The sequence below is a fragment of the Mustela putorius genome, unplaced genomic scaffold (assembly GCF_011764305.1).
Source record: "Mustela putorius furo isolate JIRA1106 unplaced genomic scaffold, ASM1176430v1.1 tig00000480_pilon_pilon_pilon, whole genome shotgun sequence".
NCBI lineage: Eukaryota > Metazoa > Chordata > Mammalia > Carnivora > Mustelidae > Mustela > Mustela putorius.
This window is the reverse complement of record NW_025421397.1, coordinates 2731989-2792936: the sequence shown is the minus strand read 5'-3', so window position 1 is coordinate 2792936 and position 60948 is coordinate 2731989. Positions and strand designations below refer to the sequence as shown.

The window sequence follows — 60948 nt, the reverse complement described above, 5'->3', positions numbered from 1 at the left end:
CCTGATGCTGAGTGATGAGGAGCACTTTTTCATGTGTCAGTTGGTCATTTGGACGTCGTCTTTGCAGAAACGTCCGTTCATGTGTTCTGCCCATTTCTTGATTGGATTATTTGTTCTTTGGGTGTCGAGTTTGATAAGTTCTTTATAGATTTTGGATACTAGCTCTTTATCTGATATGTCATTTGCAAATATCTTCTCCCATTCTGTCAATTGTCTTTTGGTTTTATGGACTGTTTCCTTTGCTGTGCAAAAGCTTTGATCTTAATGAAGTCCCAGTAGTTCATTTTTTGCCCCTGCTTCCCTTGCCTTTGGCGATATTTCTAGGAAGAAGATGCTGCCGCTGAGGACAAGGAGGTTGCTGCCTATGTTCTCCTCAAGGATTTTGTTGGATTCCTGTCTCGCATTTAGGTTTTTCAGCCGTTTTGAGTCTATTTTTGTGTGTGGTGTAAGGAAATAGTCCAGTTTCATTCTTCTGCATGTGGCTGTCCAATTTTCCCAACACCATTTGTTGAAGAGACTGTCTTTTTTCCATTGGACATTCTTTCAGAAACATATTTTAAATCTCTACCCACCACTTTTGTTTTTGTTTTCCTAACCTATTTGTTCAGACAAGAAGCTATTCATTGAGCCTCTCACATTTCCACAACATTAAACATTTATGTGTGTATTCTATTTATTTTAAGGAAGCTCTCGGCCCAAAATGGGGCTTGAACTCACCACCCTGAGATCAAGTCACATCCTCTACCACCTGAGCCAGCCAGGCACCCCAGATTTTTTTTATTTTTTAAGATCTGTATAATCATATCATAATATAGTGTAAAATGCCCTTTTTTACCCTTTCTCCTCCTGAAATACCTTTCTGGTCTCTGCTCAAACATACAGAACTTGTTTTCCCCAAGTCAGTGAAGACTCACTTTATTTGATCAAGAGGACCTGGCTGACTCAATCAGTAGAGCATGCAACTCATGATCTCAGGATAGAGAGTTTGAGCCCCACACTGGGCAAGGAGCCTACTTTTAAAAAAACAATGAAATAGGGGAACCTAAAATAGTGGTTCAGTCACTTAAGCATCTGCCTTTGACTTAGGTCATAATCCCAGGATCCTGTAATTGAGCCCTATATCAGGCTCCCTGCTAAATAGGGAGTCTGCTTCTCGCTCTCCCTCTACCCCTCCCTATACTTGTACTCTCTCTCAAATAGATACATAAAACCTTTTTTAAAAAAAATAATAAAATGAGGGACGCCTGGGTGGCTCAATTGGTTAAGCAGCTGCCTTCGGCTCAGGTCATGATCCCAGCGTCCTGGGATCGAGTCCCACATCGGGCTCCTTGCTCCCCAGGGAGCCTGCTTCTCCCTCTGCCTCCGCCTGCCACTCTGTCTGCCTGTGCTCGCTCTCTCTGACAAATAAATAAATAAAATTTTAAAAAATAATAATAATAATAGTAAAATGAAATAAAAAGTAACTAAATAAAATCTTTAAAATAATAAGTCTGTTAGAAAAGTCCTCACCACTTTGGGGGAAAAAGGTGTTGGTAAAATCTAATAGTACAACTACATATTTTTTCAACATTCTAAATGATAAAAAGAATTTTTCTGAGAAAATGGGTGAAAGAAGTGAATCAACGGTCATCACATAGGACTTTCATATTATCGGTGCAGCCTGTGTAAATATTTGCAGTCTTCTACTTTCAGTCCCACGTTACCAACTATCTATGGAATATTTCCTCCTAAATCTATTATTGTTTTCATCGCCCTCTTTTTTAATTCTTTGAAACGTTTTTGATTTACAGAGAAGTTGTAAGAATATCGCAAATAATTCTCATTTACCCCTTACCCAGATTCTCCAAATATTAATATTTCATCACATTTGTTCCATCCTCCCCCTACATCTTTGGGGGTGTTGGTGTTTTGACCCTTTGAAAATACTTTGAAGATATGATTTCTTTTCTCTGCCAAATGTCTCAGTGAACATCTCTGAAGACCAAGAACATTCTTTCACAGAAGCACAGGACAATGATCAAAATCAGGAAATTAACATTGATACAATGCAATTATCTAATCTAAAGACCTTATGCAGACCTCAGCAATTGTTCCAATCATGGCCTTTATGCTAAGAAAATCTCCAATTATTCATTGCATTCACTTGTCCTATCTCTCAAATCTCCTTTAATCCGGAATAGTTCCTCAATCATTCTTTGTCTTTTATGACATTGATGTTTTCTTTTGAAGAGTACATGCCAGTTATTTTGTAGACTCTCCTTCAACTAAATACGACTTTGATTTTCTGTGTTCATATTCCAGCACCAATTCTTCCTAGATGTGTGATCACTTAACTTCCCTAAGCCTTAGTTCCTCATCTTTAAACTGGGATAATTTAAAATATAAAGTAAAAACTGGGACAATTATATGTACCTAATGAGTTATAGAGAGGATTAAAGGAACTATAAATATATTTAAGAGGAATTTACCCTCCAAACTCATCAAGTTGTATGTATAAAGTATATACAACGTTTTGTACACCAATCATACTTTGATAAAGTCTTTGTTTTTGTTGTCGTTTTTAAGGAATTTACCCAAGGCGTGTCGCAAAGTCATTTGCTTTTCATGTGATTTGATTTCTCAACTCTTTATCACCCAGCCCCGTTTACACAGAGGCATTCTCATTTGCCCTTGGGTCTCTAAATATGGGGTTCTAGAACTACTTAGAACTCACCTAAATAATTGTCATCCTCATCAAAACATATATACACTACTCTTGAACCTGTAGTCAGTTAAAACCCCTAAACCTCTTCCTGCATAACCTTTTTGACGATTACTAGTAGTACTAGTCATGATTGATGCACCTACGAGGGCTAGTACTTGTCAACCTGACCTGTATGTGTCAGGATCTGTACTGGAAGACTCCTTAAGTGGGCCCTTTTTATTATGTAACTCTCCCAACTCATGAGGTAGTTATTATCTACATTTTAGAGATGGGGAAACAGATTCACAGGACTTATATAAGTGAGAGAGCTGGGATGCATTCCCAAATTGAATTTTCAGAACCTAAGAGAAGTCTTTATATGGAAAACCCAAAAGACTCCACCCCCAACCTAGAACTCATACAGCAATTCAGTAATGTGACAGAACACAAAAATCAATGTACATAAATCTGTTGCTTTTTTATACACTAACAATGAAAATATAGAAAGGGAAATTAGAGAATCGATTCCATTTACTATAGCACCAAGAACCCTAAGATACCTGGGAATAAACCTGGCCAAAGAGGTAAAGGATCTGTACTCGGAGGAACTACAGAACGCTCATGAAAGAAATCGAAGAAGACACAAAAAGATGGAAAAGCATTCCATGCTCATGGATTGGAAGAATAAACATTGTCCAAAAGTCTTTCTTTCTGTGTTAAGTGTAATTTTAAATTTCTACTCATCATTCTAGCCTATTGGAACTTTCATGATTCCTGATTTTGCCGTCCAATGTATAAGCTTTTGCTCCCAACTGAGATCTTGTTATGACTCCCCTGTCTTCCTCCAAGTCATTGATTAAAATGTTCCAAGAGAGAACCCTGTGATAAATGCTAACATTTCCTTCCAGGTTGAAATAAGTCACTCTCTGGGTACAGTTTTTTCAAATACCTATAAATAAATCTTGCTGAACTCTGGGCTGCTTTTACATATAACCATCTTATCCACAAGAACAACTAAAGATATATTTTTCTCCTGCCTCTGGCATTCCCCCCTGGCTATGAATCTGATAACACCACCGCCAAAGAAAAAATGCTCCTCTTACTTGAGTCCAGCTTGTTTATATTGAAATAATATTGGTCCCTAGTGACCATTCCTTTTCTTCTTACAAGTCGCCTCTTTAATAAATGATTCTAGAATTTCAACAGAGGTGAATCCAAACGCAGTAGTATCTAAACTTCTGGTCCCTTTCTAACAATGTCACTGAGTTGCTATGTGACCTAGAGAAGGTCACTCTTTTAACCTAGACATTTCTGAAGAAAAGAATGAGAACACTGAACCTACCATTTATCATTTCTTAAAGGGATTTATTTGATTTGGGCCACAACTTAATGCAGTAAATATTACCTCTATCTTACAGATGAAACTAGTAAGACATGGAGAGCTTTCCAAACCTACCTAAAGTCGCTCAGGTTATAAATGGGGGAACTGCTAACTCTACGGTCTCAAAGTGGCAGATTGTTGCAAACTCCTTCTGCTGTGATTTATTTTAGGACACTCTGCTGAGACTGAAAAGTAGATTTGCTTGAGCATCTAAGCACTCCCCACCCAACTAAATCAGCAGCACACCAGAAGGCAATAATTCCCAAAGTGTTTTCAAAGGAGCACTCGTCCCTCCAACAGCCCGAGGAGAAAGCAGTTCTGTCAAATGTTTGACAGACGTCTTGTGTCTCGTACTACTGAGGTTCTGTCCGAGATCCCAAGGGTTCTAAGGAACGCTTTAGAAAAGAACTCCCTCTCTCTTGAACCACAGAGCTAGAGCTTCATGAAACACATTTGGCTTAAAGTGTCGTAAGTGTTAGGGTTTTTTTTGTTTTTGTCTTTTTAAAATTTTTACTCTTTGGGACTCCAAGGATGTTTATCCAAAAATACAACGAGATTTCAAAACATATATATATATAAGATTTATTTATTTGAGAGAGAATGAGAAAGAGCATGAGAGGGGGGAAGGTCAGAGGAAGAAGCAGATTCCCTGCTGAGCAGGGAGCCCTGGGACTCCAGAATCATAACCTGAGCTGTGAAGGCAGTTGCTTAACCAACTGAGCCACCCAGCTGCCCCAAAACATATATTCTTATTTCAAGTAACATGCTTGTCTTTGGAAGTGCTTTAAGGTTTACCGAAAGCTTCCTCCTGCCTGAGGGACCATTTGGCCTTCACAACCAACAAGGTTAGACTTGTGCTGGGATCCTTCTTTTTCGTTTACAGAGAAAGGTCTGGAGTGGTTAAGAGAATTGGCTCCAGTGCCATACAGCAAGAGAAGGGGCCAAACACAAATTCAGATTTCTCACACTGAAGTCAGTTCTCTTGCACTCCATGAGTGTCTTTGTTTCTCTGCCTTTGATCATTTAACGAGCTTGTTGACGTGCTCCAAGCAAGCAACTTTGAAAAATGAACAAGGTGACATTAACAATGTCCGATGACCTTGATGCTATGACGGTTTCAGTCCTCAAAATGATATTTGGAATTTTCCCTCGTAAAAAGTTACTGTTCCTCAGCATGGAAAGTGGGGTATATACCAACCAAATTTGAGCCTTGTGGGAAAACCATGGGATCCTGGAAACAGCAGATTAGCCCACAGCTATCCCTGTTTACACAGTCGATGTGTGTTTGTTCTGTTTGAAGATACTTCAAAAATAACAATTGTAAAAGAGATTACTGCTTTGATCAGAGAATCTGAATCTCCTTTGTTTGACCATGAATAATTGGTCTTTGTAATGTTAATGCTTCTTTTAAGGAATATCAGATCTGTAAATGCACCTTAATTACAGGCAATCAGTTTTGGAGGGAATTTGTGACAGCATTTTACTGACGGTCTGCTCTAGTTCCCCTTCAAATCTAATTACAGTAGAAAAATTCTTCTAGGCCAAGCAGTAAAAAGCTATAATTATTAGTGTTTTGATTAATGTGCACATCGGTCAAAATAGTTACCTTATTGAAGAGCAAGATCTAAATCTTTAAAATGTCCTCTTTTTGCTATAAAGCACACAACAGAAGGTAAGGCCTTGACTGAGATGTACCGGCTAACCTGCTCATCACAATTTTGCTGGGAGCTCAGAAGTCTGTCCTCTCCAGTCTTTACATTTAAGACGTATCCCCACGGGAATCCACCACTTAATGTTTGAGTCCTAAAATGTTTCATTTTCATTTGAGACCAACTAAATGATTCCCATCCCAGTATAGGACTGCATTATGGAGAGAAGAAAATACTTTTTTTTTTTTAAGTTGTTCCATTTTAATTTTGTTGTTGGACGAAAACACATGTTAATATAGAATGTTAGATGTTGCTGAAGATGTGAAGAAATGGGATTGCTACAATGCAGATCAGGCGATTTAGCTAGATAGGAGGAAGGATTTCTCAACAGCAAAATGAAATCTCCTTATGGGGAGGTGGTTTGAAAGTTGCGTATTTGATGAAATGGTGTGAGGCAAAGCCCGTGTGCCAAGCAAGGCCTGGTCTAAGAAGAGAACCTTTCCACCAATTTGTGCTTGTGATCTTACATCGTATTATGCTCCCAAATGGGATTTTCTCCTCACCTGGCTGGACTGCTCGAGACCCCAAAGCACTGAACACCTGCTGCCAGAGACTCCTTCCCACTTGGAGGATTTTTTTTCCAGGATCGTGATAACATTTAAACTTACCATTTAAAAACTATGAATAGGGCCAATCACACCGGTATACAGGAGGACTATCTCTGAGGTCTAAGCCATATTGAATTAGCACATTCCAAGTTGTGTGTGTGTGTGTGTGTGTGTGTGTTTCCTAATTATGGCAGCAATTAGCTTTGCAGCATTGCATTCATTCCAAGCAGCAGGGATGGGGGACAATAATCTTGTTTACCCGAAGCTGGAGAGGGTATACCTCGCTTTGTTCCCTCCGCAGCCTAATCTAAATGCTTTGCTAGGTGCAAGCCCACACAATAGAGTGTTACTGGCCCCCCTCAAGGAACCTCCCTCTCCTGGTTAATTCACTTGTCACCGAAAACCCCTACAAGGTCAAGGAAAAACAGGTACCAGGCCATTTCAAACTTAATAAGGTGGCACATTTTATTTACATCTATTTCAAAGGTAGAGCCTCAGAAACAGGAATGCATTTTTTTTCAAATCGTTTCATCTATTAAAATTATCAGAGGGAAAAGAATGGAACTCCTTGGGATTGGCGTTGACAATTAGTGGAATAGGAAGGTGGCTGTTGTAAATGGCTCTCTCACAGTAATGGGGAAAAGCAAATTATTGAATGGACAAGTTATTTACGTTTGAAAATAAACTGCGTCTCACACTGGGAAATTCAGTTATAGGCGATTCTGCATTACAACGCAAACAGGTCATTAGTTTTAATTTTCCACAACAAAGATTTCAGGGTAATTTGCTTTCATTAGAATGGAGTAGTTTCTTTCCTATACACATTATCATTCAACACCTCCATTGTCACCATTAGAGGTCTCCCCCCTCCCCCACCCTAATGTGTAAGAAGAACATCCTTGATTTTTCTAAGTGTCTAAATATTATGGCGAAAGTTGGATTGCATTCAGCAAGGACTGAAATGCTAGGTGAGCAGAGCACAAATGTACACCGGCGTCATACAGTGCCACACATAATCCCACTAGGAAGGTGTACTACTAGCATTTGACATGTTTTAGTGTTTTACCGTGCTTAGCGTACACAGCCTATCTCTGTACTGTAAAATGTAGGCTACTACAGAGGAAGAACAATAATCAGTTATACATTAACCATGAAAGGTCATTTCTTGTGGCAAATGCAAGGTCTATTGATCAAGTCATATTTGTCAGTAGAAATGGGTCTCATTACTGAATGCAGCTCATGAAGGAAACCATTGTCTAGTAGGACATCACGATAAGAGCAAATCATCCCTTTGCTTGGGGTAGTTTGAAACTCATCAAATGTTTATCTTCATTTTTATAATATAATTTGCTAACTTTTCAGCTAATCAATCCCTGAAGCTGCGTTCTTGGGTTAACTCACGATGCTGCCCATTCAAACAATGATTAATCGCCTACTGTTAACTATAAGATAAGGAAAAAATTAAAAGAAAATGAATGACGTATTCACTTGTGTTACAAAATTGTCTATAAACTAGTTTCCCAGCAGGAGCTGTGGTTTGCTTTCAAACTTAAATAACTGGTCTATGTAACCTTATCTTCCGGGTACTTCCTGCAAACTTCATATGTTATGCAATCGAGCCCATAAATATAGGTAGAAGTTAACTTGAATGGCTGAAACAGAGTTAACCACACACATGTCATTAAAGCTTTATCACCGTTTCTGCCATAAACCTCTCCCTTTTCTTTAAGAGATTTACCAAGCTATCATAAAAATGTATTATGGCTATTTCTTTGCAAAACATGAACTCCTGAGAGGCGGCTTGCCTCCTTAGTTAAACGTCTGGGGCTGCGGCTTAGTGTCCCATAAGAGTGCCACGTATGTGCTTGAGGACATGTCGGAACAGACTATGTAGATCGAATGTCACACGGCTAACACAGTGCTTCCCTACTTACTTTTCATAAATGCCCCCAAAAGTCACCCAGTAATTCCAATGATGGTGTATTACTAGAGGCATACAATTAAACACATTTGACCAGCTCACCAAATAAATAGCAAATAATAAACAATATAAATAGTTAATAATGTAAATATGAATAGTAAATAATAAACAAGGAAAAGCATAACAGGATGCTCTGCGGGGGCAAAAGTCATTATACATAAACAGGTACCTGAAATGAGAGAGAGAGAGAGATTTTCCAGGGATGTTATCAACCTAAAATAATTAAGCAGGAAAATTGAAAGGATTAGATCCCCTAAACTGACTTAGCAAAAGACTCTTAGCAAGCATAGTACTGATGATTCTGTTGACATCTTTTCAGGAGCTACTTCCAGATAGCATTGTATCTTGCAGTATATACGTGTATATATATTTTGCATGTATATACATATATATATTTATATATGTTATATTGAGAAACTACACTTACACTTTCATACAAATAGGCAGACATAGATAGAGGCTTTTTTTCCCTCTTTTTTTTTAGATTTTTTTTTTTAAGTAATTACAACACCCAAGCCAATTCAAGACCCCAAGATCAAGAGTCCCATGCTCTTCCAACTGAGCCAGCCAGGGGCCACTTAAATACATTTTTTTAATAAAGATTTTATTTATTTATTTATTTGTTTGTTTGTCAGGAGAGAGAGAGAGAGTACGCACACAAGAAGGCAGAGTGGCAGGCAGAGGCGGAGAGAGGAGCACGCTCCCTGCTGAGCAAGGAGCAGGATGCAGGGCTCAGTCTCAGGATGCTGGGATCATGACCTGAGCCGAAGGCAGCGGCCCAACTGACTGAGCCACCCAGGTATCCCTCAAATACGTATTTTTAATTGGGTAGACACAAGGCCTCTCTTTTTATGAATGACTTCCCTTTAGAAATACGAAATTAGTTTTAATTACTTCTTACTTGCTATGTTCCTAGATAGAAGCCTGAGGGTCATGCAGTGGAAGATTACTGGACTTGCATCAAAAAACTGACTTCAAATTCTTCAGGGCCCTTCTCATAGGTCTCTTCCTCTAGGAAGCCTTCCTTGATTAGCTGGCACAGGTAATACTTTATCTTCTCGGTTTTTATAGTATTTTATGGTTAACATTTAGTAATGCTTTTGGTCCCCTTTCAATTCCTAGTGCTCATTAGCAGAATTCGTGTCACTCAGTAAATGTTTATTTACTAATGAATTTTTCATTTCTTCTAAATTGAAAGATTTTTTTAAAAAAGATTTTATTTATTTATTTATTTGAGAGAAAGAGTGTGCATGAGGAGAGAGAGAGAGAGAGAGAGAACAGGAGAACAAGTGGGAGGAGGGGCAGGCCCCCCGCTGAGCAGGGAGCCAGATGTGGAACTCTGTCCCAGGACCTTAGGATCATGACCTGAGCCTAAAGCAGACCCTTCACTGATTAAGACATCCAGGTCCTTAAAAGTTGTTTTTTTGTTTGTTTTTTTTTTTGAGATAGATAAATCCTATGGTTCTTTTTGGGCCAATAAATTCCATGAATCGGGGCTTACTTCCCTAGTAGTAAGACATTCCTGAAGGTAGGCTACTTTATTCATGGAATTGTCAATAATGTCCATTCCAAGACAGTAATACTGATGGCTTAATTGCTGTCAGGACATGGGTAGCAGCCTCCCTCCCTGCCATCCATAACCCCCAATCTCTTGCCTCTCCCCAGAGGAAAACTATTGATAATTTTGTGTGAGCCATTTTTTAAAAATTTTTTTTTAATTTTTAGGTAGTCTCCACACTCAGCATGGAGCCCAGTGTCGGGCTTGAACACATGACCTGGAGATCAGGACCTGAGCCGAAATCAAGAATCTGATCCTTAACCAACTGAGCCACCTAGGCACCCCATGTTAGACATTTTAGATAATGTATATTTCATATAAATTATTTATGTAAATGGCGCCATGAAATAGCATGAACCACAGACATATTTAAAAATTGTTGTGCCTTTAGAAATCTCTTCATGTCACTACAGATATAGTTACTTGGTTTGTTTAAATTGCTGGATAGGATTCCATGATGTGAATATACTAGAATTTACTTAATCATTATGGTTCTTATTGTTTAATATTTAGATAGTGGAGAATTTTTTCTCATTACAAATAATGCTTCAATAAACATTGTGATGTGTTTATCTATCTTTGTGCATTTAAGCGATTTTGAAGAATGAATTCCTAAAAGCGGAATTTCAAGCATATGAAAATTGTACCTTTTCATTAGATGCTCTAGAGTGCCCTCTGTACAGATAAACATACAAAATCATACAAAGTTATATTTTTACTAACATTATGAGACTTCCAGTTTCCCTCCAGTCTCACTGAATCATTTTTGTACATCGGTTGAGCAAAGATGGTATTCCATTGCTGTTTTTTTGTTGTTTTTTTTAAAAAAACGCTTAGAATCTTATCTTTTGAAGTAAATCAAATAGTTCCCAAATTTTTATTTTTTCTTTAATTTCAAAATCCTTTCAAAATTACATAAAAAGTTGCAAAAATAATCAAAGAATAGCCATATACCTTTTACCCAGATACATCAGTCACCATTTTGCCACATCTGCTCTCTGTTTCTCTCCCTCCCCCCTACACACACACACACACACACACACACACATTTTTATGGGGGGGCTTGATAAATTCAACTGTTAGTTGCAAACATCTTGACTTTTTTTTTTTAAAGATTTTATTTATTTATTTGACAGAGAGAGACACAGCGAGACAAGGGAATACAGCAGAGGGAGTGGGAGAGGGAGAAGCTGACTTCCCTCGGAGCAAGGAGCCCCATGCGGGACTCAATCCCAGGACTCTGGGATCATGACCAGAGCAAAAGGCAGACGCTTAATGACGGAGCCACCCAGGTGCCCCACATCTTGACCTTTTATCCATAAATATTTAGGGTGCATGTTCTTTCCCCTTTTTAAAGATTTTATTTTTAGGGGCGCCTGGGTGGCTCAGTGGGTTAAGCTGCTGCCTTCGGCTCAGGTCATGATCTCGGGGTCCTGGGATCGAGTCCTGCATCGGGCTCTCTGCTCAGCAGGGAGCCTGCTTCCCTCTCTCTCTCTGCCTGCTTCTCTATTTGTGATCTCTCTCTGTCAAATAAATGAATAAAATCTTAAAAAAAAAAAAAGATTTTATTTTTAAGTAGTCTCTATACCCAGTATGGGGCTCATACTTCCAACCCTGAGATCAAGAGTTGCAGGCTCCACTGACTGAGCCAGCCAGTGCCCCAAAGACATTCTCTTAGATAGATTTACATTATAAAGTTTAGAATGTACCATTCTCCATACTCAAATTTTGCTAATTACCCCAATAATGTTCCCTATAACAGTCTCCCCCCACCACATCTGATCAAACAGGATTATAGACATCTTTAAAACAAAAACAAAAACAACCTGTTGCTGAGCCTTTCTTTGATCTTTCATGATATTTATATTTTGGAAGAGTACAGTAGGGTGGGTTTGTAGAAAGTTCCTAAATCTGAATTTGTCTGATCTCTCCTCCTGGTTGGATTCAGGGTATGAATTTTTGGTAGGAATACAAGGGAAGTAATGTTTCATCCTTCTCAGTTCATCACATCAGGAAGGACACAAAGTCAGTTTGTCCCATTAATGATGATTTAATTTTTTTTTTAAGGTAACCTCTACCCCCAGTGTGAGGCTTAAACTCACTACTGTGATTTTAAGAGTTTCCTGTTCTACTGTTTGAGCTAGCCAGAAACCCCTGATGATGTTAATTTTAATCTTTGCTTAGGGTAGTATCCACCAAGTTTTTTATTATGGTAAGTTACCACTTTTCTCGTGGTAATTAATACCTCATCCATGAGGAAATACTTTATGACTATATAAGTATCTTATTGCTCATCAGAATTTCACCCAATTATTTTAGCTTTCATTAATTCTTGCCTGAATCAATTAATATGATATTGGTTGTAAATATTATAAATGGTGCTGTTTCCCTTATTTCTTCTACCTTTTTAGAAGGCTTTCTATCAAACTTTTATTCTTAATTTTACCTTTTATGTATATAATGAACAAAATTGAGTTCACCAAACATCAGTTGCCTATTTTGTATGGGACACTGTGCTAAGAGATGTCATAAGGAATTCAAAGACACGACCATTAGGGTCCTACAGGAACATGTGATTGCTGGTAGAGACAGAGGCAAGGCAGATAATAAGAAATGCTTTACTGGAGAAACAATGCTAATGGAAGGTGCAGAAACCAAAAGAGGGTAATTCTTTTTTTTAGGATTTTAATTTTAAGTAATCTTAATGCAGGACTCAAACTCACAACTCCAAGATCAAGAGTCACATGTTCCACCGACTAAGTCAGCCAAGTGCCCCAAAAGAGGGTGATTCTTTTTTTTTTTTTTTAAATATTTTATTTATTTATTTGACAGACAGAGATCATGAGTAGGCAGAGAGGCAGGCGGAGAGAGAGGGGGAAGCAGGCTCTCAGCTGAGCAGAGAGCCCGATGCAGGGCTCGATCCCAGGACCCTGAGATCATGACCTGGCCGAAGACAGAGGCTTTAACCCACTGATCCACCCAGGTGCCCCAAGAGGGTGATTCTTACTGGAACATACAGAGTGACACTGGAAGAGAGGCAGGATTTTAGCCGGGCTTGAGATAATATGGCTTTTTGGTCAAAGAAAGATATTATAGTTGGAGGGAACAGCAGCAATATTTGGGAATGACAAATAAGCCCCATGGTTAGAACCTAAGTTTCCTGGGAGAAGAGGCAGGAGGGCATAGTGGGATTTGAGTGGGGAAAGATCCGTAGGAGTCCAGCTCAAAGTCCCACTCAGAAGAGTTTCGATTCCAATCTACTGACTGTGGAAGCAATGAAACATTTGAGGAGGAAGGGTTCCCCTTCAGATGATGCTGAGGGCAAGGATCGTGTCTAATTCATCTTCCTAGATCCAAGGCCTGTACTAGCACTCAGCACATGGAGTGTGTTTGATAATTTGCAGGCCCCAATGTGCAGGATGACAGAGAATAGGGACATGTGTGTGTGTGTGTGTGTGTGTTTAACATGTGGGTTGATAATCATGATCAGGAGGTGAGGAGGCAAAGGGGGCCCTTAATACAGAAATCAGCTCTCTGATGAATAGATTCTATAAAATATTATAGAAAATATTTTAAATATCAAGTTCCTAGGGTCATCTGGGGAGATAAGTAGATTTAGTTTCTGCCTTTGGCTCAGGTTGTGATACCAGGGTCCTGGGATGGAGCCCTGAGTTGGGCTCCCTGCTCAGTAGGGAGCCTACTTCTCCCTCTGCCTCTCCCCTGCTCATACTTTCTCTTTCAAATAAACAAATAAAGATCTTTAAAAAAAAAAAAAATCAAGTTCCTAGACCACCAACACCACACTTCTCCCAGCCAACACCGCCCTCCCCCAGCATTAATTTTCAATTCTCAGTAAGCAAGTTTGGAAATTACTTTTTTATTTTTAAAAAATTTTATTTATTTATTTGACAGAGACAGACACAGTGAAAGAGGGAAAAGAAGCAGGGGGAGTGGGAGAGGGAGAAGCAGGCTTCCTGCTGAGCAGGGAGCCCAATGTAGGCCTCCATCAGGGGCTCCATCCTGGGACTCTGAGCTCATGACCTGAGATGAAGGTAGACGCTTCACAACTGAGCCACTCAGTTGCCCCACTTTTTTATTTTTTAAGATTTATTTATTTATTTGAGAGAGAGAGAGAGCACGGGCAATCACAGGGAGAGAAAGAGAGAAAAGGAGAGAATCTCCCAAAGACTGTCCACTGAGCACAGAGCCTGACACCATGGGGCTTGATCCTGGGACCCTGACTGAGATTACAACCTGAGAGGAAAAGAAGAATCCAACACTAAACCAACTGAGCCACCCAGGCGCCCCTTAGGAATTACTTTTGAACAACTTTGGGTGCCAGGAAGATGAACAAGGCAGAAGTGGGTATAAACATCTCATTAGAAACTATTTCATTCTACATCTCCTATATGAATATTTTAGAATTTAAAAAAACAAATACAAACAGCTCTTTAAAGATGCCTATAGGGGCGCCTGGGTGGCTCAGCTGGTTAAGCTCTGCCTTTGGCTCAGGTCATGATCTCAGGGTCTTGGGATCGAGCCCCGCATTGGGCTCTCTGCTCAGAAGGGAGCCTGCTTCCCCCTCTCTCTCTGCCTGCCTCTCTGCCTCCTTCTGATCTCTCTGTCAAATAAATAAATAAAATCTTTAAAAAAATAAATAAAGATGCCTATAAATTCTATCTAGATTTAAGAGTCTGCATTTTGTGAAAACACAGTAAATAAGCTTTAATAGAGGAATACAAAGCAAGAAAATAAAATGAGATACCCAAAATAACTGAATAAAAATCACTGTAGAAGTCTTACTGACCACTTAGGAAATAAAACATATTTATATTTATGTATATTTATATTTCAAACATTCACCAGGTTGTCCTTTTCCAAGTTCAAACTTTGTAATCTCCCTTCAGCTTGTTGTTCAACAGTGAATCTTGGGAAAATCTAGAAGTTTGGTTAAGAAAGTTTACATGTCTTCGCAGCACAGGGTGATTGCAAGTTGTGGGTTTACTTGTTGCTTTCAAATGGAAAATCACTTCTTTTTAAAATTAAAAAAAATATTTTAAAGTTATCTCTACACCCAATGTGGCGCTTGAACTCACAACCCGAGATCAAGAGTCACGTGCTCTACTGACAGAGCCAGCCAGGAATCCCTCTGATGGAAAATCTTGGTCATTACCTGCAGTCCCAATGAACACTTAACTGTGTAAAGGCAACATTTACTTACATTTCTACTGAAAACATTTTTTCTGGGGCACCGGGTGGCTCAGTCAGTTAAGTGTCTTCCTTCGGCTCAGGTTGTGATCTCAGGGTCCTGATATGTAGTCCCACATCTGGCTCCCTGCTCAGCGGGGAGCCTGCTTCTCCCTCTGCCTCTGCTACATGTGTTCTCTCTCTTTCTGTCAAATAAAAAAATAAATCTAAAAAAAAGAAAATAAGCCATTTTATTCTGATTACGAATAGAACACGTGGAATTGTGGAAAATTTAGAAAATATTGAAAAACAATAAGAAACTACCAACGCTTGGACCGTCTCATTGTAGCTGCCAAAAACATGTTTTGTATTATCTTTTTGTCTTTATGAGTGTGTTTATAAAACCTCTTACCTTTTTTACTTGATGTATCATGTGACTAAATTTTTAAATAATATGGTTTCTGATGGCAGAACTACAGCCATTGTACAGATACATTGTTGCTCTCCTGTTGTTGGTCACTTGGGATATATCCAATTTTATGTTATTTGATTATATATATACATACATTTTCTTGAGGGGGAATTACATATCATGTTAAAGGTTCTTTCTATTTTACAAATCTTTTTATTTTGTATTTTTTAAAAATAATTTCTATGCCCAGTGCCGAGCTTGAACTCACGACCCTGAGATTAAGGGTCACATGGTCTATTGATTGAACTAGCCAGGAGTCCCAAGCTTATTTCATTTTTAGCCTTGGTCATACTTCTTGTCAGACTTTCATACTCAAAAGTTACATGTTTTCACAACCATCATCAGGGGATAGAAGTTAAGGAAGGAATAGGCAGTGTTGGTCTTAGCACTACTTTTACACATTTCATTTACAAATTAACCTCCCAAAGGGTCTTTCCTCCTGACCCCCCCATGCGGTCTCCTGGAGCATTCCCAGTGCCCCACACCCTAGGACCATTAGTGCTTTTGTCATCACATGAACAGCAATTGGTTCAAAACACCGCTCATTGTGATGATGATGAGGCCTCGTGATGTGACCTCCTTAGTGTTCTAAAAGATTGTTTGGTGTAACTGCTTCAGTTCAGGATTTTTCTCTGACCTTTCCTATCATGTTTAGAGTCAGAATTCAGATGCTGTACAGTTTAAGCTACAGTACGCCTGGCCTATAACTTGGTTCAAGGCATTTATATTTATGTCATTTTGTCTGCTTCTTATACTAACAAGGTGGAAAAAGCTATCCCAGTCCCCCCCACAAGGTAAAATTCTGGGTTTTTTGGTCGATTGCTAGAGTTTTAAAAATAGGTTAGATAAATTACAGTACATTTAGGAATTAAGTGCACATGGAGACCTTTAGGAGATATTTTATGAAGAACACATTTAAATCCAAACTTAATATAAAATTTAATTTCTTAACCGGGGTGGGAGATAGTACAAAAATAGAGTATTAATTTTTTTCTAAGGCAGCATTTTAATTTATACAAGAAAGAGGCATATTAGTCCTATTTAAATTACATATTTTTCCAACCAAAAGGGATGAAATCTTTTCTCATGTTTATTAACCTTTGTGTCAAAATGGTTTGAATTTTGGCTAATCTCAGTGGAAGCCTCTTATTGTGTTCTGTTCTCAATGACTTTTTTTTTTTTTTTTAATTTGAAGTGTGACTTAAAGCATTTGCCATTAATGAGAAAGTTAAACAATTTAAAATGTGAAATGTTTTAGAGGACAATAATTAGGTCCTTCATGTCTCTGTTGATACAAATTCTAACACTAGGTAGGCAATCAGTTAATACCAAGAAAGTCACTTTAAATGGAATAATGTTGTTACCCTAGAGAAGAGTGTACTCCCTTATAAAAAATTATTTTTACTCATTCTCTTGCTTTTTCTGTAGTCCGATATCACTCGGTAATTCGATTCTGACTTTACAGAGATGGAATATTCCATGAAAATTTTCCAAAGTGAATAAAATGTTGTCTAAACTGTCTTAATCTCAAGCTGTCCCTGACAGCTTGGCCGAACAACTGAATACAGATACTTCTTTTGCCGTGTCTTCCTGTGAACATTGCCCGAGTGATAGCTTCATATTTCTCTCATCTCATCATTCAGAAGCTATTTATCCATTTTTTTTTTTCCCCATGGCCGCCTTTAAGCCTCCTCCCTGCCCCCACCCCCCCCATCACTGAATGCCTGTTCAGCCCCCACACATTCAGGCGTATTTATTCCCGTAAAGATAGTGACACTTATGGTTTATTCTAAGACTAAATCTGTGTTGCCCAGTGACTAAGGGCTTAAGCATGCACACTGCTTCTGCGCTCACCCTCCTACCTAACTTGACTACTCAACTTTATTTCTTTCCCTCAGAATTCTCTGTTTTGGCATAGTTCAGTTAACATACCACTGCCAGGCCACTAATTGATTTCTGAAACCTGACATTTGTTTTTTGTTTTCTCCTATCTCCCCTAATGGTACCGCACTACTAAGCAGGAAGGAATGCAAAGAACTAGAAAGTTCAAAGTAATTGAGGATCTGTCCATTCACACTGTCTGGCATCATGCCAATGTAGAACCTGGAACATTTGAAAAATATTTATCAAGTTTTAACCCTTTTTGTTAAAGGTTGTTAAAGTCGGTGAATCAGGTTTGCAGCTGTAGCATGTGTGTTAACAGCAAGTAAGCTTGGTTGAACATGTTCTTTCTATGTTCAGAATCACATGGCAAATGTCTCAGAAAAGGATTACTTTCCAATTTCCGTACTATTGTACAGTGCTAAGCTAGTTATTTTCTGTGAGATTGCAGAGCCTGGGATTTCAGAGAAACTATTACTTAAAAGTGGCAGTCCTGTTTTATGAATCCTTATGTCAAAAATGAAATTTAAATAAATGCTACTTATATTTGAACAAAAACATTCAACAATTGAATTCAGCTTTTCTAACATATATGTATCGAGAGCCCAGCCATAGCTAAGTTCATATCTTTATTCATTAGAAAAAAATGGAAATGTGGAAAAAAAGAACTGAACTGGACAAGTATTTTATTAAAAACTTATCAAATAGTTGGGTTTTATGTTGTTTAGCTACTGGGAAAGCATTTGTAAATGAAAGCATGTTAAAAAATGGTGTGAAATATAGAAACATTTCCAGTAAAATAACTGAATTTTATTGTAGTGAAAACAGGTTGAAATAATAGGCCACTGATGCTCCGATAAAGACAAAAGAAAAGGTCTAGAGGAGTGTAGAGGCAAATTAAAATATAAATAGATACTAACTAAATTGTATTAAACCTAAGTTAAAAAGAATTTAGAACTTCCGTTAAGACTTATCTATATCACACTCAGGTTTGATCATGTTATCAGCATTATAACTGAAAATCTGTCAAAGTTCAATTTTTAAAAAATTAAATCCCAAGCCAATTCTATAATCTGTTTTTAAATTATTTAATTACATACTTGGGTTCAATCTTAGAGAAAATCAGGACAGCTTTTTTAAAGGTGAACGTGGATACCATGGGACTGTTTGCTTAGGAAAAAATTAGCAAAAAGACTTATTAAATACTACTTTGGTAACATGAAAGTAGTCGTCAACCACTCTCTGAAAGAAGTGATCACGGCTATAAAGATGAATCATTTATTAACAAAAAGGAAATGAAAAGGAGAAAAAAATTTACAGCATAATTTTGTTCTCTAGTTATAAATACCTCTAATATTTCATGTGTATATTATTTTTTTAATCTACACACTGAAATGAGAGCCACACTTTTAAAGATCCACCTCTTTGAAGTGAACAGTTTTTCTAAGAGCTCATTTTTTAAAGCTGTTTTACTGGGAAGTGATGAGTAGGCTGTTGCATATGTAAAATTGTCTAATAGTATAGTGTGCTGTCAACATATATACATATGTAGTAATATACCAGGTATTTTTATTGCAGTTTATTGTTCCGGCTTCTCAATTTGCCAGATAAAATCATATACAAGAACATTAAGGATTAGAGAAGTGTTTTCCTTAGGTGATTGCTGGCAAAACTTCACCTTCCCATTATAATGTAGTTAATGGATGGTAATATATTTGACTACTACTTTCCTACAAATTTAGATTCCCAGTTTTCAGAGCTACTGCGCGTCTAATGTTTGGCTTCTGCGATTGTCTTTTCGTAGGAAAAGGTGCCATAGTGTTAGGTAAATGTGCTACGTTTCTGTTTTGTAAATATTACACTCCATTTTTTTTGAATATACAGTGCTAGCAAAAATCAGTCGAAGATGTAATCTCTATGTAAATACATCTGAACTAGTCAGTCGTTCGTGCTTAAATTAGCTTCCATGCTTCGGCTACAGTCAAAAGTGTAAATATTAAAAACTTCAAAATTCATATGGCCCACCCCCCCCTCCATACACACATACGAGTTAGAATGTGTGTGGAAACTTCTAACCACTTAAATACTGTAGGGGAAAACAAGCTTTTATCAAGGACTTCAAAAAGAAATCTTACCATTAAACCTTTTATTCACGACATTCCGGATTTGCTTTGCTAAATGGACATGTTCACTGCTGAAGAGACACAGACTAGAGAGCTGGTTTTAAATGTATCACACCGCCCCTCGTTTTCCGCTACAGAAAAGTATATTTTGTATATTTAAAAATACACACTCGTGAAACAAGTCTCTAAAAACCTTGGCGCCCCCACCTAGCTGCCTTCTGGATTTCAGCTTTTGAGTTTCAGGTCCTTGCACAACACCTAAGACGTGCAAAACTCTTTTTCTCCCTAATCCTGGCAGAGAACAGTCCGCAGAGATCTCCCTCCACGTCTCCACCCTAATTCCCTCTCTTCCTAGATTCCACCCGCTTCTCTCCTTTCCTCCGCCCCCGGCTCCGTCAGCCCAATCTGTCAGAGAAGTTGTGTACAAACTGCGCGGCCGCCCTGCGCGCGAAAGCTCGTGGCCCGAGAGGGCGGGTTAGCCCGGCGAAGGCGGGGCATGGGTGAACTTCTCCCTTCTCATAGGCTGCCCACTCAGGCCCGGCCGGCCTCAGGGCTTCGGGATTCGCCGCAGCGCTGCCAGTTAGGTTGGTGGGCCACGCCCACCCGGAGTTGGGTAAAATTAGAGGCGGGCGTCAAGTGTCAGTAGTCGCGGGGCAGGTACGCGCGCTCGCAGCTCGCTCACGGAGACAGACGGTGGCGGGAGCGGGCTCCGGCGAGTGAGAGAGCGCGGTGGGGCGGGGCGGGAGAAAGTGGCCGCCCGGAGGACGTTGGCGTTTACGCGTGTCGGAGCGGAAGAGTTTTGCTTTTCGTGCGCGCCTTCGAAAACCGCGCCTGCTGTTGGCTGAGGGGGTCCAGCCGGAGCCTCCCCTTCTCCGCCCGCGGCCCCGCGCCGAGCTCGCCGGCCCGAAGCAGCGTGGGCGACGTGGAAGCGCGCCCGACCCGCGTCCCGCGCCCGGAGCCGCCCCCTGAGTGCCAATGGCCACGCGGGTGCTGACTATGAGCGCCCGCCTGGGACCCGTGCCCCAGCCGCCGGCCCCGCAGGACGAGCCCGTGTTCGCGCAGCTCAAGCCCGTGCTGGGTGCCGCGAACCCGGCCCGCGACGCGGCGCTCTTCCCCGGCGAGGAGCTGAAGCACCCGCACCACCACCCGCAGGCTCAGCCCGCGCCCCCGCAGGCGCCGCAGCCGGCGCCGCCGCCCGCCGCTGGCCCGCGGCTGCCCCCTGAGGAGCTGGTCCAGGTAGGAAGAGCCGCTCCCCTCCCTCCACCCCCCTCCCCGGGAGCTCGGGCGTGTCCCGCCGCTGCGACGCGCGGGCGACAGGGGCCGCTCCAGGCTGGGGCGTGCGTCGGGGCGCTCCGGGAGCCGGAGCTGGGTGGGCAGCCCCTCCCCGCCCTGCCCTGCCCAGAAGGGCCTGGGCACCCGCAGTCCGCCGGGAGAAAGTAGGGGGACCGGAAGAGCGGGGGGTCCCGGACGAATCTCGTCAGCCGCGTCCGGGAGAGGTTAGAGGCAAGTGGGTGCTAACACGCACCTTACTTCGTGCTTTCTTAGTTTGGGGGGATGGGACTTGGTACCTCACATCCAACCTTCCTTAAATTCCGTCTTTCACCTTACCCTCCGGCCCCCGCAGTGCGCTGCCCTGGGAGGTTCCCCCACGTCGTGTCAGGTTAAGGGGAAACGCAAATCGGGGTGCTGGCGAGAGGCGCCTCGGGGTGCTGGCTTCGTATCTCTCGGCTCAGCTTGCTTTAGACGCGATCTGGGGCTGCCTTTGGGAAACGAGAGTTAGGAAAGCTAAGGTGGTATCGGAGCGTTTGTTTTTCCTTAAAAAGAAAGACCAAAAAAGACCGGGGGTGTTGTTTTCTTCGTGTGCGCGTAAATTTCCTCCTGGAGCCGCGTTGAAAGCTGGCAGTTGGCTTTTACACTTGCCCGGCAGCCGAATTAGAGCAACCGCCTGTTTCTTTCGCCCACGCAGGGAGTCATATAGCCCAGAAAAAACTTCCCGGGACTTTTAGCCTGTCCCAAGGAAAGAAGAAAAAAAAAAAAATTGGAAACATACCCACATGCAAACAGCTGGAAGAGCTAAAATCAGAAACCACTAACCACCACGGGAGCGAAGTGCACGAAAGGGTTTAGTTCGGTTTATTTCGAGACGCTTCATTTAATAGCCCCTTGGTTTATGGCGTATTTGCTACTGAGCTGCTAGTCCGGGTGGTCCGCGAGTTTCGTCGTGCTGCAAAAGGGCAGTGGCATTTGTCAGAGATGTGACTCACATGACGAGAGCGTTAATCTTTATTTGTGAAATCGTGTTTATCTGGGAAACCGTGTCTGCATCCACCCCGAATGATAGAGGAGGTCCGATACGAAACGCTTTTGAAACTCCGTAGTAGCAAAAAAATGACTCTTCACCAGTTTCGATGCCACGGTTAATAGTTTCATGAGCCATTTAGTTGGAGTGGGTTTTTCTTTTAAAATTTACTCTTCAATCTTAAAAATTAAAATAGAAGTTCATGTTGTACTAGAATAGAAGAGAGCTGTAAAAAGACGGAGGGAGACTATTAGTTACAAGTTGGATTGTGTCCTAAAAAAAAAAAAAAATCGCCACTTGGAAAAGATTGGTTATTTCAGGTTTGTCACTTTTCTTTTCGGTTTGAGGCACAAGGATAAGGGATGACTGAGCTTTTTACAGAGTAAGGGGGAATGTAGCATTGGCCACTGAGGAGGACATGATAAATGTTTTGCTGATGACTGTGCTAAGGATACAGCAGCCTCTCCCCACCCACGGACTCCTTAGCACCACTCTACCAAGGGAGTGATTTTCCCCTAGGTAATTAAAGATCTGTTTTAGATAGGGATATGAATAGAACATTTCATTATCATATTAACCAATTACAGAATCTGCTGATTAAAATCAACATTTAGATCAAATGTTGAAAGTGAAGTTGCTTTGTTCTTTCAGTGGATACTGTGTTTTGCCCAAGACGGTTGTATTTAACTGTCCAGTGACCTATAAATGAGAAAAGGCACTGAAACAGCCAAGGAATATGTTTTATATCAGATGTTTCAACAATATCTGTCCAGACAAAAACAAAACAACTCTGTGATAATATTTTTAAGGTTGGTTTGCTTAGGTTTTTGTTTGTTTAAACACACCTATATTAATATAAATGTGGCATGAACAGAATTGAGGTGGTTTGGCAGTATTACAATACTGTGTTTAAGTTGCAAACTCAACTGTGGTGGGGCCAGGGAATCCTGCTTGTATGTGAGTTCTTAAACTTTATTTATTTAGATTTATTTTTATTATTATTATTAGAAAGGAATTTTTATTATTCGAACGGACTATGTATTATTGATTGGAAAAGAATATTTCTGTGTGCTGCTGCTTTTCCTTGATTTGTTTCTTTCACTTTTTGTCGGGGGCTGATTGTGGGAGCAGTTTACCAAATATACCTTATAGAGAGTTTCATAAGGCTTTTGGTAAACCAGGTTATTACACAGTTGACAAATATAATAAGTTTATAAGTGACACTTAGGAGTTTGCCCTAGTACTTTTTGTAGGTATTGTTGGGAATTTTCAGTAAGTTTGTCCTTACCCAGATAATGAGTTGGGTGGATTATGCATGTTTGTTTATCTCTTTTTTTTGTAGACAAGATGTGAAATGGAGAAGTATCTGACACCTCAGCTTCCTCCAGTTTCTATAATTCCAGAGCATAAAAAGTATAGACGAGACAGTGCCTCAGTCGTAGACCAGTTCTTCACTGACAGTGAAGGGTTACCTTACAGTATCAACATGAACGTCTTCCTCCCTGACATCACTCACCTGAGAACTGGCCTCTACAAATCCCAGAGACCGTGTGTAACACACATCAAGACAGAACCTGTTACCATTTTCAGCCACCAGAGTGAAACGACTGCCCCTCCTCCGGCCCCGACCCAGGCCCTCCCTGAGTTCACCAGTATATTCAGCTCCCACCAGACCGCAGCTCCAGAGGTGAACAATATTTTCATCAAACAAGAACTTCCTACACCAGATCTTCATCTTTCTGTCCCTCCCCAGCAGGGCCACCTCTACCAGCTACTGAATACACCGGATCTAGATATGCCCAGTTCTACAAACCAGACAGCAGTAATGGACACTCTCAATGTTTCTATGTCAGCCGCCATGACAGGCCTTAACACACACACCTCTGCTGTTCCGCAGACTGCAATGAAACAGTTCCAGGGCATGCCCCCTTGCACATACACAATGCCAAGTCAGTTTCTGCCACAGCAGGCCACTTACTTTCCCCCGTCACCACCAAGCTCAGAGCCGGGAAGTCCAGATAGACAAGCAGAGATGCTCCAGAATCTGACCCCACCTCCATCCTATGCTGCTACAATTGCTTCTAAACTGGCAATTCACAATCCAAATTTACCTGCCACCCTGCCAGTTAACTCGCAAAGCATCCAGCCTGTCAGATACAATAGGAGGAGTAACCCGGATTTGGAGAAACGACGCATCCACTACTGTGATTACCCTGGTACGTGATATAACCGGGTTGAAGCAGCAATACCTGTGTTGAGAGAGAGTGTGTGTGTGTGTGCGCGCGCGCATACCTTTTTTAATCTCAGATTTTAAATTTACGTAGGAAAGTAGTACTTGACAAGGAAAAAAACCACCTACTTTCGTATCTCAAGTCTTTTTGCTGTACCCTGAAATGTTTGTCTCTTGCTGGTTTTATGTATTTAAAAAAAAACAGAAAGCTAGAATATTCTGGAAAAAGGTTACTTTGGACTTCTTTATTTCTAATATTGAATAAAAATTAGAATTTTGTGTTATGCCAGAGTTACTTGTGTAACGTATAAATTGGAGTTCTTAATTCTAAATTAAAATAACCCAAAAAGAATTAGATAAGGTAGGGAAAATAAGGTGTGGTAATGAAGCGGGAGATTAAGTAGGCTGCTCTGTTGATGGTGTATTACAAGACTGTCTACAGAAAAGATTTAAGAATAGTTCTGATAGCATGTGAGCATATGCTCATTCTTGAATTGAGGATGGTGATGGCTTTATCTACAAGTTGCTGGCGTAAGCTAGTTTATGATTAATACAGGGTATAATTTATTGACTGTGGTACATGATAAAGCGTGATACACTAAATAAAAAAACAAATGTACAGAAAATTGCAGTCATCTTGGATAAAGGTTTAACGCTGTCAGCTCTAGAGCCATTAAAAGTTTTTAGATCACTGAAGTATATGTTAACTAGCATAAAGCACCTACTGTAATATAAACACGTATTTCCCATTTGTAGCTTACTTGCTTATCTGCGTTTTCTGCTAAAGTGGTACATAAAGTAAATCACTTGATACTTTTAATAAGGTCACAGGGGGCACCCTTTAAAACTGACGCTTCAAATATTGATTTCTTCTTTAAAGCCCGATTTTAAACACTGAATCATCAAATGTAAAGATTTCAAAAGATCTCTGAAATGACAAGCTGTTCTTCCTCTCCTTTATTTCAGGCTGCACAAAAGTTTATACAAAGTCTTCTCATTTAAAAGCTCACCTGAGGACTCATACTGGTATGTAATTTTCTTGTTAATTCTGTGAGTTGTGTAAATAGTGTAAGTGGTATTCATCCTTTTAAAAGCCAACACGTGTTTGATCTCTTCTTTCTTCTGTCAACCTTTATTTTTTAATGGCCGACCTTTTCAGCACTGGCTTGGCTCAAAATTCAGTTCAGCGAAAAAGTCTAGTTGAAGGCTGATGTTCCCTTACTAAGGCCTTGCCATGTCACCTCACGTAGAATGAATTGCCCAAAAACGTTAAACAACAATGTTTACTAATGGATTTTAATGGCACTGCTATTTCTGCCTTGAAGGAAAAAGAACGTAACTCATTTTCTTTCTTCCATAACAAATCAGTTGGCTTCTGAGGTACATTAAATGCTAAAACTTTTCCATTTAGCATGTAAAGCATAACTGCCTAATACATTATCTTTAATTTCACCTTTAACCTAAAATCTCTGTTTAGCATTTTTTCTGTGGTTGATGAAATGAAGGGCCGAAATTGTGGACTATTAAAATCAGGCAAAGATGGGGTCATGGTTTAAAAGTTAATTCTACACACTGTGCCAGCCCAGATTTGAGCTATTTAAGACTATCTTTATTCTAGTTTATATTTCGTCCTTGTTTAGAATGTGCTTTTATGTGGAGTCACTTTAATTTTACAAATACTTATTTTGTCAAATCTATACATTCACTTTGGAATGCTTTTTAATTATAAAACTATATTAGAAACCATTTTAGGACAAAACTACATGGCATGCTTTTAAAAAGCTTCCAAATACCCAAAATATTTTAAAATACATAGATGGTTACTATCTGTGATTTTCCTAAAAGGCTGTCCCTGAAGGAAAGAACTTATATGAAATGATAGTGTTTTTTTCCCTCGGTAAATTCAGCCTTACCTAAAGTTCAAAGAATAAGTTTGCTAATAAAAGCAATGACCTAGCAAAATGTTTTATTCCATCATTGCTATGGAAACCAAAGTATTCAACAGTTTCTTTGAATGGGTTGTTGGATTAGTGTGAGGACTTGAATCTCCCCAGGCTAGATGTTACTATGGAAATTGAGTTTTGATAAATGAAGTAGTGATCTCTAACTGCTGCATTAAAAAGTAAAAGCCTTTGAACAAAGGTCAGTGCTGAGATAGAACACTAGGAGGAATATGGCTGCAGACATTTTGTATGCATGTAAGGAAGTAATACTTGATATCTTAGTGATAAACACTCCTTATTAAAATCTAAGTAGTATTGGCATCAGGGTAGATTCCAGGACTTTCTGAGAAATTGCTTTTAAAGAAAAGATAGCTCAGGTATTTATCAGTGAAATGAATGGGTGGTTTTGGCCTGAAGTTTTTTAGCTATAAAGCAATTATATGAAAGGCATGATCCTACATAAGCAGCTCAAGTACAAATTATGTTTGTAGTTAAACAACCATTATAAGTATATAATAAACTCAGTCTAAAGTTTTCAAAATGCAAATGATGGCCAAGAAAACATTCCATGTAGAAATACTAAAATAGCTGTTAATAGAATAAACAGTTGTGTTAGGGAAGAAAACACTGAAAATGGGGTTTTATCTGAATTTTGACTAGTGGGAGTAGAAATAAGTTTGAAACATTTGAACGATTAATTTTTTTTCTTCTTTGAAAGCCCTTGAAATGGGAGTTACGAAGGAGGGAACATGTTTTTCATGAGGTTTAAAGTCTCCTAATAAAAAGAGTGCAATTGCATATCACACTGTAATCAACTGCTTATTGCAGGGATATAGTCAGCATATCTGAGTGGCCTTGAAACCCCTGTCAGGGGTTAGTGCTCTCAATACTTAATAGCTGGGATTCTGGAACTTGACCTGCTGGCAAAGAAATTTAATAGTGGGCTGTCTTAACAGTGATCGTACTAATAAAATCAAACTAAAACGAGGACTCAGGCCTAGTTTGGGTCCCATGCATCAACTTTCTCACCTGATCATACGTGTGGCCATCAACATCTAATGAATGAGACCATGTAATTCAGTTTAATAAAGTTTTGTTTGATACAGTCTCAAATGCCTTGTTGGGGGGAGGGTTTGTAGCTGACTTGTTCATCTGGCTAAACCCGTTCTTGGGTAATCATAGAGCATTGAGGTGGTTTTCTCCTCATTTCTAGTTTCTAGACACTGTCTTTTAAAATTACCTGTGCTTGCATCCTCCCTGTTTTTTTAATGAATGTATCTGAAGTGAGAATATCTTTGTTTTTCCCTCTTTCTCCCTTAAAGACCTAGGTATTTCTAAACAGCTTCACCTATTTAATAGCTGTTTAGTTTTGAATACAGGTTCCCCACTGTGCCCTCCATCCTGCTCCCACCCTGGACAGTTTATTAGGAGATTTAAAAGAAAAATCTATATGGGGATCTTGAATTTGATACACAAAATTGCTTTTTAAGGGATTGCCATTTTGCAGGCAGAATGTGAAAAGCCACCCTAGCATTTCCATGGAATATAATTGTAATTGCTTTAAAATGTCAAGTTACCTTATGTTTTAAAAATGATTTAAGCAATTAAAACAAACTACATCTGAATTCTATTTAATTGCTTATTCTGGAGTTTCAGACAGTAAGTGCTTCTTGACTTGCAAATTGAACATAAGGGAATGGTCTTTCCAAAACAAGACCTTTTTCTTGAAGATAACCAGTTTTCTTGAACCAGAAATTCCATGGCATCCTTCTAAGCATTTTTCTAAGTTTATACACTTGATTTCTCTCTTACTTATAAAGAATATACAGGTAGTACAAAGTTCTACGAATGGTCTCACAAAACACCTGGAATGTACTTTTCCTGTATTTTAAGAAATGGTTATATTTCACTTACATGTCCATATATTATAGGTCTGTAGAGGTACCCCTTGTATGGGTGTGTGGGTGTTTGTGTTAGTTGTAATGTGTGTATACACATACCATGCCTCTGGTTAGAAATAATTATGGCTGCTTCTGGACAGTAGTGTCAGCTGGTATACTGTACTTTAAAAGCATGTAACTGCAAATGTTCTGCTGAAATTTGTGTATGCCTTTTTGATGTATATAAGGGACTGTACTCACTGCCATCTAAAAATGCTCCTGAGCACCTTCTAAGGAAAAGATTTCAGTTAAGCATGTTGCTCTTACAAATCAGCTGAAGATTTAAAGTAATTCTAAGCACAGGCTTGAGGCCAAAAAAGGTTAAATATAATAGGGAAAGAAAGTTAAGGCTATAATATACAAAGAAAAATTTGCAAGAAACTGAAAATCTTTCTTAACTACTGTTACTAGTTTCTTGGTGTGGCTGAAATACAGTTTTTACTTTGAGTTTGGAAATTTCTTTGAAAATGGTGTTCATGGTTTAGTAAAAAGTATTTTCCAAAGAAAAAGTTCTGAAACTAGTGAACTCACTCAGTACAGGTGTTTAAAATCTTAGTGCTTTCAGTCACATGAGTGGATATGTACTTAATCCTAAAGAATACCTGAAAGTGGTTGGGAAATTAGGGTAAGGAAACATTTTTAGACATTGAGCAGTCTCAGCTACCTGGAACGGGGCAGAAAATGAGCAATTGTGTGTGCATGGAAGTCTTTGAGCCACACACACACTTGGCTCAAGTATCCCTTAGACCGAGACTGTTTGTACAGGCCCTTACAACTTGCCAAGGGCTGACAAGGAGAGGACAATTGGAAATAACCCCCCAAAAGAAAATGGAAACTACAGTAACATAGGAACACAAAATGGATTCAGGGAGGCACTATACTGTTAGTGCTGCATTTTACAGTGAGCTGTTCGGGATGCTTTGTTTAATTAAGAAAAAAATGCACAGTACCTTTTGGAAAGATTTTTAGGCCAAGTCTTAAATTTTAAGGGGGTACATTCCCATATCCTGTTTCACTTATGTAGAACACTTTATTTCCTAATGACACATTAATATTTTAGTATGCATACTTTAAAATGTACAATCTCTTCTTGAGATGATTTTAGTTTCAGTTTAGGTACTAAACTCCTTACATAAATTTCCTGTCTAGTTCTTTATTCCATACTTACTTACTATCTATTTAATGTCTATTAGGTATAGATTGGCGTCTAAAAATACTGACAAGAGTTGACAGGAATTTTCAATTCATGGTACTTGGCCACTAAAACCTTCAAAATGTTGAGAACATGAGTTACTCCTTTGTGGAATTGTGGAAGGAAGGAAAGTATTAAAACAATTTCACTTCCTTGAAAAATTATTTAGCATAAGTCTCTCCTCTCTAGATGAAGTAGGTAGTTAGATGGCCATAATGAAGATCATACAGTTTGGATCTAGAGTCAGTCCATTGGTGTTTTACTTGGTAACCTGTTTTACTGGTAGAGGTGGAAGAGTTGGGCAGGATGAAATTACTTAGGATCCAGTGGATTTTTTGAGTCTGTATTTGAAAATGTGCAGGTAAAAGTATCACATTTAGCTTATAATTTCAGATATTATTAAAATTCCTAAATTACTTTTATTTGCAGCTTTGAAATTTATTCTCTATTGACCATTTAAAGCTTACATAAGAAAAGTAGTGGCTTAAGAGACTTGCTACTTCAGACCCTTGGAAAAGGTATTTATGAGCATGAAAACTTAGAAACAATTTTTTTTAATGACTCACTGGGAAAATTAAACTTTGCTTCTAGGACTTGTTCTTTTCATCTGAAAAACATTTACGTAGGAAATTGATAAAACATTGTCTTGAGATGATAAGGCTTATCAAAGCTTAAGATGTATAATTTGATTAAGCAAAAATTTTGTGGAGAATCCAAAGAGAATCTCTCCCTTCCGTTTTGTTCTTTGAAACTAGTGGGAGAAAGGTAGTTCATAAGCAGATGAAATGGAATTGCTGAAGAAGGTCAGATAGAAATAAGCAGCTCTGAAGGTAGAGAGAATGTAATACACACTTTTTTTAATCTAATAATTTAATCATCCAAGATTTTTACTTTGACAGGTATTTTTAGTTCTATAGAATGTAGTGGCTGTTTACTTGATGACCTACATTTTTTTTTTCTGGTGGAAGGTTAGAAACAAAGTGATGTCCTACTTTAGTAAAAGTATCTCTCTAGCACTATTCCTATTCTATCAGCCTGTATTATTTATACTCAAGGACCTTTAAATCTGATAGGGGAAGTTAGCTGTTCTAGAAGTGCACATTTAGGTAACTTAGAATAAAACAGAATAATGTTTCTTTCTGACTACTTTATAAATACAGACCTTTTAAGAGTTGGGAGAAAACGTGTCAAGTCAAGGTAGCCACAGTAAATGCATTAGAGGAAAGGCTATCCTAGTACTCATTCAGTGCTAGAAAAGTTAAAATACAGAATTTGTTTGTTTTGGTTTAAAGGGGGAAGGTAAAATCTTTCATTAACTGTTTTTTGAAAAAGTCAGTTTAGGTTCTTAATAAAGTGAATCTGAGTGTCATCTTTTTGTCAGTAGACTCAAGAATTGATATTTCATTAACACAGTTAGCAAGGATTTTTCAGTGTTTTTGTGGGGAACCCTTAGGAGATGTGCAGAAACTTGGGGGCCTAGAGAGTCGCTCAGGGAGGAGACTGCAAATGTATCCTCTGACTGCAGTTTGGATTGGTCAGGTCACTTTTTTTAGCCCCAGAAGTCCCTTTGCTGTTTTAGACCAGCAGTAGGAGCTTCAGAACTCCTTCGTCTTCATCAATTCTAGTCCATTTCTGTAAAGGAGCACTTGTTTTATCCTTGCACAATTCTCTACATGATGGATAATAAATGGATTCCTTGCTAAATGGATTCTGAACATGTCCTAAAAGCACTAAACACACATTTAGTGAGATAATAGAACCAGGGAGTTGGTGGTGGTGGCGGGTGGGGGTAGACAGTCTGACAGTTGGGTAGATTGCACCAGGTGCTTTCCTGTCTCTTAATAATACCTTACCTTTTTTTTTTTTAAGATTTTATTTATTTATTTGACAGAGATCACAAGTAGGCAGAGAGGCAGGCAGAGAGAGAGAGGGAAGCAGGCTCCCCGCTGAGCAGAGAGCTGATGCGGGGCTCGATCCCAGGATCATGACTCGAGCTGAAGGCAGAGGTTTTAACCTACGGAGCCACCCAGGTGCCCCCCTTACCTTCTTTTCATGGATGAAAAAATCAGAATTCGTCAGGCTTGGGCCAAACATGGGATTGTTCCAAAGATGCATTACGAGAAGTGTGGCATTGCAGCTGGAGCAGAAGATAGTCTGTCCTCCAAAGCTAGTTAAGGAGGCAAAACACAGCTGTTTGAACCCTCTTAACAGCAGTATATGTGCAAGTGCAAACCAGTCATTCAGAACGAATGTAAGTGGTACTATAGGGGGATACAGAGAAATGGAATGATCTCTCCTGGCCTGTCAGAGGTTTTCTGGAAGTGTTAAGGTGAATCAGATTTCAAAGAACGGGTAAGCATATGAACTGACCACAAATTGGCAGGGAGAAAGAAGGAATTTCTTGTATTTCCTTTGAATTAATCAGTTTCCTGAAAAAGGGTGCATTATTGACAGGATACTGTTTATCTAGTAAATACTAGTTGCATTTTGCAAATACAGATAATACTAATCTTCTAAATGAACTCTTCTGTTATAAGTGTAGGAGATGTGCTTTTAATAATACGATGAGTTTTAATGAAAAGATTTTTTAAATGGAAAATTACTGGCATAGCTACATAAAAATACAAATTAATGAGCCCAAATTATACTACCTTATCTTCTTTCTAGTTACTATTGTTTCCCCAATAATTTCTTTAATCTTTTGATTGTTTTCCCATTTTTCACCTTTTCTTAGAATATATAGAGACTGTTTCAGACTCAATTCCCTAAGTGTCTAATGATGTCTAGTAATGTTTTAAATCTAACAATGTAAAAAGTATAATTATTAAATTACATAAAAACATTTTCCTTCTGAAATAAGAGCTGATTTAAGTACCAACTACTAAAATAATTTATTCCACTTCAACTGTTTGCATTATTTTGTTTTCTCAGAATGGGAAATGGATTTTAAGTTGAGGCCAGTGACTTAAGTCTTTTTTTTTTTTTTTAAGAGAGAATTAAGATTCCGTCTTAATTTTGTTTTTCAAGTCATTTAGTGCAGATTACACTTGTTTACTAAATACTGGTTTTTTAAATTCTGGTAGTCTCTGTTGGATACAATTGATTGAATTACCTACCTTTTAGTTATCAGGCAGTACAATTTCCTGGTAATAAACTTCTAAAAAGTTACCTAAAATAGCTATTCTGAGCAATATTTCCATGTATGATATTTTTCTTTTGTTAGAAGAATGTGTGTGGAACCGTTCTAGGAAAAGACCTTGGTGTAGGAGTCTATTGAATATGTTCAGCAGAGCAGAGAAACCTCCCATTCTGTTGTGGTAGGTTCAGAAGTCATTTTTTACCTGTTTATCAGAGGGAAAAAATGAGGATTTTTTTAGTCCATTGCTAAAGATTTCAGGTACATTGTAAACATGTTCTGTTAACCCCCTGAAATTCATTTGTAAAGGGAAACGATCATGAGGTGATATCTGAGGGATTGTCAGAACAGTTCTCTGGACCCCACTGGTCCTGAGAGGTGGGTCTTCACTGGAGGCTGTTCATGTATGCCCTGTGCTTCCCACCATCAGCCTGTTCTGAGTCCATTAATCTGTTCCATAACTGACCTTCCTCAAGTGGCTTTAGAATCTTTAAATAAATTTGAACAAAAAGTGTTCTTAAATTGTTCGTATAGAGTTAATGGAGTATTTGCTAATGGAGAGCTTAAGTAGGATGCTAAGGAAAAGTGGCAGGCCCAGATTCTTAATCTGGAGCTCATTGTTTCACTTCTAACTCATGAGTTGCTGTGAGGTTTAAGTGAAATAATGAGAAATACCTGGTTCTGCAGTCTGTACTCAATGAATGTTTGTGTCTGTTCCCTTCTTTCCCTGGTAGTGCTTTGCTTCCCATTTTTATGAAATATATTCATTGTTCTTCTCAGTACTGAAAGTGTGTATATTGAGCTTGAATAATTTCTAAAAAAGATAAGGGATTCCTAGCAAAAATACTTCTGGTTAATTTTGAAGTAGAAGAAAAGACTTTTTTTTGAGATTAAGTTGAAGCTTGTTTTCAATGCTGTTCAAACTTGTCACTTTTTTTCTTTTTGCCTTTGGAAAGTTTCACATTAACAGCATGAGAACTTAAAAATACAGTTGATGTTGAAAGAGCTTAACTAAATATTTTAAATTGGTGGTATTGGAAAGAGATTCTGTAAAAATCCAATTAAACTTTTGAAAGCTCTATCCTGTTGAAATAACTTAAAGGAAGTCAGTTTGGTTTCCCAGAAGTACTGTGCATAGTGTTTCTGGCTGAGGAAGAAAGGCCCGAACTACTATTTGGCCAGAAATTGGGTACCAGCTTCCTCTATGATGTTTTACTTGAGCCATGTTGACACTTGAATAAATCCCATAGAAACTGCCCCAAGTGGGGAATAGTTGTCCTTGCTTTTATAGTAAAGACTTGGCCCTGTAACTAATGTCCCCACACACTGGTAGTATTCTTGGCTGAATAATCTATAGATGTGCATAAATTGAGAGCAAAACCCCAAATGTTTTAGGAACTTTAATGGCTACCGTTTTTCAACCAATCAGTAAAGTAAACTTTAAAAAATATTGGTGCAGTTTATTGCTTCATAGCCAATAAAAATAGTGAACAAAAAGAGTCTAGTGTCCCTTGTTTCTTAAATAAACTCTGAAAATTCAGTTCTCTTGCTATTTAATTATTAAATGCAAAAAACTAGAATGATTTCTTTTAAAATTGGAGCACTTTTTGAATTTTTTTCCTTGCCTCAGACATCAGAAGTAACTTTCTCTTTCCATTAATTGACAGTGAAGTATTTAACCAACATGTTTGTTTCTGCGATTTACTTTTCACAAGGAACAAAAACAAATGCTTGTGCAAAAGTAACTTTTTTCGCTTTGATTTACAAGAGTGTGTGCTAGTATTAAATAATATGAACACAAATTGAGAGAGAAGAGTTTACTGCAGTTACTTAAAACGTTTGAGTGTGTTTTATAGAATTTATACTGGAAAAAAAAAACTTCAGGAATTGAGACAATATATTTTAAAAGAAAATTTTTTAAAAATGACAGATTTCTGTATTGGTTCAGAGCCAGAGGAGAGGAGAGGAGAGAGGAAATATTTTTGGGGATGCATACCGTAGAAGTTGAAAGAAAAATCTAGGAGATAACAGGTATAAATTTCGAAGGGCTATTCTGCCCCTTTGTCCTTATGGGATTTTAAGAGTCAGAGTAGTTACCAGGACAGCAAAAATAAATTAACTACAAGCTGTAGAAATCTCAGTTGTTGTGTACAGTGTCTTGTAAAATGTGGACTCAGTTGAGTAATCTTAAAACTTCCTGAACATGATACTGCTAAATCAGACAGAAAGGTTGTTGGGTTTCATTGTGGTACTAAGTAGAGTGTTCAAAGTGACTTGGAGGCTCTTCTCTTTCACAAGAAACCACGTTTTAAGGAATTCAGGAGTGTGACTATTTACAGTTTTAAAAGGTATCCAAATAAAACTGGGCAGTAAGCCAACAGTAGTACTTTATTTAATAAGAAAATTTATCTCAAAACTTTCAAATTCATAGAAAAATCTAACATAAGGGAGCTTAAATAATAGCAGTAAAACTTCCTTAGGTTTTGGGATTTATTTAGGGGAATACCTGATCTCAGTTTAAATAGGGTTAATTAATTCTTACACTGGGAGTTAAGACTGCATTATCAATATTAAGTGGATTTGAAAGATTAGCAACTAGCAGACTTCAGACAACATTAAGAATATTACAAATTGTGGTGGGATTGTGGCCTAAATGTCAGTTTGGTTACCAGAGTTAGAAAGTGCTGTGAAAGAATAAGGAGATTGATTGATTAGAGACTTTTAAAACAGGTATAATGCTTGTTAAACTCCATGAGAACAGGCATTTTTGTTCTGTTGACCACTGTGTCCCACGTACTCCAGACAGTGCCTGGCAGGTAATAGACACAGGGCAGATAAATGTCTGTATCCGCAAATGTTAGAAGTATTACAGTTCCATGATTCTTCACCAAAGTGAGGTTATTGGTATCAGACTTTCTGATCTGGTTGAGGAATTTATTAAATACAAGATGCATAAAGCTTCAAGACTAATTAAACTTTAATATGTTCTAGCTTTATTTTGGTTTTATCTGACTGAACAATGGGAAGGTGTGAATGTATGTTTGCTGTAGTGAATTTCGAAGAGTGAGTGCCCCTTCATCCATTTTGGAGGCCCTGTGTTCAGACAGCTAACTTGTTCATATGAAGGTTCATCTAGCTAATCCAGAAATTGGACCCCATTTGAAAAGGATTGCATTTGTGTGGTACATTGAGTTTGTGGTATTGGTGATTTGAGCAGCCTCGGAATGTTTTCCTCCCTTGGCTGGCAGAGCCATTAGTCCTGTGCTTCTATAACTTGGGTTTGTTGGTGTAGAAGTTGAGTTCCCACAGCGGTGATAAAGCCCCCTGAGGGCATCTAGTCATTTCATGGATTTATATGTTTGGAAACAGTACATAACAAATAAGTACCCATTCGTCTTGCACATTAGAAATCACAATTTTTCTGCTTGTGAGAAGCCCGGATACATCTATCTTTCTATAAATGTATCTACAGTATTAGGTTGAATACTACCTAGGAAAGAGTGGCTCTCTTCACTAGGTTCTTGAGGAAGTCTAGATCCTCATGGAATTTATGAACCTTCCTTCTCTTGGACCATGATTTTTTTTTTAAGACTTGTCCTTCTCAGGCAGTGTCTGCAACGTTTATCTTGCAAGCAGGCCCCCCTCACCACCTCTTGGTTGTTGTCACAGGTGAGAAGCCGTACAAGTGCACCTGGGAGGGCTGTGACTGGAGGTTCGCGCGCTCTGACGAGCTGACCCGCCACTACCGGAAGCACACCGGGGCCAAGCCATTCCAGTGCGGGGTGTGCAACCGCAGCTTCTCCCGCTCCGACCACCTGGCCCTGCACATGAAGAGGCACCAGAACTGAGAGCCCCGCTGTGGCCTGCCGTGCCTATGCAATTCACACTGACGTTCTGCAGTTCCTTTGGCAAAGTTTTAAACTACAAACTTAACGTATATATATAAAAAAAAAAGAAAAAGAAAACAAAAAAACTGGAAATGTATATTTTGTATATTTGAGAACACAGGGAATACCTTGTATGAATACCAAAGTGTTTGGTCCTTTTGAGAATCTGGAATGCTTGCTGTAGTGTATATGGCTTTACTCAAGCAGATTTCATCTCCTGACAGGCAGCCACATCTCAGTTGTGGGTAGGGGGGTGGGGGTGCAGGGTGTGTTTGCAGTGTTTCTACCTAAGCACCATCATTTAATGTGACAGTGTTTAGTAAACAAGTCAGTTGGCAGGCACAGGAAGAAGGTTGGATTGTATGTCAAGATTTTACTTGACATCAAGTAGTTTATTTTTTTTCCAATATTAGATAATTCCTTAGAGGTGCGCATTGTACCTGGCAATTCAGAAATAGCCATTGAACAAATGTGTTTTTCTGTTTGTTTTTATATGAGTTGCCTATATTTGCTATTCAAAATTTTGTAAATATGCAAATCAGCTTTATAGGTTTATTACAAATTTTCTAGGATTCTTTTGGGGGAAAATCATAATTCTGTTTGAAAAAAAAACATGAATACATTTACAGTTAGGATTTGTGGTAAAATACCTCTTCACACCTCACCAAATTCATTTCTTTAGGAGGAAGAAATCATTCAAATGAACTTAAAAAGCAGATTCCATGCACTGATGAAAATAGGATTACTTTAAATATGAAAGTTGTTTTATATGAATTGTGAACTCCAGAGCTTAAAAGATAAAATACGTAAAAGTGAAAACCTCTAACAATAAGCTAAGCAGTATCGTTTTAAAAAAGGAGGACTTGCAGCTCTCACGTGGCAATGTTGAATTCATGATGCAGTTTTCACATACTGGAATGTTCGCTTATGCAGTACTGTTGGTTAAACGACAATTTATATGGATTTTGCATGTAATATACAGTGAGACACAGTAATTTTACCTAAATTACAGTGCAGTTTAGTTATAATCATTGTTAATACTGACTCAGTGTCTGCCTTTAATTATTAAATGACATGTTGAAAGCGTAAGGAAGCAAGTGCTACATATATGCAATATAATAGTAATGTGATGCTGATGCTGTTAACCAAAGGGCAGAATAAATAAGCAAAATGCCAAAAGGGGTCTTAATTGAAAATGGAAACTTAATTTTGTTTTTAAAATATTGTTTATCTTTATTTATTTTGTGGTAATATAGTAAGTTTTTTTTAGAAAATTTTCATAACTTGATAAATTATAGTTTTGTTCGTTAGAAAAGTTGCTCTTAAAACGTGTAAATAGATGACAAACGGTGTAAATATTTTGTAAGGCTTCAAAATGTTTATACGTGGAACATGCCTACATACAAAGCATAAATTGGTTGCTGTTTTGCTTCTTTTCCCCTCTTATTTTTGTATTGTGGTCATTTCCTATGCAAATAATGGAGCAAACAGCTGTATAGTTGTAGAATTTTTTGAGAGAATGAGATGTTTATATATTAACGACAATTTTTTTTGGAAAATAAAAAGTGCCTAAAAGATTCATGTTTTGCCTGCCTTCTTCACCTACAACAGCAAAAACAGCAAATTCCAATCCCACATTGGGGGATAAAAGAAAAACAATTCCCACATTGAACCAAAGCTACCTTTGTTTAAAACAAAAAAAGGGGGTTTGTTTTAGAAATACTATTAAAGTATAAAGGGAGATACATAAATTTCATGAATGCTGATCCCCCCACCCTTCACCACAGACACGTTACTGCATTAGCCTTTTCAAGGTTATTTGTTGAGGTAATGGCATAGGCTCTGAAGATTTTGTTTGAGAGAAGGAGCAAGGGGGAGGGTCAGAGGGAGAGGGCTGAGCAGGAAGCCCCATCTGAGCCCAAGGCAGGAGCCCCCCAGGTCACTGCATATGCTAGTTACATTGTCTGAGGTAAATAAAACAAATTGGGCTTTTAACCTTTTTTCCCCCTTTTTAGGAGACAAAAAGATAAAATTAATCCAGTACAAACAAGCACACGTAGGGCTTGGTTTTTAATACCATTTTCCAGCGAAAAAGATGGGGCTCCTTAGAGAAATGTTTGATATTCCAGGACCGGGTTAGCAAATGGATAAAAATAAGCCTAGAGCATCTGACAGCACCAGAAAGGAAGTCACTCAAATCCTGCGATGATGGAGGTATCAGAGCAACAATGAAAGGTAGGACTGAGTTACAACCCAGAGCGTAAAACAGCCATGAGCCCATACAGAAATAACTGAATGAATGGGAGAGAGGAGACAGTGCAGAATTCCAAACAATCTTCACAGATACTTGATCCTGAGAAGTAAAACCTAACTCCCCACTCAAAGTGCATGTTGCCCAGAAGGCAATATGGCCAAGAGCAGGAAAAATAACTACAGTTCAGAAACCTGCCTAACCACACCCAACAGCCTCAGCCAGGTGGTCGGTCAAGGTCCACGTAGACAGCGACAAGTAATGTCGATTGTACAGACCCTTGATGTGATGAGAATGGAACTTTGCCTCTGTTGTCTACTCCTAGAAACACATAACCAGAGAAAGCACAATTGAGGCACATTACAAAATACCAATACTCAAAACCGCCAAGGTCTTGCAAACCAAGAAAATGTGAGAAACTGTCACGGATGAAAGGAATCCAAGGGGACATAATTATGTATAATGTAAACTAATGGATTCTTAAACAGAAAAAGGACATAGGGAAAACTGAGGCAATCTGAGTATAGAATATAGTTAATGTTTGAACAACATTGGTTCATCATGACAAAATGTATCCTACTAATGGAAGATGTTAATGGGGGAACCTGGTGGTGGGGTTTACAGGAATTTCTGTATTTGAAGTAATTCTATGATCTAAAATGGGAATAAAACATTTTTAGAAAAGTGAAGGAAAAAATCTGTCATTATTACATATGTTCGGTAAATGAGAAAATCCCTGATGTTGGAGCTAAAGTGAAAACTCTAGTTACATAATTTGGCATCAGTTTATTCAGCTTCTCATCATTTGACTCCCCATTCTTCTCTGTCATTCAAGTAATAACCTAGTTCACGAACACTGCACGATTCATTGTCGAACCAGAGCTGCTCATTTCTTTCATGAGGGAAAAAACAGTTTCTTTGGCTTAAATTTACTTCCAGAAATTGAGATACTAAGGCTGCAGGCTTCCTGAAGCAAAGACAACTCCCTGTGTCTAGAAATAAGAGTTGTATCAGTATTTGGTTGTAATTGATAATTGGATGAACGCATAAGTTTTCTTGTAAGTAGAAACCAGTCTTGCTTTGGCTCCCAGCACTTAATTGTCTTTAGCTTCCTAACACAGGGGATGGCTGTTTCCAGTTTTCTTTCCTTCTCTGAACTTTTTTCCTCTTTCTGTAGGCTGCCCTTTCTCCTCACAGGCAAGTTACCTGTTCAAGTTCTTGTCTTCCAAAGCTCAGTTCAGACCCTCAGTCCTATTAGCTACGGGCACTTGTTTTTTTCTCTCTGGAAACATGATACTTGAGCATTTGAATTGTTTTCCGACTTCTGTCCTGATTTTCTTCCTCAGATTGTCCAATCCTTGGAAGCCATACCACTACTTCGATTGCCTTTGTCTTTCTGCTTTTACTGATTGATAAATCATGTAAAAAACAAACAAACAAGAACACAGTACTGTGTGAGTTGTTTTAGCCCAGAGTAACTGAATCAATTTAATGTTCGCCAAATTTCCTCTTCCAGGTTGTACTGTTGATACAGTATCCTTGTTAGATTTTTGATACGGTGTGTGACTAAAACTGTGATTATAATTTGAGCTAATAGGTGATGCCCTGTGAATTTTTTAACATTATTAGTGAATTTTCAAGGAAGAATTATTGTCGACAACTATGCTTAACACACTTTTCAAAGCTGCAGGTAATTTAATTGCTGATCAGCAGCATGTCCATTACGTGAATGTCTGGTTTCAAATGTATTCTGACCAGTCTCTTGGTACAAGCTACCCCAAGTAGACCAAAATTGAGTAATGCGTCAGGTTCTGACTGACCAGAATGCAATTATGTAATTTGATTTCAAGTTAGTAATGCTTTGAGTTTTAACTGTCTTCTGTTAGTTTTTATTCTCCCCACCTCTAACCCCAAGTTAGCTTGTTTGGTTTTGCTTCATTTTGTCATTTCATTCCTGTGTTGCGGTTTGTGTAAAGTGTATCACTTCATGGCGTCCAATTAGAGGATCCTTAGATAAGCATGACCTGGCCTGCCTACATAAAAATGTTCTTTAAAATCTAGCTAGATTCCTTTTCCTATCTTCAACTAAGCCCACCAGAGCTCTTTGGATTAACTCATGGGCCATAACATAACAAAGAGAGGCTTTATTCTCCATTACTAAGTCTGGTCTCTACTTTGAAGTTGACCAAATTCCTTCTTTGGTTATATTCTTTACTGCAGTGTGAAACTAACCAATAGAAGGCTTTTAATTTTTTTTTTTTTAAACTCATACCAGAGTTACAGGTGACAAAACCTGGCAATTGTGTGATACTCATTTTAACAGTGACTGTTAAGGGAAAAAAAGTGTAATAACAAATCACACAAGAGCTATCTGTGATACATAGGAAGAGTTTGTTACATGCCTGTAAACCAGTGATTTTTATCCATTCCTCTCAGTGTATATCACCTCATGAAAGAATTTGGGTTTGTGGAAATGGTAATATTCTTGAATTGCAAGTAAATGCTTAATGCTATTTGGCCACTGATACAAGAATTGAATAAGAAATTTAAGAAGTCATACATAGACTTTGAGTAAAAGCAGTAGATTACATGCATCTTATTCTGTAGCCTCTTAAAACCCCACCAAAACAAAGGGCCTTTTTCCTCCAAGGCAGTATTTATGAGGAAATACTGGAAATACAGGAAAAGAGAAACACTAATAATTCTGTGGGAGCTGGAAAGAGCTAGATAGAAGAGGCAACAAGCTGAACAGGAGTGAAAAAGCTAAAATTTTTTTTTAAAAGATTTCATTTTTTTAACAGAGAGATTATAAGTAGGCAGAGAGGGGAGGAAGCAGGCTCCTTGCCAAGCAGAGAGCCCAATGTGGGGCTCGATCCCAGGACCCTGAGATCATGACCTGAGCCGAAGGCAGAGGCTTAACCCACTGAGCCACCCAGGTGCTGAGCACAAGGAGCCTGGCACAGGGCTCGATCTCACGTCCCTGAGATCATGACCTGAGCTGAAACTGAGTTGGATGCCTAACCAACTGTGCCACAAAGGTGCCCCAAAAAGCTAAATCTTAAAAGTAGTGGAGAGAACCAGGAGCTAACTCAATTCTAACCTTCATAAAAATCCCAAAAGATCTCAGGAATTCATAGCATGGAGTACTCCTGGAAATGAAGTTAAATTACAATTGTGAAAAATTTGCTTAAGAAGCCATTAATTCCTTGGTCTCTCCCCCTACACCTCACTCTAACATACACTGTGAATTGGAAATAACCAGTTAGTCTCTACTCCAGCAGAAGAATGGAGGTTTATGTGCTTATTCACTGGAGAAAATAAAGACAAGTCTCTTAATTAGTGGACGACAGGCCCAGCTGAGGGCAGGAATGCCAGACAGAAAATGAGAGAATCGAATGAATATGCAGACTGGTTGCTGGAACCTTTTCCTGTTCTCCTCTTCATTTGGTTCCCAGGATTCTGGAGAAAGGGCCTTTATACTCCAGGTGGGATAGAGTCTTCAGAATGGGCCAGCCCAGGAAGAAGAATCAAATAATACTGAAAATCCCAAGTTCTCCAATAAAATGGCTCAGTCAGATCACCCAAAGAAACCCATAGATGATTAGCTTCACACAAATGGCTCAGAATTTCCAATCTTTGGTCCGTCACTATTAAATATTAACAGACAACCAAGAATTACCAGATATCTGAGGAAGCCATCTAATGGGAAAGATAGAGATAAAACAGAGAAGGGCATCTTTGCAATGTAAAGTGGGTGAAATATTTAAAAAGAGCTAGTATTAATAGCCTCGTGGACATAAGATACTAGCACTAAGAAACAGGATGTTCTAAATAACATGCAGAGGACAAAAACTGGAAATAGGACATATGAGAGCAGGAAGGAGAGAAACAAACGAACAGAGAGATGTAAAAGAAGACCGGTCCAAAAAAAAAAAAAAAGACCAGTAAATTAGAGTTAAAATCTAAGAGGCTTATTATCTAAACAGAAGTCACAGAAAGAATAGAAAAAATGGAGATAAGAATAGAAATTAAAAAAAAATTCAAGAAAATTCCTTACAACTAAAAGACATGAATTTCAGGAGTGCAAGTCTTTTGAGATGCCCTAACACCAGCATAAATAGGTCCACATCAGTATGAAACTTTAAACCCTGGGACCAAAAGTTCCTAAAACTCCCAAACAAGGGGGGGGAAAAAGTCATATAAAAAGGAAACTGAACTGCTTCAGACTTTGTATCAGTGACACTGGACTCTGGAAGGCAGTAGAGAAATTCCTTTAGAATTCTGAAGATAATTTTTTTAAAAAGATTTTATTTATTTATTTGACAGAGATCACAAGTAGGAAGAGAGTCAGGCAGAGAAAGAGGGGAAGCAGGCTCCCTGCTGAGCAGAGAGCCTGATGTGGGGCTTGATCCCAGTACACTGGGATCATGACCTGAGTTGAAGGCAGAGGCTTTAACCCACTGAGCCACCCAGACTCCCCTGAAGATAATTTTTTTTTTTAAGTCATCTGCACCCAGCAGGAGGTTCTAACCCACAACCCAGAGATCAAGAGCTGTATACTCCACTGACTGAGCCAGCCAGGTAGCCCCAGAAATTATTTTTAGTCTAGGATTTTTATACCCAGCTACACTACTAATTAAGAGTGAGGAAAGAATAAGATATTATTTGGGGGTGACTGGGTGGCACAGTCAGTTAAGCATCCCACTCTTGGTTTTGGCTCAGGTCATGATCTCAGTATCGTACAATCAAGCCCCCCATGGGGCTCCACACTCAGTGTGGAGTCTGCTTGAGCTGCTCTCTCCCTTGCCTCTGTCCCTCCCTCTCATGCTTTCTTCCTCTAAAATAAATAAATAAATCTTTTTTAAAAAACGAGATTTTTTTTGATATGTAAAATCTGAAAAATTTTACTTTTTTTTTTTAATCACTCAGAAGGTCTTCACCAAAATGAGGGAGTAAACCAAGAAAGAGAGGTAATGGGGGTAATGGGGATGGGATCCTGCACAGACAAGGATGAGGTGAGAGAAGAGCAAAGGATCACAGCTGTATACGAGGCAAAGAGGGCAACCAGCCAGATTAAACCAAATGAAAAAGTCTCTGAAGAATCTTCACCAAGATTATGGAGCTAAATAGAATATCTGATATGCACCTGAATGCCTTCCAAGGAGATTTAGGCCATGAAGTAGCGAACTACAGCCTGAAGTCCAAATCTAACCTCAGATCTGATTGTTTGTTTGGGTTCTTTTTCCTCCCTATGAGCTATAAAGAGTTTTTTGTGTTTTGGGGTTTTTTTGGGTTTTTTTACATTTTTAAAGGGTTGGGGGAAAAATACGTAACAGATACCGTATGTGATCCACAAAGGCTAAAGTAGTTACAGTCTCTCTTTTACGGCAGAAGTTTATAGAAGAACTGATACAGATTTGGGATTTAGACATCTGTATATAGGTGACCAAACAAACCCCCCCCACACACACACAATTATTAATTCTATGTGAAGCCAAAAGTCGTTTGGCTGAGGACATGGCACGTGTACACATATTATGTACAAATAGCAAAGTAAACACTGAAGATCAGCTAAAATGGTTGAATGTGGATGCCTCTAGGGATGGGGGAATGGCAGAAGGAAGGAAGGTGGGATTATTGCTTTTTCATAAAAAATACATGTACAAGTATTGAGTGTTTAGGATAATATTTGTCCATAATTTTGATCAAAATAAATAGGAGCAGAGGGGGAGCTTTCTTAAGCTTTTAAGAAAGAATTAAACTCAGACCCCACAGTTCTTTGGAAACTGCTGGATAATTTTGAGTGACTGACTCTTTGCCCCCGAGCATCAAGCCCACCTTTGGTAGTTTTTATGAAAGGAGGCTCAGTTTCTAACATGAAGTTCAGCATACAACACAAAAGAAAACTGAAGAAGTGTAGTTTAGAGGGAGTTAAGGATAGCAATATTTGAAGGTTTCTCTATTACGTAAACTGGTTCAAAGTAGTCTGCATTGAGGAACTAATATTGGGGTGTAATGTTTATACAGCACAGAGATGAAAAGGAAGATGTTATCTTGAAAAAAAAAAGGCACAGGGAAGAATAAAATTATTATGATTATTAAATTATTATTTAAATTATTATTAAAGAGCACTGTTCTATGTTACAGTAGGAAATGTATTGAATCAGTATAAGAGCATTTTAAAGTTTGAATATTACAAATTGCAGTGTTTGACATATTGCTCTGCTGAATAATGGATATGCTGGGGATCTACATAATAGGACTCAAGGCCATCTTTGAAATCTTTTAGATACAAATGAACTTACCTTGTTAGGTAGATCAATTACTTAGGCGCTTGGCAGATACAAAGATAAAAAATTATGAGGGGATATTTATTCCTCTTTCACCCTAAAATGAGCAAAGAGAATAATACACTCTATGTTTACATAGAAAATTTGTACCAAAGAAGTCAGAACTCTGAAAATAATCAATGATTAATCACCACTGTACCACTGTGAATTAGATGAGTATCTTGTTTTATATCTACCTGCAGAGACATCAAAATGAAAGCATGACAATAAATGCTGCTAGCTTTCTATGTGGCTGAGGGTTACGGAACTTCACTTTTAAAGAAAAGCGTGCTCGATTGAACAGAAAAAAAACAAACAAACCAACCTTTTATTTAAAAACACTCTTCAAACCTTAAACTTAAAATAAAGAAATGACTTTCACAGCAACAAAACCATGACAATATTCTGAAATCTTGGGGAACTGTATTTTATCTGTCTTTGTTTTATTTCCTAATGCTGTCAGGAGTGAAGGGGACAGGCTATATCTCCTCCTACCCTTAGAATACCTTATTCTACCTGAGGTAGAATACCTATCTTAGAATGTCTGAGGATGACAAGGACTAAGACCTGTGTGCATTCCTGGGCCAGAAAATTATCATTTCTTTATTCTCCAGAGAAAAGATTTTCCTCCTCTCTCTCCTAAAAATGACACACACCAATCAAAACCCTTTCTAAAACTACCGAGATAATTTTCTGTCAAACACAAAAGGCTTTCCAGCTTTTGTTGGACATGTCACCAAGGCTTCTTGGTGTTGGAATTGCTTCTAGATTCTGAATGGACTCACACTCACACTCCCTTGGGTGAATGGTGAGGTCCGACGGCAACTTTCCTTATTATTCCTTTCACAGGACTCACAGGAAGTGGTGGAAAACCAGAGAGCTTAGAGGATTGCAGTGCCAAATGACACATGGCATCATTGTAATGGGGGGTGGGGGAAGATTCTAGCACCCCAGCCTGATTCCCCACAATATCTTATAAATTCTACAGAAGAATAAATAGAAGCTTTAATTGGCTATGTGTACAACTGTAGCATTATTGGAGAAACACTTTGGATGTCTTGAAGGCTGGTTTTGGCCATTGTAAAAATGTCTACCAAATGAGCAGATTATTATAAAATTGAAAGGGCCAATAGAACTTCAAAGATGAGGCTTACCTATCAGAATGTGGGGTATTTAGTCATTGAAAGATGTGTTAAGTTTCTTGCCTTGACAATGTGATTATTGTAAAATACTGGCAATGCTAATGTTTTGGCCAAAAATGAAACAAATGGAGGAGATTTTGTTTAATGTTTTGTTTTTTTCAAACTGCTTGTGATCCTGGAATGGCATCAGATAAGTTCTGTCTAAAAGACTAAAAATTAGAAATAAAGTCAGATACTTGGGGATAATAAGAAAGAACTGAATACAATAATATGTTAGGTGTAAATTATTTAGGTCTTCTAGGCAGTTTACTAAGAATATTTTCCTTTGAGAAAATTAGCGATAATTTACAAATGTTATTTTTTCCTGCTGATTTGTTTAAAATTTCTAAGTGTTTATTTTATTATTTTTTTCCCCAAAGATTTATTTGACAGAAAGAAGGTGCACAAGCAGGGGCAGTGGGAGAGGGAGAAGCAGGCTCCCCATTGAGCAGGGAGCCCGATGTGGGGCTTGATCCCAGGACCCCGGGATCATGACCTGAGCCGAAGGCAGACGCTTAACCAACTGAGCCACCCAGGTGCCCCTAAGTGTTTATTTTTAAATTTTTATTTTTAAAAGATTTTATTTATTTATTTGACACAGAGAGAGAGAGAGAGAGAGAGCACAAACACGGGGAGAGGCAGAGGGAGGGGGAGAGGGAGAGGGAGAATGGACTGCACTGATGAGGGAACCTGATGGGGGGCTGGATCCCAGGACCCTGGGATCATGGCCTGAGCTGAAGGCAGATGCTTAACTGACTGAGCCACCCAGGAATCCCTTAAATTTTGTAAGTGTTATTTATTATATTTAAAAGTTATGTATTTGTATTTATATATACATATATATATAAAGCGTATATATTTATAACTATTAAATTTTAAAGCAAAAATGATCACACTGTCTTGTGGGGCTTGTGACATAGATGTAATATACTTGACAAATATAGCAAAAGGCAAAAAAAACCCCCAGATTTACATAGTAAATAGACTCATAAGGTTGCAAAGTTTCTGCATTTTACATGTGGTATAATAGTAATTCTAGACCATGAAAAGTTAGAGATGTATATTGTAATCCCTAGAATAACCAGTAAGAAAATACCAAGAGGTATAGCAAAAAGCCAATAGATAAATAAACTAGAATTCTAAAATTTTCTTATGTATAATTTTCTTGTATGTATGTTTAATTAAAAAGGAGACAGGAGGGGTGCATGGATGGTTTGGTTGGTTGAGTGCCTGAATCTTGATTTTGGTTCAGATCGCAACCTCAGGGGCCCGGGATGGAGCCCCACCTTGGCCTCCGTGCTCAGCAAGGAGTCTGCTGGGGATGCTCTCTCCCCATCTCCTGCTAACCCTACCCCTGCTCACATGTGCACACACTGTCTCTAAAATAAATAAATCTTTGAAAAATTTAAATTACATTAAAAAAATTAAAAGAAGACAGGAAAGTAGGAAGAGAGGAACAATAGCACAACAAAACCCAGTGGGAACACAAAAGAAAACAAATAGTAAAATGATGGACCCGAAACCTAAAATGTTAATGGAATAACAAACTACAGACTTTTTTTTTTAAGTTAAGTGAGTTCATTTTTGGAGCTGTTTGTTCCTTATTTTTAGGGGAAACAAATAAACAAAACAGCTCCAGATAGCCGGTGTAATTACACAGATGCAAAGCAAAGGATCTACTCGTTGACCTGGAGTGAAAGAAAAGAGATAACACAATACCAGTGACCAAGAGAACTGAGATTTGTTGACATGAGAAGGGGCCAATTTTTGGACAGTTGTGGTCAAAATGAATCTGGGCTCGGGTGAGCAGAGACAGTCTTGTAAATTCAGTGGTTACAACCAAAGAGCGTGTTGAAAACCAGGCACTTTGTCAGACATAAATCAACATGTACCATGTGCCAGGATACTGTCCCAAGTTCTTTAACACATATTACCTTACCTTACTGTAATCCTGCAATGTGCTTATTATTATGATACAACTTTATATTTAATTTATATTTACATTAATGCCCCTGAAGGTCAACTGACCTGTTTTTCTGCATGGAATCATAGCTAGTAAGGGACAGAGCTGGGTGTTCTGATTTCAACTCCTTGACTCTTTCCACAATAGCATACTTGTCTCAAGAGTCAGGAGACCAACTCTTAGTACAGGGCAGCCATCAGAGTCAAGGAGTTAGGGAAACTAGATATGGAAGTGACTTTCAGCTCATCTAGAGAGCTTCCCAATCTCCCTGTAGGGCAAGAGTCCATTCCAGGGGTCATGCCTGGGTCTCCAGGTGAGCCCTGATCAGTGGATTAATCTGCTCAGTAAGGGAAGTGCAGATCCTGACTGTGCCTTGGAAGAGCAGTGGAGGAGGATCAGAGCTGCCATGTATAGGAACAGACCCCCGCGCTTGTATGGGCCTCAAGGGAATGTTTCGTCCACTGACTTGAAAAAACTTCATCCAAGCCAAATAATACAAGTCACTGTAGGAACAGAATGACAAGCACATTCCTTGAGATTATACCTAAAAGGGAAGCAAGAATAAAGGGAAAGTGGGGGATGTTCCCAGGCCTTTGATCTTGTCTACCTGCCACAGGCCTCTCCTCCCCCTCTGAGAGACTTCCTGAGGCAGGAAATGGTGACATCACCCTGTGTTTGTCAGCACTCTCTTGCTCTGAGTCATCAGGATTGTTGGCATGGTTTTCCATAAGATTTTCCAGTAGATGATTTACTCCCCTTTTAGGGGCTTGGCATTGTGTTGGGTAGCTATTACTCAATGAACTGCCAGACTTCCATTCTATGGGATTTCCTCTTCAGAATGTCATTCAGAATCCTTACAAATCTTTTTTTTTTTTTTTTTAAACATTACCTTTATATTAGCTAGCTCTAAGTTTGGAGAGGAGGTCATAAAAATACAAAGTGGTTTCCAATTATTGGTTATTCCAAACAGTGCCATAGGAGACATCTTCCTACCTAAATGTGTGCATGTGGATGACTGTTTCTGTACGACAGATCTCTAGAGGAAGAACTGAGGGGTTGGTGATACAAGCATTTATGTTGTTTTAACTGGTCATTAAAAAAATATTTTGATTATGGAAACTTGAAAACAAATGTGAAAATAGAGAGAACAGTATAATGAACACTCACTGAACCTTTTATGTAGCTTTCACAAGCATCAATTCACAGACAACTTTAATTTATTTATACTCCTACGTTTTTCCTTGTCCTCTCTCTCCTGGAGGGAATGATCCCTTTTGATTATCTTAAAGCAAACCTCAGACATATAATTTCATTTATGACTATTTCAGTATGCATGACTTAGAGGTTATTCCTTTTTAAATAAACAGAACCACAACACCTTTCTCATACTTCAAAATTAAATAATTTCTTCATATCATCTTGATAGGTCATTTTAAATCTGAATAGGCTCTCAAAAATTGTCCTTCAAAAAAAAAAAAAAGTACTAATTCATCCTTCCACCAACAGTGCTGCTCTTAGGACCAAAATGCTGGAGGGAAAGGCAGGGTATAAGGGAAGGAACTTGCATTAACCAATGTTGAAACCTAAAGAACGACACCAAGAAATGGCAGTGTAGCAAGAGCGGAAACTGAACCCACGAGGGCTCTATGAGCTCTCATACATTTAACTCCCCTAAAGAACAGTCTTGAATAACAGACAACATCAAAAGGCAGCTGTGCTTTTCTCAGAATAAAACAGCTGAGCCAAACAACCAAAACCAAACAGCTGTACTGCCTTTGGATTTAGTGTTACATTAAAATTAGATGGTTTCTTTCTCCAGCCTCTCTCTCTCTCTCTCTTTTTTTTTTCTGAAAGAAACAATTGAAGAGTTTTATTTCAGACATAAATGTTATGTTCCAATCATTTGCACACAGCCCACAGTGAAATGTTAGTTATTATGAAAATTTGACTGATAGCATTGTCACTCGTAAGTATAGACCCTCTCTGTAGTGTTTTCATTATTTATACTACTTAATTATTTAGAATTTGCCTGTGTACAGTGAATACTATGATCCTGAAGGAGAAGTTCAGTTGCAAGTTTTTCAGATATTTTATTTGTAAAAAATATGAAAATACTCTTTTGGATTAAAACAACTTAAAATTGATCTCTAAACAAGTATTTTATTTTTTTATTATTATTTTGAGCAAGTATTATTTTAAACAAGTATTAGTTCTTTCATTTATAGAAAAGTTAATTATTATCCATCAATCTAAACTGAAGAATCCATGAAGGCAAAGACAAACATGGTCTTAACTCTCCCTTACAATAAGCTTCCCGTCAAAAAGTAATACTATGCATTAAATTTTTACATTACAAAATATTACATGTCCATAGTGGAAAATAGAGTTAAGATGAAAAAAGAAAAGAAATGCTCCACCATTTATTCTTCAGATACTCACCTGGTAATCTGTGCTAGAGATAGCCATCCTCCATATTCAGCCATTTGTAAGTCCATTTTGCAAATTCAAGGTTATTGTGTTCTGTAATGTGCTTTGTTTTCTGCATATGCCAGCATAATTTTTCCATGTCATTTGACTTTTTTCACAGTGAAATTAACGTAGCTCACAAAAGTGTTTTTAACTTTTCTTCACATGCGTCCATTCTGGGCCTGAGAATGTGCAAAAGCAGGCAAAAGGAGATGGACTTCAGACCAATGCTTGTCAAATTATCTGTGATGAAGGACCAGTTTTCAAAATTTCCAGCCAATTGTGGACTGCTATTTCTGAAACATATGATACAAATAAGAAAAGTAAAATATTAACAGATAAATGATTTTTGGGAAAATATTAAAAAAGTAATAGAAAAATGAGATAAAGTTAGACAAAGTACTAGCCCATTTCTTTTTTTAATTAACATATAATATATTATTTGCCCCAGGAGTACAGGTCTGTGACTCATCAGGCTTACACATTTCAAACCACTGACCATAGCACATACCCTCCCCAATGTCTGTAACCCAGCCATCCTACCCCTACTCCCCTCCCAGCAACCCTCAGTTTGTTTCATGAGATTAAGAGGCTCTTATGGTTTGTCTCCCTCCTGATCCCATCCTGTTGCATTATTTTTTCCCTCCCTACCTCCCACAACCTCCCACCTTGCCTCTCAAATTCCTCATATCAGAGAGATCATATAATTGTCTTTCTCTGATTGACTTATTTTGCTGAGCATAATACCCTCTAGTTCCATCCATGTCATTGCCAATGGCAAGATTTCAGGGTTTTTTGATCGCTGCATAGCATTCCATTGTGGGTGTATATGTGTGTGTGTGTGTCTCATGTCTTCTTTATCCATTCATCTGTTGATGAACATCTAGGTTCTCTGCATAGCTTTCTCACCACCCTCTCCCTACAACCCTCCCCCTGCAATCCTGTTTGTTTTGTGAGATTAAGAGTCTCTTACGGTTTGTCTCCCTCTCGACCCCATCTTGTTTCATTTTTTTCCTTCCCTACCCTTCAAACCCCCACATGCCTCTCAGATTTCTCATATCAGGGAGATTATATGATGATCGCCTTTCTCTGATTGACTTATTTCACTCAGCATAATACCCTCTAGTTCCATCCACGTCATTGCAAATGGCAAGATTGCATTTCGTTTGATGGCTGCATAGTATTCCATTGAACATATATATACCCCATCATCTTTATCCATTCATCTGTTGATGAACATCTAGGTTCTTTCCATAGTTTGGCTGTTGTGGACATTGTTGCTATAAACACTCAGGTGCATGTGCCCCTTCAGATCACGACATTTGTATCTTTAGGGTAAACACCCAGTAGTGTGATTGTTGGGTGATAGTGTAGCTCTATTTTCAACTTTCTGAGGAAACTCCATGCTGTTTTCCAGAGTGGCTGCACCAGCTTGCATTTCCACCAACAGTGTAGGAAGGTTCCCCTTTCTCCACATCCTCACCAGCATCTGTAGTTTTCTGACTTGTTAATTTTAGCCATTCTGACTGGTGTGAGGTGGTATCTCATTGTGGTTTTGATTTGTATTTCCCTAATGCTGAATGATGTGGAGCACTTTTTCATGTGTCTTTTGGCCATCTGGATGTTTTCTTTGCAGAAATGTTGGTTCATATTCTCTGCCCATTTCTTGATTGGATTATTTGTTCTTTTGGTGTTGAGTTTGAGCAGTCCTTTATAGATTTTGGGTACTAGCCCTTTATCTTATATGTCATTTGTGAATATCTTCTCCCATTCTGTCAGTTGTCTTTTGGTTTTGTCGACTGTGTTTCCTTTGCTGTGCAAAAGCTTTTGATCTTGATGAAATCCCAATAGTTCATTTTTGTCCTTGCTTCCCTGGCCTATTTCCTTGGCAATATTTCTAGGAAGAAGTTGCTGTGGCTGAGGTTGAAGAGGTTGCAGCCTGTGTTCTCCTCAAGAATTTTGATGGATTCCTTTCTCACATTAAGGTCTTTTATCCATTTTGAGTCTTATTTTTCTGTGTGGTGTAAGGAAGTGGTCCAGTTTCACTTTTCTGCATGTGGCTGTCCAATTTTCCCAATACCATATGTTGAAGAGACTGTCTTTTTATTTCCACTGGACATTCTTTACTACTTTGCTGAAGATTAGTTGACCATAGAGTTGAGGGTCTATTTCTGGGCTCTATATTCTGTTACATTAATCTATGTGTCTGTTTTTGTGCCAGTACCATCCTGTCTTGATGATTACAGCTTTGTAATAGAGCTTGAAGTCTGGAATTGTGATGCTGCCAAATTTGGTTTTCTTTTTTCAACATTCTTCTGACTATTTGGGGTCTTCTCTGGTTCCATATTAATTTTAGAATTATTTGTTCCATTTATTTGAAAAACATGGATGGTATTTTGATAGGGATTACATTAAACACATAGATTGCTTTAGGTAGCCTAGACGTTTTCACAATATTTGTTCTTCCAATCTATGAGCATGGAATGTTTTTTCACTGTTTTGTGTCTTCCTCCATTTCTTTCATGAATACTTTATAGTTTTCTGAGTGCAGATTCTTTGCCTCTTTGGTTAGGTTTATTCCTAGGTATCTTATGGTTTTGGGTACAATTGAAAATGGGATCGACTGTTTATTTCTCTTTCATCTGTCTTGCTGTTGGCATATAGAAATGCAACTGATTTCTGTGCATTAATTTGATATCCTGACACTTTATTGAATTCCTGTATGAGTTCTAGCAGTTTTGGAGTGGTGTCTTTGGGTTTTCCACATAAAGTATCATGTCATCTGCAAAGAGTGAGAATTTGACTTCTTCTTTGCTGATTCAGATGCCTTTTATTTGTTTTTGTTGTCTGATTGCTGAGGCTAGGACTTCTAGTACTATGCTGAATAGCAGTGGTGATGGTGAACAGCCCTGCCATGTTCTTGACCTTGGGGGGAAAGCTCTCAGTTTTTCCCCATTAAGAATAATATTCGCTGTGGGTTTTTCATAGATGGCTTTGAAAATATTGAGGTATGTGCCCTTTATCCCTACACTTTTAAGAGTTTTGATCAGGAAGGGATGCTGTACTTTGTCAAATGCTTTTTCAGCATCTATTGAGAGTATCATATGGTTCTTGTGCTTTCTTTTATTAATGTATTATATCATATTGGTTGATTTGCAAGTTGAACCAAACTTGCAGCCCAGGAATAAATCCCACTTGGTCATGGTGAATAACTCTTTTAATGTACTGTTGGCTCCTATTGGCTAGTATTTTAGTGAGAATTTTTGCATCTGTGTTCATCAAGGATATTGGTCTGTAATTCTCTTTTTTGATGGGGTCTTTGTCTGGTTTTGGGATCAAGGTCATGCTGGCCTCATAAAATGAGTTTGGAAGTTTTCCTTCCATTTCTACTTTTTGGAACAGTTTCAGGAGAATAGGAATTAATTCTTCTTTAAATGTTTGGTAGAATTCCCCTGGGAAGCCGTCTGCCCCCTGGGCTTTTGTTTGTTGGGAGATTTTTGATGACTGCTTCAATCTCCTTACTGGTTATGGGTCTGCTCACGTTTTCTATTTCTTCTTGGTTCCGTTTTGGTTGTTTATATGACTCTAGGAATGCATCCATTTCTTCCAGATTGTCAAATTTGCTGGTGTATATTTGCTCATAATATCTTCTTATAATTGTTTGTGTTTCTTTGATTTTGGTTGTGATCTCTTTCATCATGATTTTACTAATGTGGGTCCTTTCTCTCTCTCTCTCTCTCTATCTCCCCCCCCTTTTAAATAAGTCTGGCCAGGGGTTTATAAATCTTATTAATTCTTTCAATGAACCAGCTCCTAGTTTCATTGATTTGTTCCACTGTTCTTTTGGTTTCTATTTCATTGATTTCTGCTCTTATCTTTATTATTTCTCTTCTCCTGCTGGGTTTAGGCTTTCTTTGCTATTCTTTCTCTAGCTCCTTTAGGCGTAGAGTTAGGTTGTGTACTTGAGAGATTTCGTGTTTCTTGAGAAAGCCTTGTATTGCTATATACTTTCCTCTCAGGACTACCTTTGCTGTGCCTCACAGATTTTGAACAGTTGCATTTACATGTTTATTTGTTTCCATGAATTTTTTCAATTCTTTAATTTCCTGGTTGACCCATTCATTCTTTAGTAGAATGCTCTTTAGCCTCCATGTATTTGAGTTCTTTCCAACTTTCCTCTTGTGATTCAGTTCTAGTTTCAAAGCATTGTGGTTTGGAAATATGCAGGGAATGATCCCAATCTTTTGGTACCAGTTGACACCTGATTTGTGACACAGGATATGATCTATTCTAGAGAATGTTCCATGTGCACTAGAGAAAAATGTGTATTCTGTTGTTTTGGGATGGAATGTTCTAAATATATCTGTGATCTCCATCTGGTCTAGTGTGTCATTTAGAGTCTTTATTTCATTGTTGATCTTTTGCTTAGATTGTCTGTCCATTTCAATGAGGGGGGTGTTAAAGTTCCTGACTATTATTGTGTTATTGTGGATGTTTTTCTTTTATTTTGTTATTAATTGGTTTATATAATTGGCTCCTCCCATGTTAGGGGCATAGATATTTAAAGTTGTCAGATCTTGTTGTACAGATTATTTAAATATGATATTGTGTCATTCTTCATCACTTATTATGGTCTTTAGTTTAAAATCTAATTTATCTGATGTAAGGATTGCCACCCCAGCTTTCTTTTGATGTCCATTAGCATGGTAAATCATTTCTCACCCCCTCATTTAACATCTGGAGGTGTCTTTGGTCTAAAATGCATTTCTTGTAGACAGCATAGTGATATGTCTTGTTTTTTTTTGTTGTTGTTGTTGTTTCAATCCATTCTGATACCTTGTATCTTTTGATTAGGGCATTTAGCCAATTTACATTCAGGTAACTATTGAATGATATGAATTTAGTGCCACTGTATTGCCTGTAAGGTGACTGTTACTGTATATTGTCTCTGTTCCTTTCTGGTCTGTTACTTTTAGGCTCTCTCTTTGCTTAGAGAACCACTTGCAATATTTCCTGTGGGGCTGGTTTGGTGTTTGCATATTTTTTTAGTTTTTGTATGTCCTGGAAGCTTTTTATCTCTCCTTTTATTTTCAGTGACAGCCTAGCTGGATATAGTATTCTTGGCTGCATACTTTTTCTCATTTAGTGCTCTGAATATATCATGCCAGTCCTTTCTGGCCTGCCAGGTCTCTGTGGGTAGGTCTGTTGCCCATCTAATCTATCTACCATTGTATGTTACACACCTCTTGTCCCAAGCTGCTTTCAGGATTTTCTCTTTGTCACTGAGACTTCTAAGTTTTACTATAAGATGATGCGGTATGGACCTATTTTTATTGATTTTGAGGGGAGTTCTCTATGCCTCCTGGATTTGATGCTTGTTTCCTTTGCCAAATTAGGCAAATTCTCTGCTGTAATTTGCTCCAATATACCTTTTGCCACTCACTCTCTCTTCTTCTGGGATCCCAGTTATTCTAATACTGTTTCATCTTATGGTATCACTTGTTTCTCGAATTCTTCCCTCGTGGTCCAGTAGTTGTTTGTCTCACTTTTTCTCAGCTTCTTTATTCTCCATCATTTGGTCTTTTATATCACTGATTCTCTCTTCTGCTTCATTTATCCTAGCAATAAGAGCTTCCTTTTTTTATTGCACCTCACTAATAGCCTTTCAACTTGGTTAGACTTTAGTTTTTTTATTTCTCCAGAAGGGGATTCTCTATCTTTCATTTTCTTTTTTTTCTTTTTTAAATCTCAGCTAGCACTTTGCTAATCATCTTTCTGAACTCTAGTTCTAACATATTAGTAATGTCCATATTGATTATGTCCCTAGCTGTTGGTACTGCCTCTTGTTCTATGTGTGTGTGTTTGTGGGGTGAGTTTTTCTGTCTTGTCATTTTATACAGATAAGAATAGATGAACAAAAGAACAGAATTTTAAAAGGGTAGCAATGACCCCAGAAAGAAATACACTAACTAAATCAGAAGAGACCCAAAACTTGGGGGGAGAAAAAAGGGGGAAAAAGGAGGGGAAAAAAGAAAAAAAATATGTATGTATTAGACTGGTGAATAGAACAGAGCCACACACTTGATTTGGGGTGTACTTTGGTCTGTTAGAGGAAACTACTTCCCAAAATTTTAAAGAAGGAAAAACACACACACACACACACACACACACACACACGCACACACACACAAATAAGGGTAAGCATGATAAGGGATGGAATATGAGTGTAAAGATACAAATTTAAAAAGATTCAAAAAAGGAATTGATAAAATAAGAAGTTGGTTAGAAAAGAGGAAAGAATGTGAGCAGACTGGAGACTAGAACAAATCCATGTGCTAGATTTAGGGTATATTTTGATCTATTAGAAGAAATAGTATCCTAAAGTTTTAAAGAATAAAAACTATATGTATACAAAAAATAAAGTTAAATACAATCAAGGGATAAAATGTGAGTATAAAAATGAAAATTAAGAAATAGTTTAGAAAAAATATTGATAAAATAAAATAGCTAAAAGTGTTAAAATAGGAAAGAGAAAAATTAAAAAATATAATAAGAAAAAAATAAAATTAAATAAATTTAACTTTGAAAGACTAAGGGATCATGGGAGAAAAGCTATGAATTTTATGTGTTGCTTTCCCCTAGCTCTGGAGTTCCACAGTTCCCATTGATTGGTGAACTTAGTCTTGACTAGATGTTCTTGTTGATCTTCTGGGGAAGGGGCCTGTTGCAGTGATTCTCAAATGTCTTTGCCTGAGGCAGAATTGCACCACGCTTGCCAGAGACTGGGCTAAGTAATCTTCTCGGGTTCACTCTTGGTAGCTTTTGTTCCCTGGATGCTTTCTGTAGAGCTCTGGAAGACGGGAATGAAAATGGCGGCCTCCCAGTCTCCAGTGCCGTAGGAGTTGAGAGCTCAGGGCCCCACTCTTCAGTGTGCCCTCAGAGAAAAACAGTCAATCCCTCCTGTCTCCCTGGTCTCCGGCTGTGCTCCATGCTCACCCGGCCTGTGACCAAGTGTTTCTATCTATGGCGCAGAGCCCTGTTTGGAATCTCTAAACCCAGCAGATTCTTGCCATGCTGCTCTTTCCAGGGGAGCATGGTGAATCTCCCCAGATCGGCCAGTTGTGGGGTCCTTGCTTGAAGAGCAGTGTCTCGGATCACAGTTTAAGATAATCCTGAGCTGAGAGCCCCTCCTTGGCTCCATCTCTGAAGCGGCTTCCCCATTCCAATACCTGGGAGCTCTGCCACACTCAGACATCCCTGGTCTTTTTGTGGCCCCACGGGTCCTGAGACTACACTGTCCCTGCCAGGGCTCCACCCCTCATTTATCCTCTGGAGCGACATCCCTCAGGGGAGCAGACTTCTAAAAGTTCCTATTTTGTGCTCTGCTGCTCTACCACTTGCCGGGACCTGGCCCCTCCCCCACATGGTCTATCTTCCTGTATTTTGCCTCAGATTCACTTCTACTTGTGTCCTACCTTCTGGAAAGTGGTCGTTTTTCTGTTCCTAGAATTGCTGCTCTTCTTCTCTTCTCTCTCCTATTGAATTTGTAGCTGTTCAGAATGGTTTGATAACTACCTAGCTGAACTCCTGCACCTGATGATATTCTACTTCTCCACCATCTTGCTCCTCCTCCAGCCCATATCTTTTTGTTATTAGATGTGATAGATATAAAATTCCTCTGAGAAATTATTCTATATACTTCTGTTTTTTCTCAGTATTTGTATTGATATCACAGGCCAGTGATAGCTACATGGACTACACTTTGATTATACTGCTTTACACTTTGCCGTGAACACTAAATAAATGTTTCTCTTCATAGGGAGTCATGAATGGAAAGTTTAAATAATACTATCAATTTATTGTTTGCGATTAAAACCAGCACCCTTCCACTTTCCACAACAAGGACCAGATATCAGGAGTGATTCCAGACTACTCTCTGGATGGGCCAACAAATAGAGAAGTCCTACACAGATCTTGCTTTTGCTGTGATTGCTTCTTTTAAGCAGCTTTATTGAGGTAGAATTGACGTACAGTAAAGTGCACGTATTTAAAGCATACAATCTTGTTAGTTTTTATGTATGTATATATCTATAAAACCATCTTCATAGTCAATATAATGAACATATACATCAACCTAAAAAGTCTCCTCATTACCCTCTTATAATTTCCTTCTCCCCCTTTTGCTGTCCCCTTTTTCCAGGCAACCCCAGATCTGCTTTCTGTCACAATAATTTTGTATTTTAAGAGTTTTAGATAAATGAAATCATACAATATGTACTCTTTGTTTGTCTAGTTTCTTTTAATTGTTTTGAGTATATATGATATAAATACCTTGAGATTTATTCACATTGCATGTATCAAGATTTCATTCCTTTTATTGGTCAGTAATAAGTATCCAATGGTCTTGATAGACCCCAGTTTCTATATCCATTTACTTGTTGATAGACATTTAGTTGGTTCTCAATTTCATTGATGATAAATAAATAAAGGGGCTATGAACATTTGTGTAGAAATCTGTGTATCGACATAAGCTTTCTTTTCTCCCGGGTAAGTAATAAGGTGTGAAATATCTTGATCATATGCTACATGCATCTTGAACTTTTTAAGAAACTGCTAAACTGTTTTCCAAAGGGGTTATATCATTTTATATCCCCACAGGCAGTGAATGAGAATTTCAGTTACTCCACATCCTTGCCAACACTTGTTCGGCCAGTCTTTTTAATTTTGGCTATTCTATTAGATACGAAGTGGCATCTCATTGTGGTTTTAATTTGCATTTCCCTAATGGTTAATGATGTTGAGCATCTTTTCATGTGCTTACTTGCTATCATCAGTACATCTTTGGTGAAGTGTCTGTTTAAATCTTCTGCCCGCTTAAAGAATTGTGTTACTTTCTTCTTAAGATTTCTTAATATAGTCTAGATACAAGTCAGATTTATTAGATATACCCTTGGTAGATTTTTCTCCCAATCAGTGCTTCTTCTCTTCATTCTTCTAACATGACTTCCAATGAGTAGAAGTCTTTAATTTTGATGATGAATTTTGAAAGTTATCATTGGTCCTAGATGACTTGCCTCTGCTAGAAGAGAAGCCAAGTTCCAGAATGAAGAAATAAGAACAAAATAATTCAGGAAGTACATGGTGTTGCGAAGTCTCACCACCAACCACAGAAGAAGGAATAGGCCAGCCAGCTGTTTTTCACTGAAGGGGGAACCTGTTGTCTCAAGTTATAAGAGTGTAGAGAATTTCCCAGCTTAAAGCAGCAGTTTAGAAATGAAGAATGCCTGAAACCACTCTTTGATTTGGTTTAGATGATTGAGGATGACCATAAAGTAACCCACTCTATTAGTTTGCTGGGACTGCCATGACTGGGTGGCTGAAGCAACAACGACGTATTGTCTCACAGTTCTGGAGACGGCAAGTCTGAGGCTTATGTGTTAGCAAGACTGGCTTCTTCTGAGGCCTTCCTCTTTAACGTGTTGATGGCCACCTTCATGTTCACAGGGTCCTCTTGTGTGTGTGTATCCAAATCTCTCCTTAAAAGAACAACAGTCAGGAGCACCTGGGTGGCTCAGTTGTTAAGTGTCTGCCTTCAGCTCAGGTCATGATCCCAGAGTCCTGGAATCAAGCCCCCACTTTGGGCTCCCTGCTCAGTGGGGAGTCTGCTTCTCCCTCTTTCTCTGCCCCTCCCCCCACTTGTGCACCCTGTCTCTCTCTTTCTCTCTCACTCAAATAATAAATGCCATCTTAAAAAAAAAAAAAAAGAAAGAAAAGAAAAACAGTCTTACCGGATTAGGGGTTACCCTAATGATCTCTAACCATAATTATTTCTTTAAAGACCCCTACCTCCAAATACAGTCATGTTTTGAGGTAGTGGGAGTTAAGACTTCAATATATGAATTTGGAGGGACATAATTTAGCCCCTAACACACACCTAAATGAAAGGCTAACCACTCATTCAGAAGGACTATATTTTGAATTCTTTCAGTGCTGGTATGGAATGAAAGTGAATGGACTTCCTGAAGGACTCCAAGAATGACCAGGTCGCATTAAGTAGTAGCTATTTGTAAGCAAATCTTTATAACAGTAGATGAATAGTCTGGATGGGCCAACAAATAGCTTGCCCTTAGCTTATCCATTTTAAGGAACTGGAATTGTATAAACTTGGGTTCATACTCTTCCTAGGCAACTGGAACTGTAGGATATGTGAGTTAGTTATTTCTGGAATTAACCAACCACTTTTGCCTACTTTATCTTATTTTATCTTTACTTTATTATTTATTTTTAAAAATTTATTTATTTATTTATCATTTTATTATTTATTTTAAGTAGGCCCTGTGCCCAGTGTGGGGCTTGAACTCACAACCTAGCTCTACTGACTGAGCCAGACAGTGCCCCAACATTATTACAGTTTAGGCAAGACAAGTCCCTGTTGTGGGCAGTTGTCCTGTATAGGACGTTTAGCTGCATCCCTGACTTCTACTCACCAGATGCAGGTATCATCTTCCCAGTTGTGACAACCAAAAATGTCTCTAGACATTGCCAAATTGCCCCAAATCAGAACTGATCTAGATAATACGCTTCAGGATTCTGAAAGTAGCTCAGCTG

The 60948-nt window shown here is 38.5% G+C and overlaps 1 protein-coding gene across 4 annotated transcripts; it reads left to right on the top strand.

The window, feature by feature from the left end:
• Positions 1 to 16183: 16183 nt before the first annotated feature.
• KLF5 (Kruppel like factor 5) lies at positions 16184 to 37727 on the top strand. Of its 4 annotated transcripts, none has more exons than XM_004775061.3 (4): positions 16184 to 16313; positions 23165 to 24038; positions 25019 to 25078; positions 35933 to 37727. In XM_004775061.3, the coding sequence occupies exons 2-4, from the start codon at positions 23177 to 23179 to the stop codon at positions 36109 to 36111; spliced, it is 1101 nt and encodes a 366-aa protein (XP_004775118.1). In that variant the 5' UTR covers positions 16184 to 16313; positions 23165 to 23176; the 3' UTR covers positions 36112 to 37727. The 4 variants fall into 4 exon arrangements, with proteins under 4 accessions (XP_004775118.1, XP_004775117.1, XP_004775120.1 ...); XM_004775060.3 differs by lacking the exon at positions 16184 to 16313 and adding an exon at positions 20155 to 20759; XM_004775063.3 differs by lacking the exon at positions 16184 to 16313 and adding an exon at positions 20811 to 21019.
• The last annotated feature ends 23221 nt before the right edge of the window (positions 37728 to 60948 follow it).

Excerpts from the sequence above, each read along its gene's own strand:
- KLF5 (XM_004775060.3), top strand. The coding sequence starts at position 20,499 with ATGGCCACGCGGGTGCTGACTATGAGCGCCCGCCTGGGACCCGTGCCC. Across the intron at positions 20,760-23,164 it reads CCCCTGAGGAGCTGGTCCAG|ACAAGATGTGAAATGGAGAA; the intron begins GTAGGAAGAGCC and ends TTTTTTTTGTAG. Across the intron at positions 25,079-35,932 it reads TCACCTGAGGACTCATACTG|GTGAGAAGCCGTACAAGTGC; the intron begins GTATGTAATTTT and ends TTGTTGTCACAG.